This window comes from Cydia pomonella, chromosome 14, assembly GCF_033807575.1.
Source record: "Cydia pomonella isolate Wapato2018A chromosome 14, ilCydPomo1, whole genome shotgun sequence".
Lineage (NCBI taxonomy): Eukaryota > Metazoa > Arthropoda > Insecta > Lepidoptera > Tortricidae > Cydia > Cydia pomonella.
The window spans coordinates 11,244,213-11,316,301 of record NC_084716.1 but is presented as its reverse complement, the minus strand read 5'-3'; the positions used below and the strand labels follow the sequence as shown (position 1 = coordinate 11,316,301).

At 37.1% G+C, this 72,089-nt stretch overlaps 2 protein-coding genes across 4 annotated transcripts; one reads left to right on the top strand and one right to left on the bottom strand.

Annotated features, from left to right (window-relative positions):
• Nucleotides 1–12,220: 12,220 nt before the first annotated feature.
• Nucleotides 12,221–16,226, top strand: LOC133524955 (small ribosomal subunit protein uS9). The gene is made up of 5 exons (XM_061861122.1): nucleotides 12,221–12,307; nucleotides 12,410–12,454; nucleotides 12,920–13,051; nucleotides 15,029–15,143; nucleotides 15,994–16,226. The coding sequence occupies exons 1-5, from the start codon at nucleotides 12,290–12,292 to the stop codon at nucleotides 16,137–16,139; spliced, it is 456 nt and encodes a 151-aa protein (XP_061717106.1). The 5' UTR covers nucleotides 12,221–12,289; the 3' UTR covers nucleotides 16,140–16,226.
• Nucleotides 16,227–21,413: 5,187 nt separating this feature from the next.
• Nucleotides 21,414–71,889, bottom strand: LOC133524954 (striated muscle preferentially expressed protein kinase-like). Of its 3 annotated transcripts, none has more exons than XM_061861120.1 (8): nucleotides 71,505–71,889; nucleotides 51,352–51,395; nucleotides 39,885–39,975; nucleotides 37,338–37,541; nucleotides 28,848–28,989; nucleotides 26,868–27,067; nucleotides 24,151–24,303; nucleotides 21,414–23,055 (listed from the first exon to the last, which is right to left on the bottom strand). In XM_061861120.1, exons 2-8 carry the CDS (start codon nucleotides 51,383–51,385, stop codon nucleotides 21,885–21,887), a joined length of 1,995 nt encoding a protein of 664 aa, XP_061717104.1. In that variant the 5' UTR covers nucleotides 51,386–51,395; nucleotides 71,505–71,889; the 3' UTR covers nucleotides 21,414–21,884. The 3 variants fall into 3 exon arrangements, with proteins under 3 accessions (XP_061717104.1, XP_061717105.1, XP_061717103.1); XM_061861121.1 differs by lacking the exon at nucleotides 71,505–71,889 and adding an exon at nucleotides 62,917–63,276; XM_061861119.1 differs by lacking the exon at nucleotides 71,505–71,889 and adding an exon at nucleotides 54,747–54,894.
• Between the last annotated feature and the right edge of the window lie 200 nt (nucleotides 71,890–72,089).

Genomic DNA, 72,089 nt, shown 5'->3' with positions numbered 1-72,089 from the left:
TTATAACTCACTCGTACATTATTAAAACAATTGTGTAATCTATTCTTTCAGAGCACTCAAGTTCGGTAAAAAAAAAACTCACGCCCTATTTTAAAGTAGGTATCGTATTGTGAGTCAACAAACAGATAAGACGGAGTACCTACAATTATAGTTATGTTTACTTTTTATCAGTTTCAGCGCAGTTGTGGTGTCATCAGTTATGACCACCCGTGCTATGAGACTTCTGTTTGCCAGTGCAATGGGATCCGGCCCATCCGCTAGATAATATAGAATTTCATCTCATAAGGTGTGTTGTTATATGATATGATATGATGCAATGAACATGGACGTTGATAATATGGACAGGGTGTAAAGAACCTAGGTATATATTATTTAGGGATTGGTTTCTTCATAAAGACAAAAATAAAGTCTTAAGGGGCTCCCCGTGGTTTTCATCGAATTTTGAGTAGTTTTGATTCGTTACTCCTTCATTTGCACTATAGATAGAATTATAAGACAAACATTTTTAGTTACTAGATTGCTGTGAAGTATTTTACATGTACGAAATCTACACATTTGGGTTCGTCTTTGACGTCTCTAAAAAATGGTTAGAGATTTTAAACTAATTAACACAAAAATAAACCAGTTTTTTGGCCTAAAATGGTTCAACTTTGATGCCAAATATCTCGAAGACAGTGGACTTTGAAGTTAATAAGGTATACAGTATTACTTACAGCCGTTGCTATTAATATTATAAGCTACAAAAGAAATTGGAAAACTAAGGGATTCATATCGAAGGTCATTGGCGTTAGGGACCCCCTTAAGTTTTTCGGAAATATTTAAGGTGATGAAAATAATACTCACAGGTAAGCTAGGTATTAAGCAATTGTGATTATTCAAACCCATGTATTTAGAGTATAAGTCAAGGTAGGGTTGCTATACGTTAGAATTTCGCCTAACATGACTGATCTTGTGGATTTTTGGTCCTTGCTCAGGATCGCGAAGAACTTGGCGAGTGTCAGGGTTTTTAAGAAACCTCAACTAACCACTAGAAGCTAGCTATACGTTTGGAGTTGGGCAGAGGAAAGGGATAGTTATGCTACGAGCTACTGTGTATTGAGGGTTAAAAGTGGCCAATGTTAGGTTTGGGCATTTGATAGGCGGATTTTTCAAGAAATTACTATTTAGGGCGAGGACTTTTGCCAGGATATTCCATTCTGTCATGTGGCAACCCTAGTCACGGCTAACATTAATACATGTTTACCTTTAAGACGAAAGATTAGCATTATTGAAACTATGGGCCGATTTAGACGGCACGCGAACTCGCATGCGATTTTAGTTACATTGCGGACTAGTGAGGTTACAACCAATTCGGCGACCGATCAAATACCGCAATGTAATGAAACTCGCATGCGAGTTCTCGCACCGTGTAAATGAGCTCTATGTGACGACTGTCTGGCTTAGTGGGTAGTGACCCTGCCTATGAAGCCGATGGTCCCGGGTTCAAATTCTGGTAAGGGCATTTATTCGTGTGATGAGCATGGATATTTGTTCCTGAGTCATGTTTTCTATATATATGTATATTATATATATCGTTGTCTAAGTACCCGCAACACAAGCCTTATTGAGCTTACTGTGGGACTTAGTCAAATTGTGTAATAATGTCCTATAATATTTATTTATTTTTACACAATTTGATGTGTTTTAATAATAGCTATGTTTCGATTTTTCTATATTATAAGAGTTAGGAGCATTTAAAAAATTGCATGAAACCTGTTTTTCGCCCTTAACTTTTATAATAATTAAAATAACGAAACATATCTATGACTAAACCACGTAAAATTCTGTAAAAGTATTTTTCATAATGTCAATATCCAGGGAGGAAAATGAGGACTACGTTTGTAGGGAGAATCGATCGTCCTCTTTCCTCTTAAACGTGCAATTCTTGAATAGGTATTTATATATTTCGGGGATTTCGGAAACGGCTCCAAAACGCTTTCGATGATATTTGATTGAAATATGGGGGTTTTTGGAGGCGAAGAATTGATCTAGCTAGGTCTTGTCTCTGGGAAAACGCGCATGTTTAAATTTATATGTTTTCCATTCCGTTTCGTTGTCCCTCCCAAATATTGTTTATTTAATTTGTTAACATATACTTAACCTAGTGATAAAGTGTATCATGTAAGTTTACGGTCTTGATCTTGACTATACGTAATATACGTATACTTTTACAATGCAATGTAATATCTAACTCAAATACCTGTCCATTGCACTATGGGCAGTAGACGCGGCTCGAAATACAAGCATGTAAAGCATAAACGAACCGTCCTTAGATGGTGTGGTGTAATCTGTCACACAAATATGGCGGGAATACAAGACATGTTTGTTGAAAGTCGCGTTATTTGGTCCTCAGCGTTATGAAAGTATAAGAATGTGGACGCAAGCAGTCGAGACATTGTATTAACGATGATTGACATTATAAAAGAGTAACCATCAATTCATTACAAAATTACGATTTAGTAGTAGGTCTTATAAACATATTTATTCTGATCATAACTTAGTGTTTAGTGTCATGTAGTTATAAATTTATTTACTTTTTTACTTTATGCAGGGGGGTCACTCAACTCTGCAGCTTTACAGTGGGCAGCATTAGGTACTTAAATAAATTACAAAATGTCATTCCGTCCTTGTAAACGGAACCTTTTCGTAACCGAGAAGCACGCAGGTCGGTAGATTTCCAATTTCCATACATCCCGTGTCATTTACAATGCATATCCACGCGTGATTACCATTCGAAAAGTGCCTTGGGCTATTGCTTTTACTATTGAAAAACGCAGTATCCGTGTTAAAATCTTAGCTCCTTACTGCCTTTTCATTTGTAGTTAATAATATATAAGACATTTAGACCTTAAGAGAATGAATTAGAAGCTTTATTACCGTAGCTGTATGTTATAGTTATTTATATTATAGTTTATGCAAGGCGTTTATGCAATCCGAGCGCGTCGGTAGCGGCAGGGTAGGGCTCTCATGGGAACACTGAGATTTAAATCAGCCCGGGGTGGTATTGGGATGCTTGGGGTGTTATTAACGAGTTAATCTAACGGGACGTACAATATCAGATATTTTGAAGAACGAGGCACGGTAGCGGATGCCACCGATATCTGTAGCCGGGAACTTACTTGGGCCGCGTTTACTCAAAATCTCAAATATTTCAAGCAGAATTATGAATGCCGCACAAATCGTTGCATTATCGCTATTGAAACAGGATTTACTAGGGGGCTATCCAAGATGACAATCGTTGGTAGAGAAAATGCTAAAAATAATGGTAGAGAAAATGCTAATCGAAACTTAAATAATGTATGGAAACTGTCACGTGAGTTTTCGTATCATCTGTCATTCCGGTATATTTTTTCTTTTCGCTTGGCGTTTGTCAATGTAAGATTAAGATTGTCATCTTGGCTAGGCTCCCGGATTTTAATGAAGCCCTTTCTTACAACGATTTCTTACTAGGTCTTGGTAGGATTTCGAGTGCAATATTTTCAGTTAAAACTTGTGGGTATAATAGGAGGGTATACCATAAATTAATGTGAGGTACATTAGGGTATCCGATTCTCCGCACTCGACGGTAATTAATTTTAGACTGTCTCGATTGTATGAGTTAATTAGGTGCTGAATATTATACTCATTTAACATAAAATTGTGGAAAACGCAACAGGAAACTTAGTCTCGCAACACAAGGAACTATAAAACAAACCGGGAAATAAACCCGGCATTCGCCACTTTATTCGCCATTTTAGTTTCTTCATCCATAAACCGCACTAAAGATAGCGGAAAGGGATTTAAAGTCACATTCCCTTTTTCACTTTAAACATTTGATTCTATCCTCGCCTTTAAGGGGATAATAAACCGATCTAAAGTCATAAAGTGAAAGATTCCTTCGCGTATTTCACGGGGCTTCTCATTAGACGGGAATCGTCCAGAATGCACGTTCGTTCTTCGTCTCTAAATAGTTTCTTAATCAGCTATTATGCCATTTAGGGAGATAAGCGGTTGTTTAGGGGCATTAGGAGTTCACTTTGTAATCGGAACAGTATGAGCATAACCAGTAACTCGTTTGGGCATGAGGTTGATAGTTTCTGTCGATGATCACAAACTGACAGTAAATAAAGGTTGTTGGAGTGGCCGGATCGGACTTTATTTATGTTTAGCTGAATTTACCTACGGTTGATATTTAACTAGGTACCTAGTGCCAACATCTATGTGAATAAATATGAGTATGTATTCATTTTAGGAATTAAGTTAGAGAAAGATCCCTAAGTGTGTTTACTTGTTTAGGTCTTGGCGATCAGCGATGAACGCAAACGGTGTATAACTGATTTAATCGAAATGTGAATTTAATTGTTCTTGTTCGTTATAATATACTGTCAGCGATATATATACTGTGTCAGCAGTTACTCGGGACTCATCGGAGATAGCTGCGAGTTCATTGCCGTAGAAATCTTGGGCGAGGCGCAGGCGCAGCAACCGAGCTGTCGGGAAAAAGGCACGAAACTTTTGTAATTCAACACGGATGTCCACGGAGACATCGGGCACACTATTTTTAATTAGCTTATTAATAAAATATACATCAGCGGCAGCCGTACGTACGATGAAAAAAGGCTGTTATACATTATTGCTCGCGATGCTGAGAACTCCCGTGTATTTTGTTATCCAGGACTCCGGGTGCAAAAGAGACGAGACATTTTAGATGCTATAAAGATTCGAAAACTGCAGTACTTTGGTCATGTATTGCGATATGACAAATACCACCTCCTCCAGCTGATATAGGGGAAAATCCAAGGCAAACGAAAACGTGGAAGGAGACTTACCTCGTGGCCCAAAAACCTCAGGTGCTGGTTCAACATGAACACTAGACCGCTGTTTCGAGCTGCAGCATCAAAAGTAAAAATAGCCCTAATGCTAGCCAACCTCCGGCAGGAGACGGCACCATAAGAAGAAGGACTCCGGGACCCGTTTCGCAAGAATTTGTAACTCTTCTTCTTCATCCGACTCGTCTTTTCCCGTTATACGGGGCCAGCTTTCCTTCCTAACCAGAGCGTCTGCCTTACGTAAGTTAAGGCTCTCCATATCCTTCTCAATAGTTTTCGACCACGAGGTAAGGTCCCCTTTCTATAGTATACAAGTAATATAATACACTCGTACCGAACATGTAATATAATCGGAACGGTTTTTACGAGCTTTCAGAGCGTTATGTATGAGTCTAAATTGTTTGAGGAGGAAAAAATTTTGCAATTAGACAGAAAAAGTGATGAAAGAACATAAAAGCCAGTGTGAAAACAGGCTCAAAGAGGGCGCCCATAACTATGAAAAGGAAAACTTGTGCAGGATGACGTACCCAAAACTCAAGATAACCTCCAATAAAAGAAGAAAGGAAGGCACAAGCCTAATACTCGTATTGTAAGTAACTTGGTCTCTAAAGTACCTACGTATTCTATGGTGACTGTACCCACTCTATTCCACATCCGCCCTTCTCTTGCGAGTGACAGAATAACCGCTCGTTTGATTAAACTAGGTATAATTATTCATAATCAACTTCCGAATGCGCCCGCTCTCGCCCGGGGCGGCTTGCGTAACCATCTCAACCGTGTGCACTATCCCTAGTGGTCTACAAAAGTGAAAATGTCTTTATAATTAATCACACGGCATTTGTTGAGAATCTATCACATTAACAGGGATAATATAAATATCAAACATACAATGTTATATGATTAAAATCGAGAAATTTTAAACGGTTACTACTGGTTATCTTTTCTGCATGCAATATTCCCTTTCTGCAGAATACTCCCTCTTCATTTAACAAGTTTAACACATATAACGAGATAATATATAATCAACAGAGGATTGGTTTCATTACAAGTGAGTAAAATAAGGATTAGATAAAGAAACACAACATAACATTGTAGGTACGTAGTCGGTTGACTCGCGAGACAGTCTGGAACTGATACTGAAATGCCTGTTGGTGTAGGTACAAAGGAAAATGAAATTGATCTATTTTATGTGGTATGTCTAACTACCACACCACACTTGACGGAAATATGACAAACTTGTCATATTTCTGTCAAGTGTAATAAATGCAACGTAACGACAATACAACATCAAAAGTTCTACAAGGTTAATAATAAATACGACGTATCTGTTAAGTTTGTGGGTTATCAGTAAAAACTAGAATTTGCCGAAAATATATCTTATCCATGAGGTACGAAACAGGATAGAAGTAAGTATCTATATTTATTTTTTCGGCTAGCGTTCCTTTCTTTATTTGTAACATTGGGTTTACTTGAAAGAACGTAAATACGATTTCTAGATCAATATATTTAGGCATGATAAGGGAGGTCATGTAAAATACAAACCGACGCCGTTAAGTCGATGTCTAATTGATAGTCGATTTCACAAAGTCTTCCCAGTAATATAGAGAGAATATATACATATACAGTCAGCATCAAAAGTAGCGTATGAACCAACGCACCAAAAGTATCTGCCATCATCAAATACTTTTACAAATAGAAATATTCAATCTCGACAGCAATTTCCGTTCAAAAATATCCGCAACAGTTAGATTGTTCTTCATATCCCTTTTTGTTAAGCTATTAGAGAACGGTAATAGATACTTTTGACATATAGTCTGATACGATACTTTTGATGCTGACTGTACCTGCTTAGATTATGGCAGTAAACATGCGCGATCACCGACCTCAGACTTGAGCTATTTAAGTAAATTTGAGGGTTCTAGTCAAAGCACGCCCAGCATGACGGGTAGAACTACCTCCTTGCATAAATAAAATCTGTTTTTCAATCGCGGGGCTTCACAATCTGCATCGGCTAATGATATTAGTAGAGCTCGAAGCCCGTCTAGTACTGTTACACCATAAGCAAAGCGGATACAATTGCACATTTAGGAATTAAGTTTAATAGCTCATACGTCAGATTATTTGTTACTCAAAACTCCACCATAAACCAAGCAAATAAGGTTTGCATTTCAAAAAACTTAGAAACCCGGATCGGAGTTAGAGGAAATCATCCGCTGATATTGAAAATTGCAATGACAGTCGATCGGGGGCATTGTCAACTCTATCTTGTCTATTTTGAGTTTAAAGTCGTGTACATTTGTAATGGATTAAAATAGTAATAATGGTATTTTGCATAGCGTTTTATAATTTTAAGATCCTGTAAATAGTCAGGGTGGTCTTGATATAATCCCGTAAACACGCTACGACGGTAATGCAATGGTTATTTATTATTATGTTTATTTTATGTAATCATTATTGTTTATGCGACCGTAGATTTGATCAAGATCCAGATTGCGGGTGACAGTTGAAGTAGATCGTAGACTGTAATAGATTTTCTTTTAGCGTACTTTGATGTTCATGTTTCCATGTAATGTTTTTCCGGACATTTTCCTGAAAATATGAACCTACATATTATATTATGTATCTCTTTCATTTGAACTCTTATGTTTTCACTTTGAAAATCTATAAAACGAAGACATTTTAAGTAAAAGTCTCCTTTGAAAGGGAACTGTATAGGGTGTGTGCGTGCCGCGGCCGCTTCTGGAAACCATTGCGAGCGCGGACGTCTGGCCGAAGCCGCCGAAGGTGTGGTATTTTGGCGGTTCCGTGGGAATCTGCCGAATCCTACTCCAGAGCACGTGACGCAGCAAAACACTGTTGTGTCGCCAAATTATTTTTAGTTTTAATTATTATCGTATGTATGTAATGTATATTAGTCTGTAAATGTATATATGGGCCTGTGTTTATTTTTGGTTTTGATTTAATTTGATAGGATATTGTTAGGCTGGTCAACATTGCATTCAATTCATATAGTAACAGCTTTAACGGTTTACGCTACTGGTTTTCGACATCCTAATTTCAAATATCTCAGTCTCCGAGGCCAATTATGTACCTCTAAGAGAAATTGTCGCTGTCACATCAGCCTAGATAATCCTTAAATGGATTACGTCGACCCATTACCTACAGGAAGCCTTGTCGGCCGAGCAACGGGCTGGCCGACTAAACAAGTGTCACGCCATACAAATACACATGGTTTGACTGCTCCTTTAACGTGTTTAGAGACCACGATGTATCATAATGGTCAGCTGAGTAATTGGAGGTGTTGACTATTATAGTAGTACAAATAGCACTGCACGGGTCTAGTCAAGATATGATTCGGACCTCTCAGGGATAAACAGGGACAGACAAACTATTAAGGCTTCGTTTGTGCCATTTAGGCTACGGAACCCTAAAAATCCGTATTGTAAAGTAGTAGAATTCATAAGTTTTTTTTAAATCCTATTACCTATGTTTTTGAGTCAAGTTTTATTGACAATTTTTTTCACTGTTTTTTTTTTTAATTATGAGTATGTACACCCGTTAAGGTAGCATAATAAATTAATTAAATACGGTGAGTGTGCTGTATGAGACGATTCGTATGTAAATGCAGAAAATTGTCGTTAAGTAAATAAACTTTCCCGCTTTTGATTTTAAACGTGACGCAACTTACGAGTATAAAATTAAATATTTTCTAATTTGACAAGTAGGTATGTTCTTTGCCGATATCGTTAATTCTTACGAAACCTAAAAGTTTACTTTGATTTATGACACATGGCGCCTATTTATATGTAAAACCTCTTAATGTATGTATTTGGAGCATTAAGTATATAAACAGATGAAGAAATAAACATACATAGCCATCAATTTGACAGTTTACGTCCTTGGCGCTATGTTACGGATATTAAATGTAACTCCATTCGGAAGTTAAAAGTGCAATGAATTTATTTTAAGGATGTCGGTGATTTTAATATAATTAGCAGTGATCACAATAAAGAGGCGAGTCTTTTTAGGTAGTAAAATGTCAAGACATTTTACTATGGTACCTAATCATTATTAACTCTATTTTAATACTTTAACCACTGTTATTTCGTCCTGCTACATGCCTACTGAGGTAATATATTTACATGGCGACTTTCAAAAACAAGAGCTTAAGTTTTACAGCTTTTTTAACTTTTTACTTGTTTCGACCAGCCTATGTTGACATAGGCAATTCAGTAGTATATTGGCTTATATTCTATTCTATCTGACGCCAGGGTTTGTAAGGGATGTTCCCATTTACATCTACGTATAAAGGGTTGAATTTCAGTTGTTTATTTCTTTCATGTAGGTCTTTGCAACAAAATTAGCAGATCAAACTACGCATCATAAGTATCTAACAGCTGAACAAAAAGAGATATGTCTCTACTTATATGTATATGGCCAAGCGTAAAGTAGGTCTAATGTAGAGATTTATAGTTGGAACAGTATTTCAGGGCGGCAAATACTTTTGGCGCGCTGTTTCTTTCGGTACTACTGATGCTGACTGTACATTGGAAGTTTAATGTCTAGCCTAGGTACTTATTTAAATTCCTAGTCCTCACTGCTATATGCTTGTTTAATTAAGTTGGCTAGGTTAACTAGGACCAATAAAACCAAAACTACAGGATATATTGCCCTTTTAGTGGGTTTGTTTTATGTTCTTAGTAGGTAAGTAAATTCCTGACAGTGGACGTGGAACTTATTAACCATAATGTTTCCTTTAGCATTTAGTGGTGTAGTTCTATATTCCACTATGATTCATTCTCGGTGACGCATTACTATGTGTAGGACAAAAACTTATTGCAGCAAAAAGTTGTAAGAGGTTTCCCGAGTCTTGATAGCGGAACTCGCACCTCGCCGTGCCGTATAGAAGATATTGTTTATTTAGATATGTATTGTATTTTTCATGTACTATTGAAATGACCTAACATTCTATAGGTAGAAGGTACTCAATTAAAATTGTAGGAATATTTGAATATGAATAATATTAAATTATAATAGTACGTTAGCCATGAAGTTCTAAACAATCATTTTCATAACTACTACATTCCAATATATGTTTAAGATGACAGCAAAATATTCATTACATACAACTGGAAATATTTAGGTAAATACATACATATTTAGATATGGATATCTTGGTAACACAATATCGCGTGCCAACATTTTGTCATCAGAATCGAAGCTATAGCAATTTAAAAGCTAAGGGCATTGGTATGATAAACAAGTCGGCAATGCAGCTTAAACAATGTAGATGTCTGAAACATCAAACAAAATTCCATATCAATCCGTTTACGTCCAACATTACTCTTATTAAACCTGTGTGTGTTTTTTAATTGTTATGGAGTACCATACCAATTTAATACGCAGTAGCGTAGGTACTACGTACATAATTTCTTATTATTTAAATGAGGATCCCATGGAAATATTCTTACAAATAGGTAGGCATCTCAGGTTCCGGTATACCTAGGTATAGGTACAATACCTACTTACGGTGTCCTGCGTAGTCATTTAGGGGTTTATACTCATATCATAGGTGTGGTATGTATACTTATACCATTTACCATTAGGTATACCATACCTATTTACCATTAGGTATGTAAAGATATTTTCTCGCGACTGTCTGAACTGTCACCTTGCAGCAATTTGCATGTAATAACTAATTTGAAACCTGTTTACATTATAAAAGCTAGCCTTACCTTACACTTTTGCCTGACCCTTTTAGCTGAGAATTTAATTATTTTTCATTAGCGCTTACCTTGCGACTTAGCCGCGCGGTTTTCCCGTGGTATTTCAAGGAACGATAGTCCTGACCTGACTAATGAATACTACTTTACTTACTTACCACACGAATGGGTTCTCATTGTTAATAAAAAAAATTAAAATAAAACATTAATGCTTACGAGTAGGTAATAAAATACTATTGTTTAAAAAATTTGTTAGTAGGGTATCCATTAGATAAGATAAAGATTATCTTAAGAGTGCACTTGGCTTTTGAACATCAGAGGGCCTACCGCGATAACTGAAATTCGCAAATTGTGGGGACGTATCTCTTTTACTCCAATGAAGGCGTAGAGTGACAGAAAAAGATGCCTACAATTTGCGAACTTCGATTTTCGCGATTATGGCCAATTCAAAGACGTATCTACCTATAACGTTTGACATTTCAATACTTGCCTAGCTCTAACAAGGTTTATAGTTAAAGGTCTATTAGTAAATTCTGGGCACTTAATTTTATTGGGTTGGAGCATCGACTTTATATATCTATGGGTAGGAGTATTTTATACTTTCCTTTTCTTAAACTAAATCCCTAGGAAAGGAGTGGAGAAGAAAGTTTTCTTGCACTAGTTTCTGATACCGCGTACCTGGCAAGGAAATCCCACCTTTTTTAGAACTTTGTCGCTGTGACATTGTCATGCCTAAATAGGAAATAGGTACTAAACACATGTCCATCTAATATCAAACCTATCAAACTCATATGACAAAATGGTTACTAATAAGTAGGTACTATCAAAAAAGTTTAAATTAGGTAGAATGTCCTGCTTAGGTAGGTTGGTACTACTGGTAAGGTACCCACTGTTAAATCGTGGTATTATTATTCATTATGAAAAGAGGTGTGCCTATAAACTCATTTACCTAAGTAGTTACCTAATTTAACTATTTAAGGTACAATTTTATTAGCACGTTATAATTATTCGGGTCAATCATTAGATATCTAATTATGAATAAATATTAACTTACCCTCAACTTTTTAGGCAAAATCAAATCCAAAGTATTTGCAACCGGCATGAAAGTACAAGCATTACATAAACAATAATCCACAAATTTCTCTTTGAATATAATAAAACTTTGTTTCACACTGTTTTGCAGTTCTATTGCACTTGCGCGGGAACAACTTTTTCACATCTCATTGTAAAGGCGTTTGTAATCTGAGTATCGCACCGCACGACTCAACACCGGCGAATACGTTCGTCGAATACAAAACAATAATGTACCACGCTAGTGACCATGTCGGATGATTCACGTAAATAATAGACAGTAACGCCATCTATTAGAAACTATGCATACATATTTTTCTACCCCATCTAGTGTTAAAAGTTTTTCGTTTAAGTTCTGCTATTCAACAATAGATGGCAATATGATGTAGTGCTGCCAGATGAGAAATATGGTGGTGTGATATTACGTTATTTTCCGAAGTATTTATAGATCTATATCAAATCTATATTCTGGAAGTAAATTGTTTTATTTTTGACATAGTATTTACTTTTCATTTACAATTGTTACTTTTTGATTTGTATGTTTTTTTTAAATATATTATTGATAAGAATACCCATTATAATTTTACTTGATTAATTACGATTGGGGTAGTGTATGGCACAACACTAGCTAGTTCTTTCTCTGTCAAAATGGCTGCCGCGCAAGAGGTGTGTGTCTTTCCGTTAAAATAATTTGCGGAAAAGCAATCGTATTGTGTTATTTTATTGGTTAATTAGAAGCAATGACTAATTTATTTAACGTGTTTTCAGGCAAGACGCGAACCAATTCAGGCCGTTCAGGTCTTTGGCCGCAAGGTAAGTGTTGTTTCAATCCCGTCCACGTGTTGATGCCGATTTCCTTAGTTTTTAAAGTATGAAATGCTTGAAATTTTCCTTTAATCTCAAATTTGTCTGATTTTTAAATAGCTCATCTGTTGTTTTATGAAATATCTGCGAATTGAATCCTTTCTTGCCTTTAACCGTCATAACCTATACGTTGTATGACAGTATTTTATCAGAAAGGAGAGTATAGGATTGCGTTGTACCAGCCATCTCAGAAATCATTTCTGTGTTGGTCTAAACGGAAACAACATTGTCGCACGATTTTTATATTACTGCAAATGACGACAAGCGTCTAACGCTAACTAACCTCTTGCTGGCATTTCATATGGTTTGTGTTGTGAATCCTACTATTTCTGGCTGATAGAGGCCTAGTCGTAGTTAGTCGTACATATTTATTTTGTTATAAAAAAAGGTTACATTTTATACAACAATTTTCAGAAAACTGCGACCGCAGTAGCATACTGCAAGCGCGGACACGGTGTGCTCCGCGTCAATGGCCGCCCGCTGGATCTGGTGGAGCCCCGTCTGCTGCAGTACAAATTGCAGGAGCCCATCCTATTGCTCGGCAAGGTGAGATACATACATAAGTCGTAGCTGAGAGTGAGAACTAACCGGCCTATCCTATTATACATTTGTTACAAGATCAAACATGACCATGAGATTTTTCATAATTCTTAACTACTACCCGGTATAATTATTACTTAAACGGTCTATTATATTTATAAATTTTAGCTCTCCTGCAAATAATTGTTGTATATGCATGCAGTGTACTTGACGACTGGTCTGGCCTAGTGGGTAGTGACCCTGCCTATGAAGCCGATGGTCCTAGGTTCAAAAATTCAAATTCAAAAATTTATTCTTCAAGTAGGCCTCAAGGGCTCTTTTACAAGTCAATACAACATTTATAGTAACATCATATAGTGACATGAAAAATACATAACAACATTTTATAAATACAACAGCCAATACCTGGGTAAACATTACATTATAATAATCTTAAAATAAATAATTACTACAATACAATAGAGATGTATAGTCTCTATGGTTAAAAACACATTAAATCTGGAGATGTAAAAGGTCCCCAATGTCAGAGTACTAATACTAATAAAATTTGGAGGTGTAAAGTGTCAAAATAAAATTTATACTAAATAAATAAACCGCGTCTGGACTGTTAAACTAGCAGTCTCATAAACTAATGCTACAATCTGTACATAACTAGTATGTACCAAGTCAAGTATATTATATATTCGAATTTGTGGTTTGAAAAGTTCATGTGATGAGCATATTTGTTCCTGAGTCATGGGTTTTCCTTTTTTTATACTACATCGGTGGCAAACAAGCATACGGCCTGCCTGATGGTAAGCAGTGTCCGTAGCCTATGTACGCCTGTAACTCCAGAGGAGTTACATGCGCGTTGCCGACCCTAAACCCGCCCCCCCTCATTGAGCTCTGGCAACCTTACTCACCGGCAGGAACACAACACTATGAGTAGGGTCTAGTGTTATTTGGCTGCTGTTTTCTGTAAGGTGGAGGTACTTCTCCAGTTGGGCTCTGCTCTAGATCTGGAATGACATCCACTGGCTGTGCCCTACCACACAAAGCGACATGACATTCACAATGCCCATACCTCTCTTTTGGACGTAGTTTAAGGACGTACCCGGGTCCAATCGGGCCCGGGTGTCTTTTATGTACTTAAATATTACATTTATCGTTGTCCGAGTACCTACAACACAAGCCTTCTTGAGCTTAATGTGGGGCTTAGTCAATTTGTGTAAAAATATCCAATATTTATTCATTATTATTTAGTGTAATATGAGAGGGGACCCAAAAGTAATGATAATCAGTATGAAAGACACATCTCATGTTTAAAGACATATTTGTTTTTTAATTTAATCTCCTAGTAAGTTTAGACACATAGACTATCATTTCTCTAGACCTTCTGTCTAAGATCTTACTTCAGCAGCTGCGAAAAGGGGTAAAAGATGCTGGGGGGCTAGAACCGCCGAATATGGTAGGGGGTCTTTCTGGGTACCCCACAAGTGGAGGACTTTTTCATGTGTAATTCATTAAGTTTGTTTGAATACTGCCAATCCTCATTTCTTGTACTAGTCAGTATTCTTTCTTTGTCCTTACTGGCCTTGGATTAGTTTTTGCTGTATGGCGATGTCTTTGTATGTGAGAGATTGTTATGTCTTGTTTTTTGTCCCCAAAAATTGTGGCAGAATGGAGCTTTTTGTTTGTGATGAAATTTAGATTTTCATTTTTCTCATGTAAAATATAATCTGCAGCTAGAAAGACATGCAAGTAGCATTAGACTTTTTTTATTTATTTAATAGAGGACAAAAATACAAGTTTGACAGAGTGGTCACAAAGAAGACAACGAAAATAATTTTGACCCATGATATATATCTGATGATGATCAAACTTATTCCGAACCTGAGTATCTTTGGATGTGAAGTAAATGTACATATCTGATTCTTTCCTTAACTAAAACATCCCACCACTTATTTTTTACAGTTTAATTATAAAGAATTTTATTCATTTCAGGAAAAGTTCTCTGGTGTGGACATCAGAGTGACAGTGAAGGGTGGTGGTCACGTGGCCCAGGTGTACGCCATCAGACAAGCCATCTCCAAGGCACTCATTGCTTTCTACCAAAAGTGTAAGTTCACATTGTAGAAAATATTATTAATGCATTGGTAATAGATATAATAGTCATATTACATTTTAATAACACAACGTTCGAGATTTAAAATGGGTCCAGTATATATAAAAGACTCACCTGTCATCGGCAAATCAGATGAGCTAACTAAAGTATTTTTTAAAGAATGTCTTATCATCTAAGTCAATGATCCCTGCCAGTTATTTTTTTTTAACAAAGTTGAGTATTAAATGCATTGTTCGACAACTTTAAGAATCAACTATTCCAAAACTTTGTGCAATGGTTTGCTATAATGATTATGGTTGAATAACATTTAGTTTAAGGACCCTTTCTTTCCAAAGCTGGCTCGCCCCATGCTTGTCAGTCATTTCAGGGAAAGGAGATAATTGTGACATTTACCAAGCGACATGAGCCCTCCATGCCATGCCAGTTTGAAATGTGCACTACAATTTTATTATTGTATCTATATTCTCTCTCTCTATCTAGGTAGTCTTATCTCGCCGCGAGATACTGTCGCGCCAATCATGTGCTAATTTAAATATACAACCTAGTTCACTACAAAATACTACTACTAGTTAACTGTTAAAACTGCTGTGGTGATGTTGCTTCTCTTGAATGACAGAAAGTTTTAAAACAATACGAAAATAAACAGAGTTGCCTAATTGGCAATTGGCATATAACTAATAAAAATCAGGAATTTTATTTTAGGTAACAGATATTTTAACTCAGCAGGCACGTCTACACTTGCCGTTTTGTGTGTGAGGAAGTTGCCTCGCGTGTGTGCTCGCTCAGTGTGGACCCGCCTATTCACTAACAATTTATCAGATCTAATATAACTTTTTGTTTACAGATGTAGATGAAGCTTCCAAGAAGGAAATCAAGGACATCCTCGTCCAATACGACCGTAGCCTGCTGGTGGCCGACCCGCGCCGCTGCGAGCCCAAGAAGTTCGGCGGCCCGGGCGCCCGCGCCAGATACCAGAAGTCCTACCGTTAACACACCCATGTTGTGCGTTCAGTGGTGTTGCATTGGTTTGTGGATCAGTGGGATAGCATTGAGTGTTAATAAAAACATAAAAATCTATTTGTTGGTTTTATTTCTTGTCAGTTTACCTTTCGTATGCCGCGATTATTTTTTTGCAAATAGTTTCCTCGTACGCGGTTAACACATTGAGTGCCGGGAACCCGCTCGGCGGGCGCTGTTTGTAATCGCTTTCCTCTACAAAGCGGGAAAACGCTAAAATCGGCTACGTGTGCAGCGCTACGAAAACGTTGGCAGTGAATGCGTTAACGCATTTACTACCAGCGCGTGTAGCAGATAGCGTTATTTTTTCACTTTGGATCGAAAAGAGTCTACGAACAGAACCCGCCTAGCAAAGATTCTCGAAAATTTCACAGAAATGTAAGATATATTTCCATGTTGTTTTCTTATATACAATAAAAACTATGAACTTTGAAACTTCAATCCCCATAAGTACAAAAATGTGACAAGTTCCTGAAACTTTCCTATGCGGAAAAATTTGCAATTTTGGAAAGTTTTCTCCAGCACGTCGATGTTCCAAATGACCACGTTTGGCGATTCATTTTAAGAAGAGTTTTGTGTGCAATGAAATTAGTACCTTAAATTCAAGTTAAGGCGCACGATTATCTTCTCCCCGCCATATATACGGCATTTCGTTCCTAGCGCAGGGCTATAACCGCGAAAATCGAAGTTCGTCAATTGCGGGCATTTTCTCTGTCACTCTAATTACGTCTTGATAAGCGTAAGAGAAAAATCCCAATCGCAATTTGCGAATTTCGATTTTCGCGGTAGGCCCCCTGGTCGCAGTGGGGCTTCGCCTTGCACGCGCGCTAGCCACACGTGTACCTATCAGTGACGCCACAGTGTGCTCGTGCACTGCTGTGGAAGTATCTACCAAAATTTTGAAACGATGCGTTTTTGTACCCACGTGCATAGCTCGACAGTGGGGTTCCAGCTCAACCCTAGGGCCACGGAACGCATACTCGACATTGACACTGACTACCATAGGCTTAGATAAGAACGCACTGCGATTTGTTTCTTGCTGTTTCATGAAGCATGCCGTAAGTTACACTTTTTGGCGTTTCTGAAATCGCAAGAAATTAATCGCATTGCGTTCTAAGCCATACGTTTATTTTAATCAATGTATAGGGACCGTACGCATTGGAGGATTTGTTATCTTGTGGCTTGAATCGGAACCATAAACATGTACATTTACACGTCACGTGTTTTCTTGTGCATAGTTGGCTCTGCCATCTTGTGGGCTACATTGGAACAATAAACATCACATTTACGCCTCGCGCCAAAAATCTGACGACTCCTGTGCTGCCTCCTACAGTTCATGCACGCTATCGTGATCAGCGTCGTCGAGCGTGAAAGCTAAAAGAAAAGGACAACAATAATACCAGCTTCCCTTCTTATCATATCTTTATTTCATTCAATTGTCTTTATTTTATGAAATTAAATGCAGTCAATTAATTGTTTTATATGATCCTAAAATTTAAGTCTTAAAATATTAAAACACGGTTTATGATTATTATTATTTCACACCAACTAAAACATGTATGGAAATAGAACTATCCGTAAAAAAAAAAACATTCTAAGATCTTAATTGGAATACCATACCGGATTTTGTAAGGGACCACTCTTTTAAGCCCTATAGACACAGGGCAACTTTCGCGCGCAATTAGCTGAAACATTTATGGCGTTATTCATAAACGCGTTACTGGCCTGAATTAGCTATGAATCGTTTGTCTTTATCTGTCATTTTGACTTATGTATCTGTAAGAAAGGGATAAAACATAATTTAACTAAATCAGGCCCTTAAAGTTTTATGAATAAGGGGGTTAAAGAATAAGTTAATTTTCCTACTTTGTTGTTGTTTCTGGGATTAGAATTCATAAAAAATTATAAGCGGAATATAGATGGATTTTCTGAATAACATAATATATACATATACCTATAGGTAATTGAAAATATACTAACATTTACAGTACACATGGTGCTACTTTCCCGCACACGTGCAGGAATGAGCACTTCCGTGCATATGTCGAAACTTTAAAGAACCATATTTACTGTAAAACGTTGTACGATACACGTGCGAATAGGAAATTCGCAACTCGTGTCGATTTAAAACACTCCCTTCCGTCGTGTTTTAATGTATCACCACTCGTTTCGAATTTCCTATTTTCTGCACTTGTATCGTAAATAACTATATTCAATGGTAGGTATTCATTTATTCTGTAATACTTGGTAACAAATTAGAAATAGGGACATATTTAATTGATTTTTAGAGAAGGGATGTATATAGTTTGGCAAGCCATTTCCATCAGTAGAAAAGGCGGCAAATTTAAAAAGTGTAAGCGCACAGGGTTGTTCTTCTACTACTGAGAAGCTCTTCTACTAGTGGGTTTGCCAGAGTATAAAAACTACTCTTAACATTTTTTATTGAACCTCGTTAGGTATTCAACTACAAATAAAAAAAATCTATCTCACTGCTCAGATCCATATTGCGCACTTAATATTAGCAACAAACTGTATAACCTAGCGTTAGTCGTTAATGTCTTTCATTCGATCTTAAAAAAAATATAGTTATTTACAATTATTATGATGTGATAATTTAATTAATAATAACGTGCAAATCGTTACAAAACGCATAATTTCTCGGAAGTAGATAGGTAATTTAAATAGCCGCTAAGTAGGTAATAACCTTATAAGTACTTATAACATTTTCATTTGTGTGTATTCTCAAGAATCCAATCAACAATCAATCAGCTTCCTTATTAGGTACTTAGGTGACACCTAAGTTCACCATTTGGTACCTACTTAGGTGATACCTAAAAGTACCAAACAAATCAATGGTAAATGCAAAAAAATATTTAAATAACAATTAAGATTTTGAAGATTTACTCTAATTTCTTAATTTTAAATTTCTTATCTAATAGCTTTGTGTTTGTATTATGTTGAGATTTATTTGTATAAATGTAAATTTAAATTAATTTTTAACATGCAGACACGTCTGCGAACATTGCTATTAAGCTTAGAATAAATTTAAAAGTGGAAAAATTACTGTTTTGGGTGAGACTTGAACTCACGGCCTCTGGATAAATGTAAATTTATAATAAATACTGAGAACATGTAAGTAACAGATCTAAATTGAGATTATACAGTAGTTAACATCAACAACTTGCTATAACCCTAGGTACAAAATTTTGGCACCATTTTTATGAAATAATTTGACAACGTGTACGTGTGTAACGTTGATATTTTATATATTTTACTTCAGACTAAGTACTGGCGTAATGGAATCAATTTAAGTAATAAATATTTATAGAATAATTATAAATATTATGGCCCTTCATTATGGCATGATTTCTAGCAATAACTATAGGTACGTCAATAAAAGCCAATACAGATAAATGTAAGTATAAATTAGTGATATCAAATATTAAATCATAATACAGAAATGTTTTTTAGTCACCTGCAATAATTTACGTGGTGAAGTTGCATATTGAGCAACTTTTACTATGGGACCAAGCCCGAAACCGCAAAAAAATGGCTGTTTCATACATTTTGGTTGTGCTGATGTCAAGATTTAGTATGGAAGAAGCAATTTTTTTCGCTATTTCGGGGTTGGTCCCATAGTAAAAGTTGCTCAGTATGATCTATATACTCGCCCCGTAAATTGTTGCAGGTAACTAAAAAAAACACCCTGTATAATCACTGACATGACATTGAAGTGTTTAAAAAGAAGGTATACTTTCAGTGGTGGCGCGTCACACACACCTTAAGGGCAAGTTGAACGGCCCCTTTCTTCTTCACTGCGTATAGGTTAAGGTCCATAAAGATTCAAATGAGAGATGTTGGGAATGGTGTGCTACAGAGGCCCCACCACTGGTAGTTACCTAACTTGCAGTTTTAAACGAGATCAATATTCGTGACATGACTAAACTCATCGTTTATAGTTTTCTTACTTACTTTATTGAACATTAAAGTTTCACGACGACGATAAAAACTTTTGACTTTTCAGCTTTGTTAGCACTCTGGTATTAAGCTAACACAATACGATATGCAATATTTAAAATTAATAAATCCAAGGAATTTATTTAATCGGCCGTTCTAAATAATCGTATCTATAATTATAAATACTTTAATTTTATTCAGAGTTACGAGCAATAATGATTCTAACAAAAGAAAATACCGATTTTGTTAAATGTATACACCTACATATTGGCAAGGAAGTAGATATATAAAGTTAGGTAGGTATACACCGGTCATACAAAAATTAACGGAATGAAGATTGAAAAAATTAGGATCGTAAGATGTCGAGAGTAAAAATACTTCCAAAATATAAAAGTGACGCGTACTCATTTTTTGTAACCAACCGCAATACCGCAGTAAATATTAAACATTCTCCTTATGCTCAGGTTCGTAACTGTTAAACATTCTCCTTATGCTCAGGTTCGTAACTACTAAACATTCTCCTTATGGTCGGAGACGTCTTCAAACTTGGCGCCCATCCTCTTCAGCGCTATGACAGCGGAGACGGCCTTGGCCCACCGTTTCTTGATGACGTACCGCTTCAGTTTGGACTTGGTGACGTGGAGCTCCGTACAGAGCGCCGACTGGATCAGCCACGGGTGGCGGAGGGTCGCGGATGCAGGCAGGCGGTCGCTAGAAAGTGAGTGATTGGATAAAGAGACTAAGTATCTAATTTTTATTTTACTTGCAGTATTTTTCATTTTTAATAATGCGAATTTGGGGGTGCGAAAAACCTGCTGCCACTTTGATATTTGAGTTCTCATTGAATAAGGACCAGTCGAGACGGGAATAATTTTTCGCCAATCTGATTCAGTTTTAACCGATATTACCAATAAAATGTAGGTGCGGACGCAAGAATACCAATTTATGACGCTATTATTTTAAATTTAGAGCGCTCAAATATCACCATAAATCTAAAATTGGTGATCAAATCGGTCGATTTGATCATCCCGTCTGGACTGGTCTTAAGGTTTCTACAAACGTTGCAACAAATGGCATTCGATTTTAGATAATTTGCTGGCTAAGTAGGCTGAGTAGGAGCAACTAAATCAAACGATCATCCATATGCAACGTATTACAAATCACTTGCGATTATCGGTGACGTTAGGAGAGGCCTGTACCACTGTTTATGTTAGTAGTAACAATTAGGAAGTTCTGTTCCACTTTGTAACCGTAAATCGAACTAGATATCAATAATTTAAATAAAACCCATTATTTTAATAAAAACCTTATTATTTATAACAACCAAATATCGTAAAACAAAAGGTACCTATAATAAAATTATTACAGCATCCTTGTACGTAACTGAGTTTAGTTAAGTAACAAACATAATTCACTATATTAAATATAGAACAGGCGCAATGGTAGACGAACTTATTATAATATCTATATAGGTATGTGTGACTGATTCACTAAGTACAAAATTAAGTACAAATGTTACTGTAAACTGACACAGAAGAACATAAGTATTTAGCCATCAGACTATGATTCTTATTGTCATTGTATAAAACATCTCCTACAGAATTGTTTCAGTCTTGCTCCAGAAGATAAAGAGAACTGCGATTTGTCGACTAGATCATTACAACATTGTAATTTTATCGTCTCTAAAATTATCTTAATAATATAATAATTTAATCTCATCTTGTTACTTTGGTAACAGAGTCATGGCACTACAAGTTATAATCATTTCGTACTCTGAATATTTTTCGTTATTATTTTTCTTTGCGCTTTGTCATCTGAGGTCTGTCTTTGGTAGAAGGCGTGGAGGCTTGACATGGAGGACTGTGCCAGTTGATTTGATGGCGACCACTCTAAGGATATGGACTGGTGTCTACCGCCATTTGAGGTGCCTCCAGCCGCTCTCTCGCCTTCCACTTCTGACTCGTCCCATTTTTCTAAAAGATGAAGAAGTAGGTCCTTAGTCCTGTGAGCGTTGTTCTCGTCGCCTCGTCTGTAAGGCACCTGTCTTCCATTCTCTGAACCGTTGACCAGTTTATCTATTTTCTCTCGCCTTTTGTCGAACTCATTGAAGAAGCTGTTTCGCCTCTCCAAGGGCTGGTCGGCTACGTCCCGACTGCTATTAGTAACTTTTTTGGATCGAGCTGACTTCGCCCAGGGCATGTTACTCGTCACCGGCCTCGTCGGTTCCTTTTCAGTCAAAAACGAGGAAGTTACTCTGTGACTAGATTTCGATGTAAAAAGTTTCTTTTCTTTATTGCTAGCATCTCCATTTGTGACGGATTTTGTAACTTTCGTATTAGTTTCCCTTTTGAAACCGTTTGTTAACTTCTTATCCTCCTTTGTGACCGTTTTCGATTCCGTTATATTCTTGTCCAATTCTTTTACATTATTGTTGTTGGCCAGGTCCGTATTCATAGTCGATAGTAAGAAGAGATGATCCGATAACTTCTTGATTTCCTCAGCTAGATTCTTTCTTACAAGGACGTCCTGCCTTTTATGGAGGAAGCATGAACTATCGGACGCTCGTCTCTCGACCGGGTTGTACCTGGGTGCTAAGTAACTGGTCTCTCTCATCGGCGGAGGTTCCAAGTCTTCCTCATCAAATACCGCATCGGGCGAGCTCGCCAACGAGCTCCGAGGACTAGGAGAGCAGCCACCGATAGAAGATCGCTCGCAGCTGCCGTCGGCGAGGCAGGTAATTTCGTGCGCCTGGTTATCGAAGACGTAGGGCGAGTTGGGGTGCTCCCCCCACCGCTCGACGAAGATCCTGAGGTTGTCTTTGGCGACGTCGAGCTCGTGCTTGGGCGAGGGCAGCGGCGCGGGGCGCGGCGGCGGCGGCGGGCGGCGCGCCAGCCAGCGGTGCCGCAGGCACTCCGTCGCGCTGGGCCGTAACCTGCGACAAGAACCCTTGTTACTAACCCCAACACCACGAGTGCGTGATAAGGATGGGAAGAGAAGAGGCGGTGCAAGGAAACAAAAGGGTACTACGATTATTCAAAAATCAAATAGCAGCAAATAGCCTGCTTCATCAGGCCTGAAGCGACGCGCATACATATGTTTTCGGTCGCTAGAGATTCTCTTGTCAGTGGTTAAAACAGATCTCGACCGGGGTCTCAAACTGCACTCATTTAAATGCGTGCGTCAGATTGGACAAAATTCTGCGGCCACTTATAAATTTTGTATGAGACTCTACCATGCAACTAAATTACTACATACATAGAGGAAGGTTAGCACATGTATACAGTTTATATGGTACAGTATTAGAATGACTTGTTAGATTTTGTGTTGGATGCAATAAAGTAACAAGGGGTCTTTATCGACAGGCTGGCTTTTATGCAGCTTTTAGTGACGAGCACCGGAATCAAATGGTATAAAACTGTCGAAATTTTATGTCCGATTTCATTTACGACTATGTAAATTAAATGAACGTATTTTATTCGAAATGATCTTTAGGCCGTTCAACTGTTGATTTTTCTCAAGAACAAAACAAAATCAGTCGTATGTTTTCATAACTCCACGTATAATTAGCACTGGCAACATTTCAATTTGTAATCAACGAGAAAACAAAAGCAAAGGTCGTTTTCCAAACGGCGTTAAATGGGAAATGACCTCACAACGGATTTGGCACTAAAAATGCCGTTATGTTGCGAAGTCATTTTCATCTTATTTATGTATTGTCATTTAATTTTTTATCGCCGTTTTTTTCATGCTTTAATCACAATTCACAATAAGACGCTTCATGCAAGCATCTATTTTTACTAGGTTCTCACAACATAATAAAATTTACAATTTCCCTCAAAATATGTCTAGAAAATAGGCTACCAACTCCGTAATCTGGCCTCATGCCCAACTCTAAAGGAATTAAGGATGGTGTGATTCATAAACACAATCTCAGAGTATCAGACAATTGTTGAACCTAGTGACATAATTATATAACTTATAATATTTTGAGGATGATTGTAAATTGAAAGAATTTTAATAAACTCACTCTTTGTCTTTTACGAGCAGTTTCCCGATGAAGTCCTTCGCGTCTTCGGAGATCTCTGTGAATGCTTCGTCATCAAAGTCGTATTTAGCCACTGTGACGTTCGCCATAGTTTCTATGTCTGTTTCGCCCATAAACGGTGAAAGACCCGATAAGCTGAAAGATATAAAAAAACATTGTGAATGCTATAAAAGCAGATAGAGTTCGTGTCATCCACATGAACGATTATTAGCGGCTTGTCAATTTTAGTAGACGTTTATGAATAAGGGAGTAAAACTTTCGAAGTTGTAACTCAACTCAGTTGTTGCCATTTGCTTTTATATATTTATAAGTACCTAATTTTTTATCTCAACCGGCAACACTGGTCAACCAAAAATAATTAAGATCAGAGAGCCTACCGCGAACACCGAAGTTTGCATATTGCAGACATCTTTCACTTTTACTTCAATTAAGCCGTAAGAGAGAAGTTAGAGTGACAAAGAAAGATACTCGCAATTTGCGACCTTCGGTGTTCACGGTAGGCCCTCAGTAGTTGGCGCCGTGTTGCCGGACTACCGCGAACAATAGAAATTCGGATTTATTTACACGTGTGCCGTGTGCCTGTCACTCGAATATGCAAAAACGATAAAAATAGATGGACATAGTCCAACTTTCGTGGTACCCATCCAGTCATTGCATTAATGATGCCTATTTTAGACAGGTAAAATTTAAACTTATAGTTCTATATACCTGGGCCCAGTTGGCTATAGTTTGTTTACTCCATACCTACGATAAAAATACGCTTTTGATTGAAACCCCAAGTTCAAACTACCCACGCTCAGTCGCATTGAATGAGATTGAACATGACTCACAACGGAACATCAATGCGGCATAGCGATGTCGGTCTGGTGTTTATGGCAGAGACCCAGGGGATCAGTTCCAAAACAACTACCGCTTTACAACGCTTATTGGTAACAACACCAGTCTGGAAAACCAATTTATCAGTAGAAAAAGGCGCGAATTTCTTAATTTTGTATGGGAGATCGAGCCCTTGCCTCTTCGAGAGAGATTTGCCAGACTATGGATTATTGCGTAGGTTCAGTCTGACCAGCGTTTCTCAGTGCGATATGTAGTTGTGCTAATACGTAGGTATATTGAAACAGTAAGTGTAAGTTGGGTGCACGAAATTTAAGTTTTCTCTGGGAATTTCAATCGCCGCGCCTACATTTTTTAATTTGTCGCTTTTTTTATGACACATCCGCTATGCTAGAGTAAAGGTGATTATTAGGCGGTAGTATATTACAGAAATGGCAGCCTGTAGGGCCTTTGCCAGAGTAAGTTACAGGTAGTGAATATCAATAAAATTAATTAGAGTCAGACCAAACTAAGTTGGCAGCTATTTTGATAGCCCAGACGGTGCAAGTGTTAACGTCATAATTTCATAGAACTCATAGAAGTTTGACGATTAAAATAAAACTTGCACCGTCTGGGCTATCAAAATCTCTACCAACTTAGCTTGGTCTGTCTCTTTACATTACTTATGGGTAATGGGACCAAAGTGACGGCAGGGGAAATCAGGTACTTACCTAGATGACTTAAAACTCAATACAAAATAATCCGTTTAACTGGAAATAGGTCTTATTTACTTTTTTAAATCATTCAACATATAAAATAACAGGCTAGAGCACCGTGACTATCTGCGCAAAAAAATAGGTATTTGTGTTAATTTTTACGAGCGTGTTTTCTTTTATTTGCGTAATATTCTGCCAAGGTTATATTAATTACGAACGGGACACAATATCGCTATTTTAAAATTCATTTTCAGGTGTTTTGGTCATTTGAACGACAGAAATATGTTTGGCCCGGACTGTTTGTCATTACTTTACCCATCACGGAATAGTGGTGTTCTGGACATTTGGGAGGCGTGCGCGGATCCGAAGCCAACACGTAGAGGTCCTTTTTACACTTTGATGCGATGTAAGGGGAAACCGAGTGGATGCTGTCAATGTCCGCGTCATAAGACGCACACATAGGCAGCATCCGCCAGGGTGTAAAGACTATTGGAAGTTGATGGAATCTAAAATGAACTGTGCTGTTATTGGGTGAAAGCGATGGACTAAATACAGGGCTATGGGATAAAAAGCGGACGCCTGCTTAATGAAATGGCATGCAATTATAATATTTCTTTATTATCCTGTGTGGTCCCACTACTCTCACTGCTGGACAAAGGTCTTTCTCTTTTCCATGCTTTACGCCACGTTTAATTTGGCTAGTTCAATTGAAAGACATTATGATCATCCCGTCTCCTCCGTCTAGGTCTATTATGACGCCACTTATAAACGTTTGTATTAGTCTAAGAAAATGTGTAACTTATACAGACTTTAAAGAAAGACGGAGCAGGGGCGTGAGAGATGCCACCTACGAAATGATAAGGCACTGATCGCCCATTCAGAAGACTATTCATCAAGCCCAAAACCTAGGTAAGTAGTTCAAAATTTGTATGAAATACCCTTCGCGCTATCTAAATATTACAAATTTGCCGTCTTTTTCTACTGACAAAATTGGCTTGCACACAGACTACATCAACATTGCGGAACCTGTGACCCTCCCGCAAAAAACGAAAAATCGAAATTTTGTTATCGCTCTTCCATATTCCATATTCGTGCGATAGAGAGGCAGATAACTAAATTTCGTTTTTCGCTGTAGGTCCTCTGAAGAGATGCCTATAGGCAAATACTTACAGCACATAACAGATGACGCCAACGGACCACATGTCCGTTCCGTATCCGATCTGGTCGAAGTTGACGACCTCTGGCGCCACGAACTCGGGCGTTCCGAACAGAACTTGCAGCTTCTTTTCGGGGTCGAAGAACCTCGCGAGGCCGAAGTCGATGATCTTGATGCGGTTGCCCGATTTGGTCAGACACAGAATGTTCTCGGGCTGTAAGAAATATTGATTTTATATTTTATTGAAGGGTTGATGCATCTTGTTTGCATGAGTTGCATGACAGTGCGTTTAATAAGATTGAGGCGTTATTACGGTATACCTATAAGTCTAGTACTTTTAAAATAACCATCACACAATATCTCTTTATGGAAGTTTGTTGATTGCCTTAAAAAAATACATCTACTATGGATATCGATTGACAATGTACTTTTATTTTATTCCTTCGTTGTTTGTTTCAATGTTTCAATTATTTACCTATAAACATTTTCTAAACTGCTCTCAGTTACTCTGGCAACTTCCGATATGAGATACAGTTTGAGACAGCTTGACTGACCAGCGGACCTATGCTGGTCGCGCTTTTGTCATCTGTCATTATGAGCATCACGTTCCAAAAAGTTGGTATGTGAGTGCAAGTTTAGAGTAACGAATGAGCAAAGCGCAAATATCATATCCGTGCCCGTTCATTTTTGTGAAAAACGCCTCTGCATTCAAATAATTTTAATTTCTTATACCAACATAAGAAATTAAAATTATTTGAATGCAGAGGCGTTTTTAGGCTGAAGAACAAATGAATTACTCGTTTCAAGCTATTTGCTACTGTAATGATGGCTCAAACCCAAAATTATTGAATACCGAATCATAGTTTCAACGCATGCATGCATGCATGCATAACGTCTAAAATTAAACAACAATTTGTATTTTCGCGGAGAGTCATCAGAAATAACGCGGTACGTTGAATAAACAATTATGGCGGACAGACAATCATAAACCTCCCGCGCTTTGGATTTCCGCCATTTTGATTTAAGACTTTGGACTTGGGCCATGCAATCAGAGTGCCACATTGTTGAGATCGGATGGGATAGGAATAATTAATACATAACATAGGTGGCAGAATGGCAGGCTTGTTATAGTACCATATGTGAGCGCATGCGTCTTAAAACATGTGAGCGTGTGACACTTGAGTTCCAGCCAAGAATTATTGCGATCGGAATGTAATTCATCTTTTGATAAATTAAAATGGTTAAACACTGGATTGCTGATAATTTTAGGTGCAATGAAGTACATTTTGTATCTATGACATTATGTCATTGGCTGAATGACTAAGTCACGAAGATTTTTGTTTACATTATTTTAAGATTCATGTAGCATTCCACGTAGTGATTATATGCTCTTTGTAGCATTCAGTCCAGTCCTACTTTATGGCGCCGAGGCGATGGCCGGTTCTTGGAAGGCACGTTCAGGAGCTTCGCGTTACAGAGATGAAGATGCTACGGTGGATGTGCGGTGTTACGCGCGCTGACCGCATCCGCAACGAGTACATCCGTGGCAGCATTGCAATCCGTGACGTACCTAGCGGAGAAGCTCCAAGAATGTCGCCTCCGGTGGTTCAGCCACGTTTGTCGCAGGCCAGCTGACTATATAGGAAACATATGCCTTCACCTAGCCCTTGACGGCCCCTGACTCCACGGCAGACCAAAAAAGCGATGGCTCGATCCGCTCGATGTCGTGAAAGCAGATATGAGCGTAAACGCGGGCAACGCGAAACATGAGTCGACGCCTAGGATCACGCAAAGTGGAGGAAAGCAAATAGGAAGGCGGACCCTGGCAAAAGTCGGGAAGATAGCATATATTACTCGCAAACCCATGCGTGAAATTCATAAATTCTGTGGTGGACCGATCTTTTGGTTGGTTCTACATTTAAGTATCACATTTTCCTTTTCCAAGCATTTGCCAGACTATATTTAGTAGTTTTAGGTTAGTTTTGTGAACTAACCTTCATATCCAGGTGAAGTATGTTCTGCCGGTGAACAAACTCTATGCCCTCGCAGATCTGCCGCATGAAAACAGTGCACGCCCTCTCTGTCAGCACGAAATCTTCATCTATCACCCGTTCGAACAGCTCACCGCCTGTGATCCTAAGGATAAAAGTAGATTTTAGTACATAGATGGAACGGGGAACCGAACGAGTAATCGGGCAACCTCGTAAAAACATAATTTGGCTGATATTCCCCTAGGTATACAATAAGGTTTACCAAAAAAGAGTCCTTAAAAATTAACAAGTAGGGCATTATGTGCAATTTAACAGAAATAATAAGTAATCCTCTAAGATTAGAAAGGGTTATCGTTTCAGAGTAAAACCAATCTTGAAATGAACTCTTCCGTAGCTAAAAGGCTATACGACATAAAAACTTAGATAAGAGCGTAAGAAGAGAGGTTTTTAAAATTCGTTTTACTGTAGTAATTTCTATTTCGAAACTAAGTTAAGTATTTCAGAACAAATTTGGTAAATATGTTTGAGTAAAGTGAAATAACCTCTAGCATTCGGAGTTTATCGTCATCAATAACGTCACGTAATGGCTCCAGCCTTTTGTAAATAAACATCATCAGTACTTCCTGTGTTTATTTCTTGACTACTTCAGACTCATACGTATTTTTACAAGTCTAAATGAATCTGTTGTTCGATTTATAAGAAAACACGCGCGAATTCCACGTAAAAATCCGGGCTGTTGCCAAAGGCAGTACTGTGCTAAAATAAACGTGTAAATACAGCGAATAGCAGGCACTAGGGAGAAGCGGTGGAATTCTGTTTTCTTTAAGATTGCGTCTGTATTTAGCTTGTATAATGTCTCGTGAATACAAATCCATGAGATATATATGCATTAGGTACAAAATTTAAGAGTGCTGTGGGGAGCTGTGTGACTTGTGGTGTTGATAGAAAACGCCAATCGAAAGCGAAATAGTGTATGGAAATTATCACGTGACTTCTCGTTGCATCTGTTATCCAGGTACGTTTTAACTGATCAGTATAAATTGTTGAACTTCGCAAGGTGTCTTTATAGCACATGTTCTGTTTAATTTTTCTGTGAATAAATCAAATTATCTTATTAATTCTGAGAATACCAATTAGCCGAAACAAACAACCGATATTCACCCATGACGTGAGACTCGAGCTGTCACCCGTCGCGCTCGACCCGAGAAGAAGGAATGCGCCTTGTCGCGTCTACAGAACGCCAAGGTCGGCGCCAAGCATCGATACAAATGACTTTCTCCTCTCGACAGCTCGAAGAAATTTGCCAAGCGGCCGGAGTATAAAAGTCATTGGATGTCATCCCACCTTGACGCTAAATACTGTTGTTTATGTCGTCGTGAGATTAAATTACGAGGTCGTTTTGGCAAGATATTACATCCGACGTTCAATTGAGCTAAATGAGTCTTTAGCTATATTGGAGTCAGGAGGAGATATTTTTGTAGTATTTTCCGCTTTCCCCTATCACCAATCAAACACCTACCGATAAATAATTGTCATTCCTAACTATTGACCGAGGAGTCTAACTAGGTAAATATTTCTCATGAACACAATGTAGTTAGGTATTTCGTTATTCGTCATTTCGTTAAGGTTTTATTTCATTGCATTAGTTATAATCTGCATTGAGTATGAGCTGATAAAGTCAGACGTTGATTAAATCGGCATAGTTGCTTAACAACGTGTACCTAAATGCATCAGTTAAGTTTGAAAGGCAATTTGAAGATTTTGGTAGAGTTGCCACATTAGAATCGGTCTCGAATCTCGATAATAATCCCGAAGTCGGCATCCACTTCGGCATACACTCGCGGGTTTAACTTTAAATGGTTAACATTGGATTAAGTTCGCATATGGTTACACATTACGTCAAAGAATTCCATGTTTAAGATCGTAAATTCTCCTTAAGTGAACTGGCAATTAAATATTTGCACAGCATGTCGGCTACAATCGATTTCGCGTTTGCGCAATGCGCGAGAGTCGTAAATTCGTTGGAACAAAGACTTTAATTGTGTTGGTGCGCGAAGACTGTCCACGGTTATTTTGCACAGGTGTGCTCGCGAAATTGAGAGAATTAACTACATGAACAATACTTAACTTACCAATATATTTCTTGACGAGTTAACGAATAAGGATTCTGGTAAATTAAGTATATAGATATAAGTAAATTCCTCAACCTATTTACCAGGTCTTTGCGCTATATTAATAACCAAATAATAAAAGCTGCACCTACAATAGGTAGATTTTTTGGGGTCCCAAGTGGTGTTAAATAATGTGAATTTTTGTCATGAAAGTCACAATTGGGACTTTTTGACAAATCTACAACTCATATAATTATGTACCTACTATGTAGTGAATGTCAAAACTTTTTGAAACTGCTGGCTTATCGCGAAATTCGAAATTTCTTTATTTGGCCCTAACACTAGCATATTCGAGCTATATAGAGGTAAAGAGACAAACGAACGAACGAAGTACTTCGCGGTAGTACCCTCTGGTATGCATACCTCTAGGTATTGTAAGTACCTACCCGTATATAACTAATACCGTAAAGGTAAATTCGCGACCTTGAATCCCGGGTTCGGTAACAACATGAAACTGTTAGCAATTAACCTTGTTTTCAAGTAAATTTAGCATACTGGGAAACGTAAAATTTACTATACCATGCCAACTAGGCCATGACCATTTCGGTCTAAATAAATGTAAAAAAGTCAATTATTCTTTCCACGCATTTGGCGTCATTCTTAGTCATTTTTCGATGACGTAGCGGTTGGTTACGTTACGAAATATTACTCCTTGACCTATTTCGCTGCACAGAAAATTACTGCCACATAAAAGTGATCGAGACTGAATTTACACACACGTACCTAGTTGTTTAGTATTTGTTTATGGTTAGATCAAGCTAACTGCAGTCGTGTTTACATTGGCCCAGAATGATAAACTAAAAAAATAGGAATACGACTGAGTTAAATGAAACGATTCTTTATGAAACATCTGAAGATTAAGCTTTAAGGATTTAGAGTATGAAAGTAGCAAAATAATTATTTTTTATAGTACATATGGTGTTACTTTACCGCTCTAGTGCGGTAACTAGCACTATACGAGAGTATGTCGAAAATTTAAAAGGTCATATGTATTGTAAAACGTACATACAATACACGTGCAAAAAGGTAATTTGCAACTCGTGTCGATTTAAAACACTCCCTTCGGTCGTGTTGTAATTTATCGCCACTCTTTGCGAATTTTCTACTTTTCGCACATAAATGGTAATGTACTAGTAATCACTAAAATGTACCCAACATTTCATTACCTATGTAATCCAACATTTACGGAACCAACATTGGTAAAGTAAGGGTAAGCTTTCGGATATTTCAATAACCGCAAACATCCCGCGCAACTTTTCTGAATTGAAGTTCAAATTTAGAATGATCTTGAATGAACGTACGTCAACAGCTGACTGTGGCTACCCTTGTTTACAATTGCGAATGTGACGTCATGCGGTTTGTTTTTATAGAAAAATATATATATGCCGGGAATAGGTAAACAAGTCATGATAGTTTACGAAAATTCAGTAAACATTAGTGACCGCGGCCGGCAAAACGTCCCACTCTGTCGCTTGCCATAAGGACGCCTTGACAGCTTATTTGTGTAAAGATACAAGCAAATCTCGTCCTTTGGCAAGCGACAAAGTAGGACATTTTGCCGGCCGCGGTCACATGTTCGGTTTGTCTTTTGAATCGAGTGTTCTGCGTTGCGTAGGCCAAATTAAGGAACACGTGGGTTTCTCAGTCTTATTAACGAATAGTTGGCAAAGGAGAAACTAATTCTTGCCCCATTACATAATGACGACTGCTAAGGTATGGCTAATAGATTATACAAAATTACATAAATTGGCACGTTGTCGTTTCCTGCTAAGGCAAATATCAATGCTCATGCTTAGTCGTCTGGATATTTCAGGAATTCGAATGTGTTTACGACTCTCGTATGTGGGTACACAATTACACATATACACAGTTAGGCGAATCTCATACTAATGCGGTTTGCGGTGACAGTGAGTTAACCGCATTAGGAGTAATAGGGCAAGTGTAAGTAAGTGTGATAAAATTACTACAGCAGGGCCATTCTCTACCTACATACAACTTAGTGCACCAATTCGACCCACTTTTAGCGATTTTTATCACTATAATTATTAAGAAACGTATATTTCGTAGATTTTTATCTTGAACGCAGCCGTTGCTACGTAGCGGCAAGATGGCGACGGGCCAAAATATTCGCGCCATCATTTGACGTCTCGCATAAAGACGCTACCGTTTTAAACTCTTCACATCTCTGGCTTTTATATTCGACCAATTTAAAATTAGTTAGAAGAGAAACAATATGTTATCGCGTTAGTTTAACGTATATAAGTAATGTTAGGCAATAAACCGTGGTAGCTGGCGCAGAGGTTACTAATATTCCCATCAGAAGTGGGATCAGAATGAAAATATACCTTGATCTTGTTGTTGCTAATAAATATTAAGCTATGGTACTTTCTTGGTGTCTTATCCTATAAGTTTTTGGATCCAATTATATTACTGTTGTTAACGTAGTATACGAAACCTGCTACTGTATGAGCAAGATTTTTGCTGCACCTATTTAATTCGTATTTATTAATTATAGCTTCAAATTTAGTTTAGAGTAACTTAATTTGATATTTGGCATGTATGTAGGTAAATATTATTGTAATGTAATGGGTTGATACCTGAATAAATAACATTTTTTTTTTCTTTTATTTATATCATGCTGTCAAGATTAATCACCCTTAACAGATAAGTAGTTACTGCAAGGTTTTTTGCTGTAGTTAAATTCCACTTGGAAAACCTTTTGTTTGCTAGCCGGAAGTATGATAGTTGGCTGGTAAAGAAATATTGATAAAATGCTGCATTCATTTTAATTAAGACATAATTCAGTTAACTGCATATGGATATGCCAATCGAAATCAACACTCGTAATAAAATTATTTGTTTTTACTTATATAATTATTGATTACTAGGTAGGTATATTATTTCCTTATAGTACTTGTATATGTAGTCCATTGTGAAGTAATTTTATCGATTCAGAAGTACTTCGAATTTATATTTTATCTATATGTAGCTTATTATCTACAAATTTCTCAAGCCTCTTAGGTTCTAATATGTATCTTTACATTTTCGATCGTTATCGGTTGTAAAATTACTGCTTCAACGCAAAACCTCTTTAATACTGCTCGCAATACCCATATAAGGAAACTTGCATGGCTTTACTCTAATGTACCTAAATTTGTTCTCTTATGTGTATCAAGTAGACCATCGATTATATTAAAAACCTGATTTACGTGCGGTAATCACTTGACATCGTATAAGCGTTAGGTACCTACCTATTTATATTGCAAATAACCACCTAGTTAGATATAAAGAGCTACAGAGTTCGGATGTGGGAACCTAATTTAAGATCGCTCGGATCCCAATCCATTTAGGGGGCACTTGACTTTGACGCCGATATGCGTCACGATGCATACGCGGATAATTTTATCAGTACGTCGCCGTCGACGGCGCCGCGCATCATGTCCGGTTACCATTTTGGAGTCTTTGTGTAATCTGACTACGTCAATACGTAGCAAAGATACAAAGATTGAATAATATGCGAAAAATAAATTTAAATTTCGTGCTTCGAATTGTACAGGTAAACGAGATGGCGCTGTGCAGCTCCATATATACATTTTGCGGTAACTTTGATTGTCAAAAGTTGACGTTTGACAATTCTGTGACCGCAAAACATATGGCGCAGTACAACGCCATCTGTTTTCGTTGTCAAACTAAGGGGCACGTTTTTTTCTTAGACTTTTCTTTAATAGGACAATCAATTGTCTTTGATACGTAGTTACTGGGCCACACTACATTACTTATAAAAATATTGGTAAATAAATAGACAGGCATTATTCTCAGCTAAAAGTTTATCAATTAAATCAGTATTACGACGAAAAATATTGCAATAATAATAAACAGTACTGATCGAAAAAACTTAGTCATATTTGATTTCAACAGTCACTAGTGCGGTTAACCACAACTCAATGAGCTGTATAAAATATTGTAACGATGTTGCTACAGAAATATAAGCATTATTTACCACGTAATAAAGTCTTCAAATAGATCGGAATGATATCTCTGACAAATCTTACTTCAATACCAATGAATGTATCAACACTATCAACCAGTCAGTGAGACGTAAAAAAGATAATATAATTTAAAACCGAGTTGTATCTCTCTCGACACGTACCTAGCATATGAAACCTTGTTACATGGAACATGGGTTTAATATATTAAATTCCTGCAGACGTATGAACATTAGCATCAAATGCACGTTCTAAATGTAAATATTCTGCGTTTCGTGTTTATTTCGCTGACGTCATCTTGTCTGAACTTTGAAAGGCATCCAGCCAGCACTTGATTAAAAAAAAACTCAGTGACGTCATGTAATCCTGCATTCCAAACGATAGGGCTGGGAATCAATCATTTATTAACTCACTATTCTATCTAATATTTTTTAATTAAGTGTAGGTACATATATTTCTCTAGACATCAATTAGAACCAAAATTCTATGGTTAATGAAAGATTTTATAAAAAAAGGATGGGTAGTAGTCGAATATATTATGTAAATAAATAAATAATAAATACATAAATTACTTATTATAGGGACGTTCTTACACAAATTGACTAAGTCCCACGGTAAGCCAAGAATACTTGTGTTGTGGGTACTCAGACAGCGATATATATAATATACAAATACATAAAAAACACCCATGACTCAGGAACAAATATCTGTGCTCATCACACAAACAAATGCCCTTACCGGGATTCGAACCCAGGACCATCGGCTTCATAGGCCTAGGCCTAGGTAACATACGGAAGATGTTTCTAATTAAAATATTCAAGATGGCGTCTTATCTAAAAATACTGGACAAAAGTGAAATTTATAAATTAATGAACGCGTTACACCTGTCGTCGGCGTCTGTCAACGACCGACCTAATTACACCTGGAATCCTGCCTATTAATAATATTACAAGAATATCTGATGCCGAACACGTAGGCGATATTTGGCCTAAACCAGGCCTTTATTATTTTATAATTATTGAGCAGATTATTGTGCAAGTAGGTAGTATTATAATGTACATGCAATATTTTCTTTGTATTTTTGCGTGCCTCTTTTTGACTTGGGCTTTGGCGAATATATTTCTAATATTTATAACTAGAGTGGTAGAGCGATCGACTGTGTTTTTCCGCAACCAAAAGGACTCCCTATCGCGAAAATCAAAATCTCGTTGTCTGCCTCTCTATCACTCTTGCATATTCGAAATACATAGGCGAACGAACGAAAGAAATGATTCACGAAAGTTGATTTGCAACACTGTGATATTTACTTCTGCTGAGTTTTCTGTGTGCGAACGACCTCAACCTACATGGTTTAAACAAAATCGTTTATTCTCCCGTGACTCATTCCTTGGGATTGCTCGGATTATTTCGGATCGATTGAATGAACGAATTTAGAATGCATTCCAAAGCCTGGCCAGTGTTCAGCAAATTATTTGCTACACTACAATTTGCTATACCTAGAAATTAATCTTTCCGAAAATAACTATCACAAGTTTCTTGTATTTGCAAATAATTTAAAAAAGTTTGCTTATTTTTTATCCTTGGTTAGCTTTGCATTTAAGGACTTGGATAACACAAGTGACTAAGTGTGCTGACAGCTATCCCATGTGGTACGATTATAAAGTATGATTCACAGTTGGCAAACAGAATGCACGTTCAATGTTCATTATCTGAATTGACGCGTGACGTTTGGTAGCGTAATACCACTACCAGTCCAGTACCAGTACCAGATCTATCATTTTTCATAAAATTATATAATATTAGCTTCAAACAGACATCTTATTTCACAGAAAAAAAAAAAATTGGTGGTAAAAGCTCTCTTAATTGTTCAAAAACGAATGAGAAAGTTGCGTTTTATCCACATTTGAGGCAAAGTAATCAGATACTTATTTTGAGTTGTTTTCTTATTTTGGCTGGTGGAATTGACTTTTAAATGATGAATTTGAATGATAAATATTAAATAACGTTCATTTGAATTGGATTTGATTTTGTTTGATATTTTACAGTAAATATTTTCCTTGTGTTGGTGTGGTGAAAAATGTTGTGTTTCACTCGGTGGCAAATTTGTTTAACCTTCGTGCTTTGAAACCCTCGCAACACTCAAGATTCCACTTTAGAGTGGTTCAATTCTAGAATATTTCGCCTGCTCGGGTATCAATATTAGCACGAGCGGTTAAACAACAACTTTGCCCCCTTGTATAACAAATAACTATAAAATAGCCTGTTGCACGAATGGCCAAACTCAGCAACCTCGAAACCTTAGCAGAGTAAGAAAAATAAAATCTAGTCGTACTTACAGCTCTAGCACGACGCACATGTGCTTCCCCCACTCATACGCATCATACAGCTGGATGAGCCTCGGGTGTCGCAGGCGGCGCATCACGTCCACCTCCCGCTCGACGTTCCGGCGCTCGTCCCGCCGCGCCACCGACACCAGCTTGGCTGCTAGCTCCAGCCCGGTGCTCTTCTCTCGACACAGGTATACTGTGCCGAATTTACCCCTGGAATGTGAAGAGTGGTTGAAAGAATATGACATAGGAGTAATACTCATACTACGAGACCTATTTGTTTTTTAATTGTAGTTACCCCTCCCGCCCTTCGGTGACCACCTGTAGTATATGCTAAGATAACCCCCCTAGTTTTCACGCAAGTTAAAAAAAATCGCGTGACGAAAACTTCCCTGCCCTGTGACCAAGCGTAGTAAGCCGGGAACCGACCAGGAAGAATCCGAGGTGGTCACAGTTGGGAAGGATTCAGAAATGGGAATTAAAACTATTCCCATCTGCCCCAGCGGGAACACATCGTATTTTTAATTACCAGCCTGCCACTTTAGGGAGAGGCATCCTGATGGTATGAGCTACAACCCCTGCACTGGCAAGTAGGGATTGGACACTTCACAAAGCTACCTCACTCCTCATGATGTTTGCCTTCATCGAAAACTATTAACTAGTATGTAGAGTACCGTAAAAACATCCAACTATGGTCCAGAAGTTTAACTTAATTAACTATTCATGCCAAACTTCTTTTTGGTGTTGTCTACGTTTTTTCTTCCATTTATGAATTTATTTCACCTTAGAACCGCAACATTCAAATATCTCAACGAAGATAATAAACGAGTTTTGGACCATAGTTAGTAGCTTTTGGACTTCCTTGGATGGTTTTACGGTACCAGTACTAGTAAATAGAAACTCACCGTTACAGCAAGGTTGACTGAGCCCACCGTCTCCCATTTGGAAGGTGAACGCGTTAACGATTGACTATCATTATTACCTATTGCCATAAAATATTGCCACCAGTAGGCACCAGTACTGAAATGCTGTCGGAGAGTTTCCAAAGTTACGAAATTTCCACATTGAAAACTTTCGGTAACTTGTCATATTTTTTTGTCAGGGGATCGTAATGTTTTCTTAATTTCTTTCTGTAACTTGCACACAGAGTAGGAGTCCCTATGTCGAAGAAACGAAACTCTATCTCTATCTGCCTCTATCGCACTAATATGGGAGAGTGATAGAGAGCCAATAGCGTCTCGTTTCGTTTTTTGAAAATTATTGTCATCTTGGCTAGGCTAGGCAGTTGCTTCCGAGTATGATCGACGTACTTGTCGGTAATGAATGTGTGTCGGTTGTCATTGTGTTCAGGCACTCGACAATGTTATCCATACAGCACGTATTGATAAGGATAAACCCGTTCAGCCCTGATTCATACTTATTAATAAAATATAACATAGATAATACTTATCTAATCTGTGTAGAACAGCAGTATCTATGTGTTTTGTGTAGATAATTATTAGTGTCAACAATGTACACTCAGCATCATAACTAAAGTAACGGATCAATCTACGCGTCAAAAGTTCTACCGTTTTCTAAGAATAGCTTTGCGATCCTAACGAAATAACGGCACTTTTTCTATGAAGTTCCATTTCGGGAGAAAACGTTTTCCTCTAAGTTGTAACTAATCTCTTTGATTTTGATGTCGATCGCTTCAGCATAATATATTCTAGGTATACAGGTTTCGCTTTAAAAAAAAAAAAAAAAATTTAGAATATATTATGCTGAAGCGATCGACTTCAACTCAAAGTGGAAATCGTTTTCTCCCCGAAATGGAATTTCATAGAAAAATTACCGTTATTTCGTTAGGATTGCAAAGCTATTCTTCTCTCTTAACAAAATAGATGTTTCTGTATGTAGAATATTTAGCCTGTGACAGATACTTTTGAATGCTAACTGTAGAGATAATATATCTGTATTTGGAAAAGTATTTCAGGGCGTCAGATACTTTTAGCGCGTTGATTCATCTGCTGCTATGTACACTAGACGTAATTTATAATAGGTGTAAAACTTATGAGTAATATGTCCAATAAATTGGATGAAATACACATATTTATATTTGCTATTACTAAATAAAATATAGAAGCAAAAAGGCAGGTTATATTAATCACAATCGGCTCAGTATTAGAGACAATGTGAAAACGCTTTTAAGCTATACAGTCAACATAAGAAAATTGCGAAAATAAACCGAAATCGCGTGAAAGAGTTGCGTTAGTGGTGACCGTGTAAAAAAGCGAAAAAGAAAACACGTATTAAATAAAATAGGACTTATATGTAGTTGTACAAGTACGATGTGCTAGGTGCGGGAACAAGTTGGAAATGTTTCATTGTGGAAATGAAAAGTGCCCCATAAGTACCTACATAAATATGAGAGGTTTCCGAAATTATTCCATGTGTAAATCTCGCAATTTTTGATGAATTAATATTTCTGATGCCACATGAGTATTTCCAGAAAGTAACACTTAACTAATTAACGCTTATCATATATCGATAACTGTGGATCGTAAAGATACTCACCGTCCGATCTCCGAGAGCATTTCATAGAAGTCGTTGACATCTGTACTGCGCTTGATGGTGACATCTCGGTATGCGAATGGTGGCTCTATCTCTGTGGACAACATGCAATCTATTTTTAGTGTTTTTTCTAACCTGAAAACATTGGTCGCGACGAGGCGTGGGAAAGAATTAATATTATGAAGCACTTTGATTAAAGTGTGCAAGATTTCTGACTTACGAAAGAAAAAAGCCTCTTGTATGTTTAGACATCTAAGTAGTGTATTCTGTATTCCTTTGTCCCCACGCTACGTGACCGCCACCATACATAAGGCGGAGACAGAGAGGAATGATTAAATGAATGCACCTATTCCCATCCCTAAGCCCCAAGTCTTGGATAAAAAACAAAGCACAAAATGAATTAGGTGCTTGCGATGACCATTTTGACGCTATCTAATATAAAACTAGAAAACATGCGTCAGAAGGATCACAGTTTGACATGTATACTTTCTTTTACTAGAGGTATGTCTACACACCGTAAATCTAAGTATCTCGAAAAACTGGGTTACGATTTACAAAGTTCGAGACATAATTTAATAAAGCGTATAGTGTAGGTACAACGGTGGATATCGGATTATTATCCGTTTAGCTGAGAAAGTGTCATAAAGACTGCATTCTCGACTCGTAAAATTTAACGATTTAGGCCTGGATTACACTTGCGTAAGCGCAACGCGAGGAATCCGGGCCTTTTGAAAGTTGTATAACGTCAACAATATTCTGTTACTTAAAAGGGTCTATACGGTATTTTGAAATTAGGCTCTTCTGTAAATGAATGCTATAAAAATATTGCAGTTGTTGTATGCGCGCGTATACATGCTATTATTTTATTTTAAGTTACTTATTGCAAAGAGTTCACGTTTATGTTACTATTTTGTGTAGTGACTACTAATGTAGTACTATTAATAATAATAATACCGCAGGGCAGCTTGTTACCGCAGGGCAGCTTGTTACCGCAGGGCAGCTTGTGGCGAGCTGTTGGAGAGTAACGACCCCACGGACCCGAGTACTCCCGAGAGTCGGTCAGGGTCTCCGTCTCCGGCGTGTCTTCGTCAGTCGGAATGGACCCCAAGGGGACCCGCAGGACTCTCAGCTCTGGCTTGCCTTCATTGGCCGTCCAGAGAGGAGTCGTTAGAGCTAAATGCTCCAGGGGTGGAAGTGAAAACTTGCATAAGACGCGAGTTGGCACAGTGGCTGTTATCAGCCACTGGGTAGAAAGCGGCGTACACCTCTCTACACCCCTGAGCCGCTCACACCGGTGTTGCTCCTGGTCGTCTTCACGACGGCATTTTCAGGGGCCCATCTAGTGGGCGGCGAGTCACCGCCTGCCTCGATAACTAGTGGAAACATTGTTATGGCAGGTGTCCGGATATCTTTGCAATAACCCAGTCTCATTGTCCTCCCAAACTTCAATCCATAGACCGTTATACTGTTCACTTTACTACAATAGTCCCAATGCCTGTTGCGACCGGTTCATGGGTGTCTATTGTTGCGCCCGTGAACGGGTTCCAGCAGGCGTTCTACATGACATTAAAGCTCTCCAAGAGGCCTCTACGTGTTGGATCTATATCCCCACGCAAGCCTATCAAAAGACCGGGATTTATAGGCCCGTGAAATCCAAGGAGATACAATAATAATAATATATAGACATATCATTTCCGGTTGTTCTCATCTTGCTAACGGCGAGTACTTGCACAGACATAATCTCGTAGCCAGGATTATTCACCAGCAACTTGCTCTTCTATATGGCCTTGTGGACCGCGAAGTACCGTACTACAAGTACTCACCTGCGCCAGTTCTCGAAAATGGTCGTGCCACGCTCTATTGGGATCGGTCTATTATCACTGACAGGACTATTGTAGCCAATAAGCCTGACATCGTGATAATAGATCGATCGCAACGCCGGGCCGTGCTCGTCGACATCACCGTCCCCCATGATGAGAATATCGTGAAAGCCGAGAAGGACAAGTCCAGTAAGTACTTAGACTTGGCTCACGAGATCACCGCCATGTGGGATGTTGATTCGACGATCGTTGTCCCGAAAGTCGTTTCAGCGAACGGTCTCATAGCGAAGAGTCTCGACCAACACCTTGAGAGACTCTCGCTAGGTGGTTGGATCAAGGGTCAGATGCAGAAGGCGGTGATCTTGGACACGACGCGTATAGTACGTCGGTTCCTCTCTCTGCGGCCCTGACCACCGGCAGCTTGGGCCTTGCCCCGCTGCTGGCGGCACCCTAGGTTAGGTTTTTTATAATGTGTTTAAATGTATTTTGTATTGTTTTGTAAGTGTTTTTATATTTTACTTTTATATTCATATTATAAAAAAACCTAATCTAAGATATGCAATGAATAAAGAGAATAATAATAATAATTCAGCCTATATACCTACGTCCCACTGCTGGGCACAGGCCTCCTCTCATGTGCAAGAGGGCTCGGGCTATACTCCCCTCGCTAGCCCAATGCGGATTGGGGACTTCACTTACACCTTTGTTGAATTTCTTCGCAGATGTGTGCAGGTTTCCTCACGATGTTTTCCTTCACCGAAAAGCTAGTGGTAAATATCAAATGACATTTCGTACATAATGTATTTCGTATTTCGTAGTACTATTGCTGAAGAGAATTTAGTATAGAGGCGTATTGTCAAAGTAAATTTTGTAGTTAACTAAATTTACTGCCATCTTTCGGCACAGGACTAAAACTCTCAGAATGACATATGGCTATTTGACCCATGTTCTTTCACTGATATGTGTTAAATATCAAACGGTGTCGCCATCTACTCGAGTATAGGCCGAAGGTACCTACATCGCCGTCTATTCGAGCATAAATTTTTCTTGATTTTTTCGAGGCCGGTTTTTTTTCTTAGACTTTATTTATCTCATCCGGAGTTATAAATTGTTACTATAGTCTGATCTGCTGCGCAAATTGTCACATATCATTCGAACTTCGTGGAAACAATTTCCGTAATGACAGCTCGTAGTTTATAATGATGTTTTAATACTTTTAAACTTCACAGCATGTCCATAGCCAATGAAAGGATATGCCATGATAATTTACTCGCGGTTTGACAAAAAGACCGGAAACCGAAACGTGTGAAAACATAGCCATCGCTCATGTTTTCACGAAAATAAAGCGGTCGAAACGCACAAAATTTGAAAAAAAAAATCTCTTCTCAAGATTTTCCCCTTGCTTTGTTATTATAAATAAGTAAGTACGAGTACACTTATTAGCTTATTACGATATTGTAATCAATAAAATGTGTCATTTCTGATATGGGACAAATAATCAGCAACGTACCTTTTACAAATTGCAATTTGTGGCGTAGTTAAGGCAGACATTTTCAATATCTTTCAATACCACAAATGCGTCGATTTCATTTAATATAATTTCAATTAAGTAAGTGTTGGATGTTTTAAGTTTCATTTTAAGGCTTGTAATGTTTTGTAGTATTGCCTGTAAACATGTTTCAATGTGGTGTTAAATAAATAAATTATATGTCTATGTCTATGTCTTCTACCTCCAAAAAACCTGTAAAATGTATTTACCCGTTTTAAACCTTCTAAAAACTGTATGAATGTATTAATTATAATTAGTACTTAAGGTAATTGATAACTGCACAGGTTCATTTGAGACCATTCCTCTTCGATACTGTATTGCTGAGAAATCTCAAATTAAACGCAGCATTTGATAGGACGTATTGCTCTGATTGCGTCAATGCAATTATAGCGTCATAGAATGCTAAAATGCAACATAAATTATTTTAGAGTGGCTTCTTTCCTCTAAATTGCCCTACACTAATGATATACTAGCTTCCTTGATTAAGCCTGCCTTTGTCCTTTCCCGGAACTCAAATTATTATTTTTAGACTTAGACAGACAGAATAGACAGGCAGAGTGATATTTTAATAGGGACTTGCGTGTATAGGTCATACAGGTATGTAGGTGATCAATGAGTTATCCACGTGCATAGTTCGAGAGGTGCGTCACACGCCGGCGCCCGCGGTGCGTTCAACTATAGCATTTAATTAGACTACTCTTACACCGTACTGTAGAGCGTTAGGTTGATTCACGAAAGTTGGCGCGGATTTTATAAGAGGATTTGGACAATTCAGTACAAATTACGTGACAGCTATTATGATGACCTAAAGATAAAAAAAATATTGTGATGTACCTACTCGTATAGGTCGTTTTATGCCATAATCAAAAAAAACCTACGGTCTAATGACGACTAATTTTCGGTGGTTTAAACGCATGCGTCAGTATCTCAAAAACATGTATGTGACGTATCCGTAGAGCATTTAGCCAACTGGAGACGCCTTGTCTGTAATTTTCTATACAAAACAGTCCGCCGATTTTTGCGGGGGATGGGCACGTCAAATGTATGGCTATTTGCACGTAACGTACAAATAGCCATGTCCGACAAACGTCAGTCCATACAATTAGTATGACGTGAGTATTACCATTGGCCGAGGTTTTCGATAGAGGGGTAAGCTCTTAAAGGGGACTCCGGTTGGTTAAATGTTCTAAGGACGTATGTGATGTTTTAACTACGGGCTTAGGCGTAGTTTACTGAATTAATAATACCTAGTTACTGAAGTAATCATAATTATCTAAATACCCGAAAGTATTTTCAAATGTGGCCGCCCTTATGAAATTTTAAACTCTAAGATAAATAAACTATTGTAAACTAATTCAGTATTTCAGTGCGAGATCTATCATGTGTGTGTCTGTCAGATCTGACTGGCCGATGTGCCTGATGAACAAAATTGACAATGCATTGCGGGAATCAGGCACAAACGTTTCTGGCGGAGATCTGCAGGAGGGTCTATCGCCAACATCGAAATATCGGAAAACGTTATCTGCCTCTCTGTTGCTCGAATACTCAAGAGTATAGACAGGCCGATAACGTTTTAAATTTTTTGATGTTAGCGGTAGGCTTTCTGTTCCTTATATTCCTAACGTTCGTCTGGGCCGGTGTGACACGCGCCCGAGTGCCGGCGCAACGCGTGCAGACAAAACACGGTTCAGAAAGGTTATCGATCCTGCACTTGTCTCGCCGGGCTCAACCGCCGCCAACTCCCGCTTAATTCGGGGGCTTAATTGTTCGGCTGAGGAAAAACATCGGGACACATTGCATCTCAAAAAGATCTAAGCCTTAACTCAAAACCTTCCTACTAACCTTTGACCTTTCTTTTTGCATTATTTTCTTAACTTACGACATTCCGTGTTTTGCATCGAAAAATTAAAAAATATTGCTGAGTATGCGCGCATGACTAAAATGTCGGAACGGTACCATCGTTTAAGTATACTGTTAACAAACAATTCTTGAATGTTATTGCAAAGACATAACGTATAGATTAATGACCAAAAAGTTATCAGTTCCTATGTTGAGTTACTGTTACTGCATTAGAAATATCATCAAACACAAATACGTCATATTACTCATGTTTTACATTTCTTACTTTATACTTACATAGAGGGTTATGTGGTTTACATCACTGCCCTACCTACTTAGGGAACGTTACAACGTTTGAATTACTACGTGAAAACTAGAGGGAGGGACTGTCTTGATATATACTACAGGTGGTCACCGAGGGGGAGAGGGGGTTAAAATTCTCTAAAAAATGGGTCAAGTAGTATGGGTATGTACTAAGCCACTAAGGGAAAAAGGCATGGAGAACCCTTTAACGCCTTAAATACACTTTGACCAATTTACCGAAATGTTCGTGATGAATCAGCCAACAAAGATTTACAGCCGTATTGTATTTGGCAAATACCAAAACACACCACAACAATACCACAGCTAAGTGTGTTTTAGGGTGGTAGGTATTCCACCTGTCCTATATCTCAGTCCAATGTGTATTTGCATTTCACATTTTACTTGATAAAAGAGTGAGACGCAATGCACATTGGACCAAGAAAGGAGATGTGGAATACGTTCTTTAGGCATTTCGAAAAATTCAAAATTCAAATATTTATTCTGTAAGTAAGCCTCAAGGGCCCTTTAACAAGTCAATACAACATTTGAAGTGACATCAACACAACATCAACATCATACAGTGACATGAAAAGTACATATATAGCTACATAACAACATTGATAAATAGATGTCTTGTATCACGGATTTGTAAATCGACCAGCTGTGCTTATGAGTACCATAGTGCCACTTGTTTTGGCATCCCGTCATTACAGATCTATAACAGGTGAATACCGTTTCATGAATGGACATATTTCGGCATTCGTACTCAGGTATGTAGGCTAAATTGTCTGAATTAGTTTCTTGCTCAGCTTCCAAGCTATCCCGATCAGATCGATATTTGTCTAAGTATAGCGTTCGACCTTCTAGTACACAGACTATACTGGAATGTTGGCCACGATGTGACTAGCACGTGCATCTTTTAATAGCGCTTCTGTCTTGCGATCGCGAGTCAGACCAAACTAAGTCTTGCAATGATATAGTGCGGAAATACCGTCATTAACGTTAAATACCTATAAACATAAAAAATATGATGTTTGTCATGGCAGTTCCACACGTTGTCACGTCAAAATCAGTGCAGTGTTATCTATTTTTGGTACATCTGTCGAAGGTTAGACCTGTGTCAGGCGGTGGAACAGCGCAGCCTGCAACAAAGTTTTTCTATTTGCATTCGAACTGTCTGTGCTTATTTGTTAGTCGGTCAAAAAGACTTTGTATCCTGCTTTAAAGATTTTTTTAAATCTTAATCTATATAAAAAATTCTACTATTTAATTCAACTCCGTTCGTCAAGATGGTGGTTCAGGCGGTGGCTTTCGCTAAAATACGCCGCACTCGTTTCGGACATATTATTTGTCGTGCGTATCTGATAGTGACAGTATGTAGAATTGTAGATAGATAATAGCTATTGTGATATATCGCAAGAAAGAACGACAGATAAATAGCTATCAATATCGCGCGACATGTCTTTGTCAGCGAATCGAATAGAGGCCCTGACTGAACGCTATTGTGTCCGGAATGCATTGAATCTAGTTAGAATGCGCTGCAAGCCATCATTCCATAGTTGCATGCTAAGCATCTGTCGAGTTTGGAATACTTTGAAACGCCGTCACTAATAATCATCACAGAGGAACGGAGCTGTCGTCACATCTTGTTGACGACAGCTTGTCCAACATTAGAACGAGTAAAATAAGAGCAGTTTAAAAAAATGATTGTTACAGACCTGCATTATTTTTATCCTGTAACGTAAAAAGACGATTGGTAAGGTACGTAAACAAAAGTCATCAAAAATTTAAGATTTGTATAAAAATCATAATCACATGAAATGTTTAATGAATGACACGCCTGCAAAAGTCGGTTTATTCTTTCTAATTTTGGTTACGAGTTAGTTAGATCGTTAATCGTTTATTTGTCTTTGTGTTTGAAATTACTAATTATTTGAGATGAAATTTGCACTAAGTATTATTTTCTTTTATAATACATATTTAATGCATTATAAATAGAAGGTTTTTTTTTTAGTTTTTGGGAAATTCTTGAATTTGGAGTCATACTGCCTCGCCATTCGGCGCGAGGTCCCGGGTTCGAATCCTAAGTAGGGCATTTATTTGTGTTTGTCACAACTATTTGTCCCTGAGTTATGAGTTTTCTATGTATTGATATATCTGTATTATATAAGTATATCGTCGTCCAATATAAACAACATAAGCCTAATTGAGTTTACTGTGGGACTTTTTCGGTCGGTTTGTGTAATGTTTTCCTATATTATTTATTTATTTATCTGCAAATAAATTGCAGTAATTGGCATAATATTTACTAATCTTCATTAAAGTCGTTTAAAAATGATAAAGAGCCCTCATTATCAATATAATGGACAGCAAATTATCGCGACTTCACCAGCCTCCTCCTCCTATCGAGAGGCGTCGAAAATAAAGACGAATTCCGCGCGCCTGCCAAATATCGAGGATCTGTTTTTGTTTATTTTAGTGACGCATTCGACTATTAAGATTTAACGAGCAATTTAATGAAGTAATGATGATCGAAATATCCTTTGATGTAAGGACATATTTAAAAGAGTATTAAAATCGAGAGTAAGTATGTATGGTCAAGGAATTTAATTTCAGTACCATTTCATTTCGTATATACCTTGTCACTGTCACAATGACAATCGTGAGGGCCCTGCTTGAGACTATGGACGGTGGAGGGAAGGAATACAATCTCCATACGCAGAACTGTTGCAAAAGTGTCCAGTTGTCAGCTACCTATAAATAATAGTTCCAAATCTCTAGAGTAGCGCTAGAGTTAGCTAAGAACCTAGACGTTATTGACGGAGTGAATTGCGCTGTCTATGATTAGATTTTTTTATATTAAATATTATAAAGAATAACACTTTCTGTGGGATATAGTTCGTGTCATTCATGATGACGCGCAGATTTGTCAAATCTAACCTAACATGGCATTACGATTCAAGGCACGCGTCTTATTGAATGACATAATCTATACAATATTACGTACACTTTTTTAGGGATACAATATATACCATGCAGAGCATTAATAGGTCGTTTTCGTATGTACAGTCTGCAGCAAATTTTGGCGAGATCCTTTATTGTTAATAAAGTGCATATGGGACGGGCCTTACGGGCAATAAGAATGGGGCCAGTGCAGCGGTGTTACGCCCGGGCTCGCTTAGCTACTTCTGATGCAGTTTGTAAAGATTTTGATGAAAGGTGAATAGGTATTTATACAGTGTATTTTTGATATAACTACAAACTTAAACTAGACGTAGGTTTTACTGCTATAACACAATTCTGAAAGATTTTTTTAAATTTTGGAAATTTTTGGGGTAGATATGTATTTCATACATCATGGTCTCTTGTGACAGTTGTGACGACGCGTCATTAAATGCAACGTTTTGAGTTAAAACAAAGTAGTGATTATATTGCTTGCTGAATTATTTCATATGGAAAAATAATAGACGTGATTTAAAAAAAAACCTAAACCTAGCCTTTTGATTATGTAGTCATAGGTATACAAATACACGCCGTATACTGTAGTGCAGAATTAACTAATTTTCCCATCGCTGTCTTAACATACTTAATATTCTGAACAGCTAGACATAGGCACTAATTCGTCACAGTTGGCGTTCGCGTGACGTTTCGTTCTACGCACTTTGTTCTAAAGATCCGTGACAAACGAATGGCGTTGTGATGAGACCTTTGATGATTAAAGCGTGAAATGTAGCGTGCAGCTAAGAGGATAGTGGACGACCCCTTCAAAGAGCATATATAATCACTACGTTTTAGACCCCTTCTTCATACAAACATAGTCCCCATTTTCCTCCCTGGATATTTATGGACAATATTTTACACGATTGATTGTATATTAATCATAGCTCCCCTTCGATTGACTGTTTCCGATTTATTAGAAGAGCGTGCAAGCGTCATTGAGAATGAACATCATATTTTTTTATAAAAATATTAAATTGACATGAATTTCACGTTTAGTTCATTTTGCCGCTTGCCAAGATGATGCAGGGTTAGAAATTTGACTCTACATAGTATCTGTCTTAGTTTTCCCGGTATGTAGCGGAAATGCTTGTTAGAGGCGTGACATATCAATGTGTCGTGATTAGCGCTACATATCATAACTGATAGTCAGGAACCAAAGCCAACCCTCGTACAATCACGGGTTTACAAGTTAGTTGATGGAAAATTCCGAAAACATCGTTGTGGTAAAGATCGCCAACCGGCTTCCCTTATACTCCTTACATTGTACGTCCTTTGCCTTGACCTCTTACACCGGATTTCATAAAAACTTCTGAAATATTGATAAACTAGAGAAGTTAATAGTGATCATGTAAAATTAATGTCCTTGATTATGTTGATGAAACAAGGATCAGTAACATATAACATAGCTCTACCTTATGAGGATTATGACAATGTCACAATGTATGATTGCCATTTATGCATTCAGTAAATGACCATAGTTTGAATCAGTGCACTGCGGCTGAGTAGTAAATATACTAATGTACTCGGACTTTAATAGTTGAGCCATGTGTAGGGTTTAAGGGCCTATTATTATTATTTTGACGATTTTTTAACATTTGGTAGGTTGGAAGAGCTCCTCATTCTGATCGGAATAAAGTGATAAACACGAAATTCCAATTTGGGACAAAAATTATGTTCCGTTTAGTTCCGAAAATTTTATACGTTTTTATAATAAATCAGGGGAAGATTTTGGTAAATTGCTCATATGTTGTACAGAATACGGAAAATTTGATCAAAATCTGTCAAAAATGAAAAAAAAAAACAAAATATTAATCGGTCCGTAAATTGGACAGCTCATAGCGCAATTAGTTAACCAAATACCTAAATTAGCTTATGTTCTTCTATTTTGCATTAAGTCAAAAGTAACTCTTAGGTACCTACATTCAATTAGTAATTTCTTGTGTATATGAAAGTAATTTTACACTTTATTAATGTATATTAGTCACTCGCGGGACATATTTCACATTTTCAAGCAATATCAGTGCATGAGCGCTATGAGCAGCGGTCACGAAGCTGTGCGCCGCGTACTGTCACTCGCCGCGCAGCGTGAAAATGCGTGAGGTGAGAAAGAAACCGTAAAATTACTATGTCTCACGACAATTTCAATTCGATTCTTGTGTATAATTTATAGCGCCCAGAACTTGAAACCTACGATTAAACAAGGTATCAACCAAATGGTTTCAATTCTACAAGCAGTAACATAAACCTGTTTTCGTCTATACACGTGTATTAATAGGTCATAACTCCGTAACTCCCTGTTCCAGTAGTAGGTACATAAACCTGATTCAGAGGCGCGTAGTGAAACGGCGTAGTATGGAGGTATTAAAAATAGTTAAGTTTATTTCATTCATCGTAACCTATATGACGTAACTTGAATATTTTCCAAGTATGCGTGGAATCTATCTCCCTATGGAACTATGGTTCAAAACTATCATATATATATCTTCGTTTAGGTGTGAATAACTAATATTTGAATGACGCAGTTTTTAAAAGGCAATATCACAACATCATAAAAGGACGAAAAAACTCATGCAACACAAAAAAGGAATTTGGTACTTAAGGTTACTTAATTACGGACTTGTACTTCGATGGTTTTACGACATGTAAATCGAGCAATATAGGACCTATATGGACTAACCAACGTAAGGTACCTACTTTTCATTTGAATCTCATAACCTCATATTTAATGTGCCTAACCAGATTAGAAACGATCTTAACCAAGGCAGTCTCGTACATGTGATTAGAGTAGGTACATTAAAGTATTATCTTGAAATAACGTGTAGGTACTGCAATAAGTCCCTTTTAAGGCAGGTTGTTCTTAACTAACCATCTTTGAGATATTTAACTGACTGTTCTTGAGTTTTATTCCAAAGGTATAAGGCCTAAAATAATTAGCAATTTTATTGTTATGGATTCTTACCTCCAACCGGGTCAGTTTCGTCGACGTGTATCATCTCTGATGATCTGTAAGTAAACATTGTAAATAAGTTTCATAAATGGATGCAATTATGTACACACGAAAGAAAATAGAGTAGCAATACATGACACGTGTTAAGATGGAACTTGTACCATGTTTATACAGGATGATTCAGGAGACGTGAGCAGGATCAAGCCTGCATATTCAGTAAATTATCAGCAACTGTTTCGTACCAGTAGGTATTTGTGAGATTAACGTTAATTTAATTTTTACTGTTAAAAAAAAGAGTTTTATTTTATTTACGATATTTATGGTCACCCTCTTTGTTTTATCCATAATAAGTGACAAATTGAATGTCATCGAAGAGTCTGGTTACTTTTATAAAATCGTATCTCACTCAAGTGTGACATTTTATTTTCTTCATAATCAAAGTGCTGTCATAACGGTTAAAGAGGTTTTATCTTTGTTAATTAAGTGTTGTAGGGTGTCCATGATTGTAGATAATCAAATTTGTCCTTAACAAAAAGCTAAATAACAGATAAAAAGCTTGATTGTTTTACTTAAATATGATGGTGAACGATTCATTAACATTTACTGATTGTGTAGGCTTAGTCCTGCTCACGTCTCATGAATCACCCTGTATAATAATAATTTAGACGCGTAAATGAGCGTAATGTACGTATATCAATTTGTATACAACATGGATGACTGTAGGCGTGCATAACCGTAGGTAATTATAATGAGACGAGACCTCGATATGATCTATCATATGATTAATTGTGCCTTATATATAGGCACTTTTGATATCATCTTTATAACCAATAACCATGGGGTTTTAGGTGCGGGTATGTTTTACACTAGCCAAAATATGTGACCGAAACCGACAAAACGTCCCTCTTTGTCACTTGCCATAAGGACGCCTTGACAGGTTATTCGTATAAAGATATAAGCAAGTCTCGTCCTTATGGCAAGCGACAAAGTGGGCCGTTTTGCCGGTTTCGGTCACATATAAATAACCAATGTAAAAACATAAAGTCTTTTAACTTTCTAAGCACATTTGGAGTTCACTACTTATTTTTATTTTATAGTTCAGTAAGTATTTTACAATACACAAAGTCATAAATTATGTGCCCCACAGTAGGCCTAGTGTGGGTGCCAGCATTTAAATGTAACAATGTTATTATTTTATTTGCGATATAAAACATTTGTATTTGTAATACACGAATTCATCCCCGCACTCAAAACTCCGAGTAATTATGCTTGTAACTGAATTTTAATTATTTATTTTTAAATTTAAATCGGGCAACAAGGCTTATGCTTAAGGCTTGTTACTTTTTTCCATGGTGTAATGTAATGTTACATACTGTTATTTAACTTGAACATACTTTTGTCAGTTTATGTAACTCAAATGATTTTGGTATTAACGCCGGAAAATAAAAAACCGGCCAAGTGCGAGTCGGACTCGCGCACGAAGGGTTCCGTACCATTATTTATAAAAAAAACGGCAAAAAATTATGTTTGTTGTATCGGAGCCCCCGTTAAATATATTTTTTATTCTGTTTTTAGTATTTGTTGTTATAGCGGCAACAGAAATACATAATCTGTAGAAATTTCAACTGGCTAACTATCACGGTTCCTGAGATACAGCCTAGTGACAGATGGACGGACGGACGGACAGCGAAGTCTCAGTAATAGGGTCCCGTTTGACCCTTTGGGTACGGAACCCTAAAAATGAGAGCAATAAGAGGAACTTCACTCAATTAACAGTATATTCTGAATACAATGTTAAATGTTATTTATGTACATACCTGCTTTGTATTCTTATTCGTCGAAATATCAAATCCTATTACTAGATTCTGCCCATTAAGTAAATGGGTTTAGAGATTAAATAATACCTATTTGAAAATTGCGTAAGAACCCACGAAACTATTCAATTTTAAATGGGTTGATTACCTATTTGGGTATGATGAGATTTTGAGATTGACCTTTTAAATTATACATTGCTTAAAATGGGATTGGAATAGTAAATCTCTGAAATTTTTATTTTTGCCTATCCACTTAGAAAATAAAATGACAATAGAATGATTTTTTCAGATTGTTTTTGTAATTTTTTGTAAGTACCTACACTATGTCAAGTCATCCAGTGTATGTTCAAATGGGTATAAACTTAAGAAGATATAATAATCAACCATTATCACACCCTAAGCTGTGGAAAATTTCCAAAACGAAGGAAATTTCCGATAATTTCTGTTTCTTTTTCAAAAATAAAGAAAATTTCAATTTTGGAAATGGGGCATTTCGTTCAAATAAGTTTCCGTTACAACGGAAAACTTTCCGTCCGAATATCAGTACTAAATCTAATAACATAGCATAATATCGCAGCAATTTCCCAAGAACAGTGTCAGACTCAGGCAAGTGGGTCGTCTGTATTTAGCGACCATGTGCCCGCATCCATCACTCCGGTCGCTATAACAACAGCCTATTATCCACGCTTGTACATTCTAAATGAGAGCTTGCTTCATGTACATACGGTTTAAATTGTAGCTGTAGTATTATTCGTTTTGCGAGCTTGGGAAAATTGTGGTTTGTCCTTGGCTTCATCCTTTTATTTGAAACAATGATTGTTACCTATTACTTAGAGACAGCCTTCTAGTTAAAAACAAATCTATCTTAACTACTTAAGTTTGAAAGCTAGATAACGATATTCTCTTTCGGCTTTGGAGACGTACAGTTTGAACAGAATATAATAGAATAAAATTTATTCAGGGCTTAACTTACACATGTCACGACACAAATAAAATTAAACACTTTATAAAGGCTCAGAAATGGTTTCTACTCAGCTTGGTGTCTAGGTGCCTTTTAGGGTTCCGTACCAACAAGGTACAAAAGGAACCCTTATGGTGCGACTCTGTCCGTCCGTCCGTCTGTCTGTCTGTCTGTCTATCACATCGGTTAATATCTCGAGATTGAAATTTGGAATAGTTATGAAAAACATTAACCCAGACACATTAAAAGTATTATTTTTTATTTATTTATTAAAAATGGAAAATTCCCAATATAAAGAGGGGGCAAAATTTTAAAGTCTAGTGACTAGGTCAAGTGGGATATCATTTCAAAGAGCTCAAATTGTAAATTCCAGAACATTTTTTTTTTCTCATAGAAAAAATTATTATTTACAGTTTCAGATTAAGGCAGCTTATACAAAAATTAAAGTTAATATGTTTGCGTAATACCTTGTCATACTTAAGTGTTCCCACACCTATTCTAGTAAAGATAGATGTCCAAGTAAATACATATTATAATCAACGTAAACTAATCAAACACAAATGTTTGTCAAGCACACCGAGTCATCAAACCACAGAAAAAAATAAAAGCTTTTGTCTGTGCATTAAACTTACATCTGTCTGTGTGTCTTCTTAAACACACTTAATGGACTCATCTTCTTTCTAACACTAATCAATCACATTTCATAACAGCATATAAAAAAAACTAGGGCATTAATTTGGAACATATAAGTAGTACACGATAAGCAAGTAATTTAATCTGTAGTCTAATTTTTTTTAATCCGTAACCTTATTTTTTTTTAGTTTCCTTGTTGAACTGTACAACTATTTAGAATATTTTTTACAATACAGGGTCGTTTGAGGAAGTGTTAAAAGCGTACTGATTGTTCGAGACGATCGATGCATTGATTCAAACGTCATTAATACGTGTTGGCACAGTCGAACTGTGGCGAGCAGTATATTTACTCATGCACTAAGTATTAATTGTACACATACCTATATGTATAAATAAAAGAGATAGGTACCTATCTTATGCAGATAAACACATTAATTAATCTAATAAAATTAGCACATCTGAGAGACAAAAAAAAAACACATTAAATTATCCAGAGATGTAAAGGGTCTTCAAGACTTTAATATTAAAAGACAAGAAATTAGATCAGACAAACACACAAGAAACGAATGAAGTGTCTCACGTTATTTATTTATCGTATGGCATATGTATGTCACTGGATTACATAGAGAAACTTATAGTTAGAATTTCGCCCTTTCCAGGTACGCGACTGTTTCTTCTGATAGGATCTTAAAATCGTCTACATGGCCTGTGTATCTAGTGTATTCACGTTATTGCCACTCAAAAGTAAAGTAATATTTGTTCATTTGTGACCTAATAAAAGAAAAGTTCAATATCACGTTGTTTTGCAATAAAGAGTTTGTAACGTAAAACCTTTCTACAAACTAGGCTTTTCTATTCCTATGTTATCAATCTGCCCATATTGTGCATAACTATAAATAAATGTCCTTAGTTTGTGATAAATAAATATTATAGGACATTATAAATATTATAGGACATTATTACACAAATTGACTAAGTCCCACAGTAAGCTCAATAAGGCTTGTGTTGAGGGTACTTAGACAACGATATATATAATATATAAATATTTATAAATACTTAAATACATAGAAAACACCCATGACTCAGGAACAAATATCAATGCCCTTACCAGGATTTGAACCCGGGACCATCGGCTTCGTAGGCAGGGTCACTACCCACTAGGCCAGACCGGTCGTCGATAAGCTTTAATAATTCCATTATTAAAGTCGGAGCAAGCTAAATCTAGCTGCATGGCATTTACAATTACAGAGTATGACGATGTGGTTACTAATGTCAAATTTCTATGAAAACGTGATATCACTTTATTGCCAAAACATGATCGGTTGATAGCTACAGAAATATGGTAGCGTTAAAAACAATATTTAACCAGGTTTTAGTTGTTTAAAAAATATATTTAAAATTAAAATGTTGATAAACTAGTATTTGCGTGGATCAAACATTTACTGTATCTGTTCAGTCCCGCCAGCTATACCTCCTACGTCGAATATGAAAATATGGCGTTTATAATGACATTCTCTCACTTTGTTCTGTTAAAGTCGTTGCAAAGTCAGCTTAGACGGGCTCTATTAAGTTAAACTACTGTCATTTCTACACACACCGTGATATTGGCTTAGGACTGGCATATACGGAACGCGGCACCAGGTTCGCAGCCAAAATACGTCATGCGAACGTAGCTGTTCTGTTATGGTAGCATAATTAAGCCTGATTATAGCATTGTCTGCCGTATTCGGACGATATGCGATATTAATCTTAGGATATTGACGTAATGACAGTCAGTGAACTTGACTGGCAAAAAACTTTATTGTGTGCTTTAGTATTTTTGCCATGCTGGTGGCCTACCGCTAAGAGCGTGCGACTTGCAATCCGGAGGTCGCGGGTTCAAACCTCGACTCGTACCAGTGAGTTTTTCGGAACTTATGTACGAAATATCATTTGATATTTACCAGTCGCTTTTCGGTGAAGGAAAACATCGTGAGGAAACCGGACTAATCCCAACAAGGCCTAGTTTACCCTCTGGGTTGGAAGGGCAGATGGCAGTCGCTTTCGTAAAAACTAGTGCCTACGACAAATCTTGGGATTAGTTATCAAGCGGACCCCAGGCTCTCATGAGCCGTGGCAAAATGCCGGGACAACGCGAGGAAGAAGATTGGGATAGTTAATATACAATTTGTGATGACATTCCACAAAAAGATCTACTTTGTCGGGGACGTGACGTGACGCGTATGGCAGCTACGTGTCCTTAATAACTTGCAGAAATCTGTATTATATACCGTTGAATTTAAAGCTATGTTATTAAACGTTATCACGCCAAATATCAGCTTCTTAGCAATCTTAGCTTTATTCGAACTGTTCATAAAATGGTGTCACGTATAATATACCAGTACGCTTTTCTTTCAAAAATGTTTTTGTTTTATTTTGAATATCGAACTTGCTGAGGTGCATACGGTTAGAAAGATGGATAGTGAGAGCGGATAATTTACACATAATGGTATTTTTTGAGCATTGTTTTAGGTACCCACTATCAGTTATATCACATTGCATAAGAGATACAATTATAGCAGTAGGTACATAAATACTTAATTAATTGCAATTATTACGCTTTTGTTTCCATTGTCTATGCTTAAACTTGGAAGTTTTCTCAAGTTAATTAATTGGTTGTTTTCACCCGTGATGATTAAGTACCTACTGACACATTTAAAACAACATTTCTAAAATTTCATATCACTGGGCATTATAGAAGTGTCAGTTGTAGTGGCGCTTTCTTTTAAACACTTATTCTGATAAAGCTAAGTAGCCGATATATTTGACATGATTGAACTTAGCTAAGTTCAAACCTGTTTCATTAAAAGGTTTTAATTCAACGGTTTAATATAGGTCATACAGATTTCAGCAGGTTAGGTAGGTAGCATACACGTCACGATGCGACAAAGTAGACGTTTTAAAGGAATGGCCCTCAATATCATCGCTCGTCCGAACTTACTTCTTACTTGTGGAGAAAATACTCTGCCTTAGGTAAATACCTAAATGTACGGAAGCTATAAAAATCATAATCCTCCTACGTCTTCGGCGTAGTCCGGTAAAAATAAGCGGCTACGAAAGAGGTGACTGGTGACGTTGTCTATGTTGTCTTTACATTAAAATGACAGTTTAAATTCGTTAAAACACGACAGCGAAAGTGAAGGCTTGAATTTGAGATGATATAAAGAGAAAGAGATTTTGAATGTGGCTCCTCTCGATTCGGCTTCGTTATTGCGTACAGAATGCCTGCGAAAAACGAAAATCGAATTCTATTCGGCGGCTGCTCCAAATTCGAAAACCGCATCTCCATTTCTACAGTACTTGTTTTACTAGAGACACCAAGATGGACGCTACACGAATTTCGATTTTCGAAGTTTGCGGCCAGACGTCCGAAATGCTGTCACCACACCGGCTCGGGTCATTGACACAACTTTCCAAACCCGTTTACACATAAACCCGACAACGACATACACACTTGTTTTATATATGTTCTTTCGGTTCCGCCAAGCAGTATCAAGTGTTACTGACTGGATGTTTTAGATCTATCGAAATGTGGGAAAAATATTGAATTATTTTTTTGTGGGATAAATTGTTACATACCTAGTAGCCTACATATGGCCGACATAGTTCTGAAAAGTTGCATGTTGCCAATGTAAGCTATTTTTTCTTATTTATTAAATGTATTTTACCTAATTTTTTATTTGGCCGTGGCAGTGTTTAAAAACAAGTACTAAGTACTTAAAAACTTTTATTTCTTTTGTAACGGATGATTGACCGAAGCGTAGCGTAGGTCTACGTTTTGACTCGGCCAATCTGCTTTCGTATGTCCGGATGTTCTCCTCTACAGGTCGTAATTCTCAACCGATTCGCGTGAAATTTTATGACCATATTCTATGACTAAATAGAATTTTTTTGTCGATCCAGTTTTTGGATTTTTTTCAAAATGGCGGATTCATAGTAAGTCGCGCCTAAACAAATAGCCGTATCGTTATCATAAGAGTTTCTTCCTTGTGAGACATGCTTACAGAGTGATTTCCGAAAAATTCAGACATTTTAGAACGCTGGTTTAGAGGGTATTTAGATATTTAGGTTTTTCTCGAGAATAAGTAGTCTAATTTCTCCATATTACATATGACCATTCGTGGCTCATTTGGTATACGCTCGCTTTGCAATCACGAGCTTTCGGGTTCAATCCCCGAGTAATGAATTATTTTTTGTTTTTTTTTTGCACTTTAATTTTCTATTTTTGATTGACATACTTTGTAACAGGAAGTGGGAGGTCCCTGGATCTATCCCCGGAATTGTAACTTTTTGCCTTTAAATTTCGTATTGTTGATTGATCAAGCTTAGCACGTTCGTATCAATTTTTATGTCTGAACTTTTTTTCAGCCGTTAAAATTCAAGGAGATGGACAGTTACACAAGTGAAAGCGGGTGCGATGTGTGGGGGTCCATGTTCAGAAATTTTTGGACTTTGGCTTTTCTATAGATTAGTTGTAGATCGGAATATTGATATTATTTTAGGAACAGAAGCTTAAACGTAAATGTTTGTTAGATTGCTTTGATTACCAAATTGAATATCACAGGTAAAAGAGGGAAACAGTTTTCTAGCATTTTTCCCCAGCCCCTGCCGGGGCTGTAATGTTCTCAAGATGGCTGTCGCGGCAATAAGTTACGGTACGGCACGTGGCATTATTTAGATAATTTTGGACTAATAGCAGTCGGCGATGAAAAAGTGGCGCCATCTAATAGATCAAAGGCCAAAGCAAAGGTATAGCGACATCGTTTCGAGTGATGGCGCCATAACCTTTAGGTTGTTCCCGGTAAGATGGCGCTGGTTTTTCATATTTAACAAATTGAACACATATCAGTGAAATAATAAGGATCAAAGTCAAATGGCGTTCTAAAAGTTTTAATGATGTGTCGAAAAATAAGGCAATAAATTTACATTACTACAAAGTTTTCTTTGACAATACACCTCTATTTCAAATTCTCTTTGCTGTTAGTCACCAGCAGGTAGATTACCAGTCAGGGGCCGCATGTTTGTATAAACCCACATCAGTTGAACAGTTTGTTAATTTGCTGTGCGGTATTTAGAGCACCAACAATAGGTCCTGACTGGCTTGAAAAGTTAAAATGCTCAGAGTTTTTGTATGATTTTGTTGCATGTTGAGACGGCCCAATAATGCCATTTTGAGGTTTTGTAATGGTCAGATTTGATAACGCCACTGTCAAAAGAACTTGGCGTCCTAAAGAACTTACATGTTCTAGGAGTCAGTTTCCACTTACGTTAGTATAGGCGATCACCAATATTGTCGCGCTGCAATACTGCTGTGGCCGACTGCACAGTATTGCAGCGCTACATGACTGCAGGAAACGTCCAATTTTATATAAATTTATCGCAGCCGGCAGTATTGTCGCGCTGCAATACTGCTACAGTAGTTGACTAATATTCAGTCAGCGGCAGTAATGCAGTTGGCAGTAATGTCGAGCTGCAACTACTCCGGCAGTGGCGGCAGTAGTGCAGCTGCGGTCGGGAATCCGAACGTTACCTTTATGGCTGCTCTACACGATGGGCCATCATACTAGCCCACTAAGATGGGCCAGCGTGTGGACAGGATCGTGGTGTCGGATGGTTTATGGCGCGGCGGGATGGCGATGGGATGGCCACAGTGTCGGTTTTTCATCCGCACATTAAAGGTAGTGGGCCAGCGATGGTGCGTAGCGTACGCATCTAAACGTGGCCCATTCCATAGTGCGTGCTCTCTCAACCATCGCATGGCCATCTCGCTGGTCCAGCGCTAGGCCATCGTGTAGAAGAGCCATCACCATCGCATGGCCATATCGCTGGTTCAGCTCTGAGCCATCGTGTAGAGGAGCCATTACATTGTGTATTACCTAACCTACAGCAGGTTGTAGGTTGTTATACGTTGCGCTTTCTTGGGTTCAATTTCTAAATATAATCCTAGAGCCTTCTGATTTGGATCACCTCGCTAAAATTTGGACTATGAAACTCCTACTCGACTAAACTTGAGGACTTCGAGGAGGAAAAAATACTGAAAAGACTGGCAAACCAAACAAACTGACGCGCACGATGAAGTATCTCGGTTACAGCTTACAGGCCAATTTCGAACGTACACTGACATCAGAATGCAAAATGATATATGAACCATTTTATTTAGTTATCATGCGTCCCGCTTGCGTCAGTACATGTACGGACTCCGTAGATTACGAGCAAAATGCATCACAACTGAATGACATCTTTTAGAAAATTACTTTTCCATGCGGGTTTTTTTATTCCAATATACGTAACAAGTATCCCTAGCAAAATTTAAAGCATTGAACATCATTTAGAGGTCGCTATAGATAAAACAATTCTGCTACTTATACAAAATTGTATGAAAATAAATTGACCCATTGATAATTCTGCTTTGGAAATGTCTATAAGGACTTCTTAAACGTTTTATTTATGAGTTATAAGTATGTTAAAAATATGGCGGTCGATTTTTTTTTTTTACTGTTTGGTTACTTTGTATTTTTTTTATTGCATGAGGATATTGCAAATCACAAAATCATAGCGAGTACAGGGACCACAAAGTCATTTGTAAATGAGTTCAAATTATTCCATAATATAAATAAAGGGAGCCTTGTGAAGATAAAATCTATTCCACTTTTTTTCTACATTCAAAGTAAATTTGGACTACCCTATTCGATAATTATGTATTTTTGTCAATTTAGTTTTCATAAATACTTCTAAGCAGTAGAGCCATACATTTATTCACTTTTAAGCTATTATGCTCGCGAGGTCTACAGCTCACAGAGCTACTAGTAATATATATCCGTAAAAAGACTTGTTATAATTTAAATATCCAAAAAAATATAAATGGATAGCAGACTACAAGTAGGTAGTAATTGAACTAATTGAGAACGGGCTGTAATGTAACATTAGCTAGGCATTTGTGTATAACAAGTAGGTATATTGTGAATGTACCTAAAGTAAACATACCGGTCGTTTAAATGAGTGAAAAGCCTCAACGTCATTGGTATTTGCCAAATAGATATAATAACGTTAGTTATTTGATGTAGGTATTAGGTAACAAAAATTAAATAACCTTTTTGTATTTTTGTGTTTTTATAAATAAATAACCTTCGTTATAAATAATATTTGGCATTCGTTTTATAGTAAATAGCAGAATATTTTACTATATCGTACAAAAAAGATAAATGTCAGTGTTTGTACTAATGGTTAACAATGACAAAGTGTTGTAATGTCATCATTAATGTTGTCCAGCCTCTTTGAAGTTTTATTTTAATTTTATTATAAGCTGATCGGCGATTGTCCCTAGACAGACACCTTTTGGAAAGTGAAGACAGTGCCTAAGTTGGAGCTCACGGGTTCAGTAGTAGTCTTTGAAGTTACGTCAAATGTACTCTTTGGTTTATTTGATGAAATGTAAACACGTCAGTCAATAAAGTCATGCTATAATAAAAATACGCTTTAAAAAAATATCAGCTAGGATATCCGCATTGGTATGATTGGGATGAAGCATGTTGCTGATTTGCATTTGTGGCCACATATAAATAAATAAATAATAAATAAAAATAAATATTATAGGACATTATTACACAAATTGTCTAAGTCCCACAGTAAGCTCAATAAGGCTTGTGTTGAGGGTACTTAGACAACGATATATATAATATATAAATATCTATAAATACTTAAATACATATAAAACACCCATGACTCAGGAACAAATATCCATGCTCATCACACAAATACATGCCTTTACCATGATTTGAACCCGGGACCATCAGCTTCGTAGGCAGGGTCACTACCCACTAGGCCAAACCGGTCGTCAAACACATAAACATATACTTAAACTAGATTATATTTTAAGTTTTAGTTTTAGTCAGTGAATAAATGAACATGTACTATAAGTTTTTAGGAACATACAGTTCGAAATATAAGAGGCTAAACAAATGTAAATGTATGAATATTATTAAAATGTGACGTTTATAGTTTATAATAACACCCCCTCATTGTTCTGTTCACGTCGGTGTAAACTTAGCTTAGACTGCCTGTACCCGTTTCTGTACACATCAATTACAATATAATCTATGTCGATGTCACTCGTAGACTACAACTATTTACCGATATGGTATCTCCTTTTATGGCCCCGGCTTTTTGAGCAGGAATCTATGCGGTTCGGTCGTTTGTCTTTTTTGTACCTATTGGGAAAGAAAGGGGACAAGTTATGAGGTGCCCAAAAGTGGACATAGTTTTTTTAGGAGTAAGATTTTAAGCGAAGATATATTTGAATATTTTTGTACAGGTGTCTCGGAAAAAAAATATCAAAAGGGCTTAGGTGGCTGGGCATTCTTCTTAAACATCCAACAAATCACAGAAAAAAAACTAAGAAAAATAAATAGGTGTATAAAAAGAACACAAACATATGCAAAATACACCTCTTTTTGTATTCTAGACAAGGACCAATACTGGATAGGTATAAGACTGCGCGACATGCTAATTTGTATATGTAAGTGTCTAACGATGTCAGTAAAGTCTTTTAAATGTAAATTCTTGTATGTATTTAGTAAATACCTAAGTTCGTTAACCTTGTAATTCTTAAAAGTCGTAAAAAACAATTAGTGACTTAACCAGCAAGTACCTACCTACTATAAAACTAAGCGTGTTATTTGGGTAGATAAATATATTAGAGGTAAAAAGACTATATAAGTCTAGTTGGACTCTCTGTTATAAAGATTCCTATCTATACTTAGGTAACTACCTAAGCATAGGTAGGAATCTTTATAATATAACAGGCAGCAGGTTGCAGGTAGTTCTTTGTAGGCATACCAATAACACGCTTAAGGATTAATTATCTACATATTACTTATACTTGGGTACATTATATATTTATTTATACAAATATAGATACTATATACAAACCTATTTAGCAAATAGGTCGTACTAAATACTAATCAATATGTAAACAGGCGCTAAGGCAAGTGTATACGCTCGTGAGGGCCTTATAAGATAAAAATAAATTATTGATTATCTTCGAAATGGAGTTAATTAGAATGCCGGTGTCTGTGAGAAAGTTACTCAATTTAAGCTCAAGTGCTCCCTTGAAATTAGTGGAAATAAAAAAAAACACGGTGTATATGTTATCTATCTATGTAGGTATTTTTTTGTATATGTTAACGGCACCAATCATGGAGTATTTTTGATATTTCGGAGACATCTGTAAAATTTCTACCGCTTTATGCTTTAAACGTTGAATGTCCAATTCGTCCTTAATGTATTCTATGTATTTGATGAAAGCTACTGCAATTAGTTTCAATATTATTAACCAATTACCTAAAACTATGGTTTTTTGCTTCAGTCATGGGATGTATGGCGCCATTAATTTTCAAACTTACAAATATCAAACTTAAGCAGCTCTTTGGCTCTTGTTTATGGTAAAATGTTGCCAGAGATTAAAAACTGATGGTAAATAATTGTTTTACAGGATTTGTCTATACCATCCCATTACTGGTGCCTGTTCCATTATAGGGGTGTTTACTATATATATTTGTTTTACTGTTCACAATAATTTGATTTCTGTTTTATACTTCATCTCGAGATCTACAATCGGACTGCACATACTACAAGTTTCTGTTAGACCCAGTGGTTGAATTGAGAATGGACTAGAGAATTCCTTATGGCATCAAGTCCGCCATTTGTCCAATTTTATATCGTTCAATAAAGTTTAAATGAATATCACACCTAGTCATCTGGTGAAACGAGCACTAGAGGTTATTTGTACTGTTTTAATTATTGTTCGTGACGTGAGGCTGTCACCATCGAATTGTTAACTTTTTACAAGCTTTTATTTAGTTTAGTTTCACCTGTCCCGTTGTCTGTCTGTCTGTAATCAAATCTTGAAAGTTAAATTTGACCCAAAAAATATTTTTTTGCCAAAACGTATTCTATTCGTGCTACACGTAGACGTGCTAGAAAACTTCAATGGAAATATTGTCCATTTTAGATATGTCACTTTTACGTATGTTATTGTCACACAGCCAAAATTATCTACAATTATTAGTACCTATCTTCTAAATGTATCATGTATCGTGTAAAGTAACTTATTTAATAGACACACAAATAGTTCAATAACTAACAAAACATAGTTACAACTTCTTTGAAAACAAATCAAATTATTTGATCAAATATTCTTGATTTGTGTTTTTTAAGTAGTCACACGTACTATATAAACTCAAAAAAACTATAAATTATAAACTGAAATAGAACTAAAGAAAAGTAACCAAGCCCTGCAGTGACCGGATTCGAAACGCTTTGTTTAACGATTTTATTTTTTTCTTTAGTATACGAGTATGACATATGTATAGTTTCAGTTTATAAAACGTATTCGTACTTTTTATGCTGGAAAATATTAATTAAAGGGGTGAAATTAATGACAATCAGGAATGGGATTCATGAATTCTATATGGCGTGCTGTAGCTAGATTTCAATGAAATCATCTAAGTAAATATGCTTAGCGCCCATTTCCCGGCCTGTCCTCGCGACAATCTGTCTTGATAAAGTGACGGAAGCGGGAACTAATTATATCGTTCCCGGCCGCTATGCGGAAGTAGGCATTTTTTTTTTTTTTGGCGTATTCCTGGCCGTTTTAAATTAATGATTTGGCCAGTATTGCGTAAAAATATACCATAATCAATATAATTTATTCTTTGTCCGAATACAGCTTCTCTTTGTTTATTATCTTCTTCTTCTTCCTCGCGTTGTCCCGGCATTTGCCACGGCTCATGGGAGCCTGGGGTCCGCTTGACAACTAATCCCAAGATTTGGCGTAGGCACTAGTTTTTACGAAAGCGACTGCCATCAGACCTTCCAACCCAGAGGATAAACTAGGCCTTGTTGGGATTAGTCCGGTTTCCTCACGATGTTTTCCTTCACCGAAAAGCGACTGGTAAATATCAAATGATATTTCGTACATAAGTTCCGAAAAACTCATTGGTACGAGCCGGGGTTTGAACCCGCGACCTCCGGATTGCAAGTCGCACGCTCTTACCGCTAGGCCACCAGCACTTTGTTTATTATAATGTTATTTAAATTATTTAGATACAGTGCATTTTTGTTTTAATATTTATACCAAATCAAGAACTCGTAACAGCTACCAGGATTATTATATACGAGTATACTACCGCTAAAAGGTCCGCTTGGCAACTAATCCATAGAATTGGCGTTTTTACGAAAGCGACTGCCATCTAGGTAACCTTCCAGCCCAGAGTGTAAACTAGGAAACTAGTTCTTATTAGGATTAGTTCGGTTTCCTCACGATGTTTTCGGCTGGCAAATATCAAATGATATTTCGTACATAAGTTCCGAAAAACTCATTGGTACGAGCCGGGGTTTGAACCCGCGACCTCCGGATTGAAAGTCGCACGCTCTTACCGCTAGGCCACGAGCGCTTTTAGAGCTACTTAATCACGATTCACGGCACAAAAAAAAATACATCACCGAAAACAGCGACCAACACCCATCTTGGTTTTGTGTTATGCTAATCTAGAGGATTCAAACCTGTTTTCAAAATAAATTCAGGGTCTACTAGAGTATGTGTAAAAAACCACTTAAAACCCGACTTATGTAAATTAAGGGATAGGGCGCAAGATAAAAAGGCTTACAAGGATCATTAATTACTTTCCTGGGATGTTAGATTGAGGTCGTGGGCGGGCAATGTTTTCTGTGGTGTCTATTAAATATTGTGTGGTGAGTTGGCTGCATTACTACACCACATTACCCTAAAAAAACCTTTATTATCTCAAATATCTATTTTGAAAAAAAAAAAACGGCTAGCCCGCTGATTAAGGTTTTGCCACAATTTCATTAATCCTTAAACGCGTGAAATGACGATTATATGATAAGTTATATAAATTCGTTATAAATCGCGAGGATAACGTAAATAGTGACTAATGATAGCGTGACATATTTTGAGGTGCATGTTGTGGGAAAAACAAAAAAATAAAAAAAAGTAACGATAATTCTAATTTGTTAATGTTCAAATAATTATATTTGCGACATAGTGAATAGTGATATGAATCGTAAAATCTAGACAATGTTATAACCACATAGGGTTAACAAATAAAACCTTAATTTTTCCTTATCCTCAGCATCAAAATAATATAAAGGAATAGTACATTACGATACAAGTGCGGAAATTCGAAACGAGTGGCGATAAATTAAAACACGACCGTAGGGAGTTTTAAATCGACACGAGTAGCGAATTACCTATTCGCACATGTATCGTACAACGTTTTACAGTACATATGGCCCTTTAAATGTTCGACACAGTAACGTAATATGCTAATTTTCGCACTAGTGCGGTAAAGTAGCACCATATGTACTGTAAATTAATATAAAGCATTACTTGGTAAATAGTACCCCTTACTCGGTTTATTAATTCTGAAATTTTGAATTCGAATCGAGAAAATTATATCGTATTATTACTACATATAAAACTTTAACAGGTCCCAAGTGAATGTATATCCCACAATTGTGTAACATCGGATATCAAATTTCTAATTACGAAATCGTCGGCGACACTTGTTTAGAAACACGTTGCTGCATTTTTATCGACTCGTGTGTTTTCGACGCCTTTAATGATAATGCCTAGTAGGCTTTTTGCATAATTTAAAAGTTCCATTAAATACCTTCTTCCGTTTGAGGTACTTTCGATTTCAGCATTTTGCAAGCTAGCAAAGAAAGACTGTGCTAATATTTATTGCATTAGTATTGGGTGCAAATTTTGGTTAGTTTTAGGTAGTTATATTAAATACGGATAACATAACAGCGGTCTGTTTATAGAATCTTTCATTGTATGAGTGAGGAGTGACGATATTTTGAATCACTCTGTACTTAGTTCAAGTGACGTACACGTTTGCATTAAGTCTCATTTTGTATGGGATTTTGAGTTTCCAAAACGTCCCGCTTGGCGCGCTGTTTCTAAATCCCATAGAAAATGAGACTTAACGCAAACGCGTACGTCACTTCAGGCTGTCGAAAAAATGTACACTAGGGGTTCAGTAGTTAATTATGTATATGTTTGACCGATGCAGGAACCGGTAAATAAATATTTTATTTTTAACAGAAAAGTAGCGTTTCAAAAAAGGTTGAAAACAAAAACTCGACCCTGCTAGCTATTATATGTATATAGAAGGGCACCATATAAAACCTCCTGTTGTTGTTATGTTGAAAATAAAACAAATCCTTAGATCATAATAAAACAATAAGGTAGGATTTTTTTGCATTGCAGTACAGTCACGTCTGAAAATATCGATACGGACGAAGTGCCAAAATATATATAATATAGGTACACTATCTATATATGGTCAATAAGGTCGTGTATACATATTTTAGGCAATTTGTTCGTGTCGATATTTTCAGACGTGACTGTACTACAATGCAAAAAAAATCCTACCAGATGTAGTGTATCTTTACGGCATTGAAAAAAATTCCCCCTTATCAATCACATCACATAAACGGTATAATAGATTGGTGATAACTGCGGATTAAACGTTATCGTTCTTTGTTGGCTCTATAACTAAGATTGTATGGACATGAGTTCTTACACAATTTTATTTGTACGTATTTAATAAGATTATTATAAGTTGTAGCTGTAAGTATAGCTCCTCATTTTATGGTGTATTATGGAAATAAATATTTTGCATTGGTTTTAAGTTTGCAATTGATCTAACATATTCAAGTGTACTCGTAATTCATGACATGTTCACCATTTTAATTATGACTTCTAATAGAAATATTTAGTATAATTTAGTTGGTTTTATTTCTTCTAGTTACTCTCATTGAATTCTAGCTCACACGCCGGGTGTGAGAATTCAAATTTTGTTATATATTACCCATTTACAGGTGTTTAAATTAAATGAGCCAAAATTCCATAGGTAGTAGAACCACAGATCATATGGTAGAACAATACAGCCCCATTGATATTGTGTTCGATACAAATGCTGCACGACTAGTTTTTTTTGACAGATATATAAAGTAAGGAACAATAAAAAATTACACAAAAACAGGATTGTTAATTGAAACATAATCCACGTAAATTTAATAAGTACTTATAATATATAATAATTCAGCCTATATACGTCCCACTGCTGGGCACAGGCCTCCTCTCATGTGCGAGAGGGCTCGGGCTATAGTCCCCACGCTACCCCAATGCGGATTGGGGACTTCACATACACCTTTGAATTTCTTCTCAGATGTATGCAGGTTTCCTCACGATGTTTTCCTTCACCGAAAAGCTAGTGGTAAATATCAAATGATATTTCGTACATAAGTTCCGAAAAACTCATTGGTACGAGCCAGGATTTGAACCCGCGACCTCCGAATTGAAAGTCGGACGTCATATCCACTCGGCCACCACCGCTTCTAATCTATCTAATATCTAATAAGTACTTACCAGGTTAAATTCTAAAGGACAATCGATTGTTTGTTGTTGCTAAACCTTATACCTAAACATAAAGCTAAACTATTATCTTAAGCAACATGAACGCGGCTGCTGACGGTACATGTGGTTTCTAAACAATGGCCACTTGTCATGATCCGCCGCTCGCATTCACGAAAACAATACTACAAGAATACGTACCTACAGGCGGAGCATATATTTCAATTGTTCGGCCTTGTAAAATATAATAACAGAGATGTAGGTATCGCAGACATCGCAGTACCCCTAATACATTTTTCACCATTCAAATGATCTAATTACGAGTAACATAACTACTAGGTAACTTGTATTAGTATTCGAAATTAATTTCGTATAAATACGTCCGAGTACTATTATCGAAGACGTTTCCGGCCCGCGCAAGCAACCCATAATGCTTGCGTGGATAAAATACACGTTTTTCGGTTCCGAAGGTATGTAGGCAAGTATAGTATAAGGAGATAAGAAAGAACTAAACTTTAAAATCCATAAAGAAAAATGCTGTTTTAGTTAAGTTACGGTATTTAACATTTGTTGTTAGAAATGGTCAATAATCCTTAAATACAAAGGTGTAGGATGTAACCTACACAACAACAATAAAAAATATTTGCCGGCGGCCGGCAAAACGTCCCACTTTGTCGTTTGCCATAAGGATGTCTCGTCAGTAGGGCTAAGATGGTCGGCTCTTTATCATTTGTCACCATGCCTGTCACGTTCTAACAAGTATGTAAGCGCGAAAGTGACGGGCTTGGTGACAAGTGATAAAAATGGAACCATGCTGCCACCGCAGGTTATTTGTATAAAGATACAAGCAAAATCTCGTCCTTATGGTAAGCAACAAAGTGGGACGTTTTGCCGGTGGCGATCACACATAATTAAAATAGTTAAAAAAGGGGGCCCCAGGTGTTCTTAGATATTCATTCAGCAAGCACTTGACAAAAACACTCATTTATGAAAGATATTGTATTTTGCAAAAGTGAATGAAGGCATTTAGTTGAGATTTTGTTGTTTATAATCTTAAGAAATAATAAACTACTTATTTCAATTTAAATATTTTAGTTGATATTAATTCATATTTCCATTCTTCCCGTTTCATTCTCAAAAATAATTAAATAACTAAATACGAGTGCCACTACCAAGATAGTTTTTTGTACAGAAGCCATAGTTGACAACCCTAGAGCGACCGCCGAGCGTAGGTATCAAAAGTGAAGTACATACATGTGATTGACTTCTGTACCTATCTGTTTTGTGGTAAGACAGTATTACATAATTATAATTATCTTAAGCTAATTTAAAAAAATGGAAATTACTCTGAGCTAAGTCTGGCGAGTAGGGGTAGACGATAAAAAGTGCCCAGATAGATAATTATGAGATTTCGCTTTGAAATCCCCAAACGCAAGTATTTGTTAAACTTGGTTAAAAATTAACATGCGTGAAACCCAATTACTGTTTTAAAATACAAAACAACTGTTTTAGTTTTTTTTTGCAAATGAATCCTTTAGGGTCTCTGCTAGATATTTAAAACTGATTCACCCGTCTTCTAAAACCATAACCACCTTAGAGGTTTTGTAAATGCAATTCTAATATTTGTTGATTCACCCACGTATGTACTTATAGTTCGAATTTTAAAAGTTTCTGAAAGTTACTTTAAGTACATATAAACAACTTTACTTAAGAGAAAAGCAGGTACCTATTAAAGGATTAAGAGCAGAAAAAGTTTCTCCGAGGATGTTTTGCAATAATACCTACATTCTATACCGGTTTCGCATTTCGTGGTGTAAAAAACTAATTTATTCGATTATTGTAATGTGTTAAGTTTAGGTAGGTAAATAACTCAACAAGTAGGTACCTATTATAAGTGATCAAGCACCTGTTGATCGCGCATTGCGCGACCATCTGAACCTAGCCTAAAAGTTGTTTTGACCATCGCTGACGTGGTGAGAGCTTTCCCCAGACGACCTAGTGCAGAAAATGCGAATCATCCGACACCAGTAAAAATAAGAAACGCAGTCTCTTTAAAGTTCTAAATTAAACACTAACGAGGTCGATTACAAACGTCCTCCATTATAAAAGGATATTAAACGTAGGACCATACCTAAAAGGCAAGCTCAGTAATTTTCAAGCGAGACGCTTTAAACCAAATGCAATAGCAATTTCGTATCTTATCAGAATAAATCCGTAAAATGTAATTTTACAAAACATGACAACTTTCAAAAGTATTTTCCTTGTAAAAACTTACCGCTGTCAAATTAGCATATGCACATCACAGAGCACAGGAAAAAAATAAAACTTTGTTCCACAAAAAACACTGGCACAAGTTTCGTAACGCACTCCCGAAAAAAAAAACAAAGAAAACAATAAATTCTAAATTTAAAACGATGCGCGTCTGTAGCCGGCGCGAGAGCTCAGTCGCGACTGCGACTCGATGGTCGCCGCCGTTTCTAAATTTATCGGTGCTAGTAATACGAGATAAAACAGTTCTTTATTGAGAGCCTTTTTTATTCCACATGAGAAAATGTCTGGAGTTATATATGATATCTTAGGACAAATAACTTCAGACCACCCAACCTTAGAGCATTAATAATTTAATTGAATGTCCATCATATTGGTCACGACAGTATACTTTGAACCATAAAATAAAACTAAATTAGTTGCAACATTTAATAATGTTTATTCCTCATTCATAATATGGGAACCCTCCGGTTGAGTCAATACCTAATTGAGACTAAATATAGCATCACTCAAACGGCAATAATCATTTAAATGGAAGTTAATTACATACCTGTGTATGCGTAATACTCGGCCAATAAGTTTAAAGCTTGTA

Bases quoted from the DNA above. Each gene is read 5' to 3' on its own strand.
- LOC133524955 (XM_061861122.1), top strand. The intron at 12,455-12,919 runs GTAAGTGTTGTT...AACAATTTTCAG, and splicing joins TTCAGGTCTTTGGCCGCAAG to AAAACTGCGACCGCAGTAGC. The intron at 15,144-15,993 runs GTAAGTTCACAT...TTTTGTTTACAG, and splicing joins CATTGCTTTCTACCAAAAGT to ATGTAGATGAAGCTTCCAAG.
- LOC133524954 (XM_061861119.1), bottom strand. From the start codon at position 54,787: ATGAGTCCATTAAGTGTGTTTAAGAAGACACACAGACAGAT. The intron at 37,542-39,884 runs GTGAGTATCTTT...TTCACATTCCAG, and splicing joins ATGCTCTCGGAGATCGGACG to GGGTAAATTCGGCACAGTAT. The intron at 24,304-26,867 runs GTAAGTATTTGC...TATATCTTTCAG, and splicing joins GGCGTCATCTGTTATGTGCT to CTTATCGGGTCTTTCACCGT.